The sequence below is a fragment of the Dermacentor andersoni genome, chromosome 9, assembly GCF_023375885.2.
Source record: "Dermacentor andersoni chromosome 9, qqDerAnde1_hic_scaffold, whole genome shotgun sequence".
Classification (NCBI taxonomy): domain Eukaryota; kingdom Metazoa; phylum Arthropoda; class Arachnida; order Ixodida; family Ixodidae; genus Dermacentor; species Dermacentor andersoni.
In genome coordinates, this window is record NC_092822.1 from 104,241,985 (window position 1) to 104,314,073 (window position 72,089).

Here is a 72,089-nt window from a genome sequence, read left to right on the forward strand (position 1 = left end):
CGAAGCAAGATCGGGATGCCTTAGAACACGCACCTATAAAGCGAGATATAAGAAGGAAGAAGAAACATGTGCTTGCTGTGGTAAAGCTAGGGAAACTACGGAGCATGTTTTATTAGAATGTGAAGACGTCTACCCAGCGGTCGATTTAGGCACCACTGGCCTCCTTGAAGCCCTTGGGTTTAGAGGGAGCAGTGGTAAAGCAAACATATTCTAGAGCACTGTAGTTACGGTGCTGCTACACGGCAGAATGTGTAAATGGCAGATGACCCAAGTGCCGCTTGTGCGCGGACTTGTTTAGAGAAAATAAAGAGTATTCATCATTTATTTCGCAATGTAAACGCACATTCCTGACGCATGGTTCAGGTCTGCCGTCCGCCGACTAAGGGCGGTAGTGAATGGAGTCGCTAAATGAGTGCTTTGCGGCGTCATTGCATGCACGGGAAACAGCGTTCGTTTTATAGCCATAGTAATATCGCTGCGCTGTCAACAGCCATTCTCTGGTAACTTTTCTCCGCAGCATAACGCTTGAGTGCTCTTTGCAGATGTGACGGAGGTTGTGTGTGCGGTCGGTATTTGTGATTTTCTAGAAAGAAACTTCATTACAAAGTGCATTACTAAAGGGGAAAAACCAGACATCCACCCGTTCGTAGCAATTGATATAAAGGAAACCCATGCGGGTTCCTCTAGAGAAAAGCCTCAGAGTTGAAGAAAAATTCGTCCTGGTCCGGGACTCGAACCCGGGACCACCGCCTTTCCGGGGCAGCCGCTCTACCATCTGAGCTAACCAGGCGGCTAGCAGATGGCAGGGCGAATTCGAATTTGTCTACAACACACGAAGCAAAGGCAAGTCGGAGCACGCAGTTTTGGCAGGTTTCCGCAGAACTACTACGTCAAACAAAGTGCATGATCAGGCTGCGTGGTCGTCCGTTCTACTAGAGCGGGACAATCGATAAACGATGCAAGCATGGGCATACACGTGCTGTTGCCAAATAAACCTTAAGGTGGGTCCATTTAATACTGGTGATTTAATCATGGATGAAAGACTAGGATGTTCTCTTTAGGTGCTTGCTTCCAAATAGGATAAATCGAAACTTGGCCAACCAATTTTACTAGTGTTATAAGGTTTTGTGAGAAAGGGTGTTGTGTATTGCTTTGTAACGAGCGACATTAAGAGTGTGGCATTGTCACCCATTGCAGGTGTATTTTCCCGGCTGGAAGTTATGTTCATGTGCTCAACAGCGCTTCAGGAACCCTCTGAACGCTTACACGTTAATATTACAGCCACTTGTGAATTCTGGTCCTAATGTAGGCATTAAGGAGCTTTAGCACTCATTTTAGTGATAACTTTAGACGTTAATTCTATAGTGTATGTTGTTGACTGACAAGAGAAGCTGGGTCTGGTAAGTTTTACATCTTGACACTAAGAACCTGTGGCATGATGACTTACGCAAAAGAACAGTGCAGGTGCCATCATATATACGTTCATTGTCCTTACCTTGTTGTGCTTTGAGTCCTGAACATCACTATCAGATATTTTCCGTCTTGTCAAAATGGTAACCGTCTATGGTAATTGATGTCTAAACATTGTAGTACATCTGCCTTTGTGCTACCATCAGTGATAAACAGGGGTCAAGGTGCCTGAACAAGAACAAACTTTAATTTAGTTTGTTTGCCATTGGCTGCACACTCAATATCTGCTGAAGAATCTTCCCTGAAGCCCACTGCGCAGACTGCTTTGATAGCCTTATCGTGGAGTGTCACTCAGTGATGCGCACAGCTGTGACTGAAATGGCTTTGGCACTTTGGCATTCTGCAGACATGGTGGTTGATGTACTAAATAAGGTGTGTACGATTTATGCAGTTTACTGCGCCATGCGCACCAGTCATGGTGTGCTGTCCCATAGCCCTCAATTCTTTGGTGCAAAAGCATGCCGCTGCACAACAGTTCTCAATTGTGGCATGGTGCAGGTGATGTGCCACTGCGTTGCAGGGAACCGCTGCACCTCCTCGTTAGCTGGTGCTGTTGAGGTTTGCAGCACCACGCAAACGATGCTCACAGGGGTGATGTTTGCAGACCCAGTGGGTGTGCATGCACTCCGTAACTTTTTTGACAAAGTTTCAACATGCAGCCAGAAAAGCGTCCAGCACATTGATATTTGTTGCGGGCACTGTTACATTAAAACCTCGTTAATATGTAGTTGGCGGGTAACGTGGATCAGGTATGCACTAATCGATGTACTATTAGCCAACAATCACAGATGAGCGGCCGTAGACTTATCGGATAAAAAAAAAATGTTAATTCTCACTCCAACACACACGCAGACAAGCTTTATTTGCGAGCAGGCAGCAAAAAACTTTTCACTTTCATTTGCCGCCGTAGCGACCTTGCAGTGGTGACGGCATCCTAAAACACGGCAAGTCCGCCAGCCAGTTTCTCCATCAGTCCCCACTTCTCTGCAAATGCCCTGATGATGGTCAACACACTAGCCACGTCAGACATGGAAGGGCCATCATCCATGTCGCCATCCGTGACGATGACGTGGAAGTGCTAGAAGCTATGGGAGCAGGAAACACGTCATGGCTACCGTGTTTTGACGTCACTATCGGTGGCAATGCAGTACGGGAAAGGTCCGTGTGCCACAATTTTGCTATCTATGATCTGCAAGCACAACATTTTGCCAATGTCACACTTGCACATGCCGAAAAATGAAGTAAATACTACCCATTAACCACTTGGCATGCATCAAGTGACTAGGGTTTAAACAGTCATTCGTCAGTGTCATGCTTGTACCCTCTGAAAAATGAAGTAAATACTACCCATTAACCACTTGGCATGCATCAAGTGACTAGGGTTTAAACAGTCATTCGTCAGTGTCATGCTTGTACCCTCTGAAAAATGAAGTAAATACTGCACATTAACCGTTTGGAATGCATTAAGCAACTTTGGCTAAGTGCTCAGCCAATATATCAGGTTGAATGGCGACGGCAGGGGATTCATTACGGCTACATTTAAATTGGAGTTGCTTATTACGTGGGTACATATTGATACATGCATATTGCGTGTTTCTTGTGGACGATGCACGCAAGCGCCCCGGCGAAGACGACGAACGCTCTCTGGCTCGCGAGCTGCCGACTGAACTGGCCAGCACCGCATTATCCTTTGTAAATAGTCTCCAGTTCTTAATCCTTCGTTTGCATAACATTTTGGTGGAGGGTGCCGTTCCCCGTCCTCGCCACGGAGCTCCGCAGCGGCCGCACCACCCTGCTTTCCGCCATGGCTCCTGGTGACACCTCATCTGCTTCTACTCCTGCGGCCCCGCCAACAACTTGCGTTGCGGTTATTAACCTCTGCAATCCTGGCATATTCTCCGGCCAAGATGATGTCGACGTTGAGAACTGGCTCAACCTGTATGAGCGTGTTAGCCAAAACAACCGCTGGGACCCTACGATTATGCTAGCAAATGTCCTATTCTACTTGGGTGGAACTCCTCGTGTCTGGTTCCAGACACACGAGGACGAGATCTCTAGCTGGGATGCTTCAAGGAGAAGCTCAGCGACCTCTTTGCAAATCCCACCGTTCAGCAGCTGGCTGCTAAAAAAGAGCTTGCTACCCAAGTTCACTCTTCTACTGAATCGTATGTCTCATACATACAAGAAGTGCTCGCTCTTTGCCGGAAAGTCAATGGCAAAATGTTTCAGATTGGAAAGTCAGCAACATACTCAAAGGGATCGCGGACGACGCGTTCAACTTGTTGGTCTTCAACAATTTGTCCACCATCGACGTCATTGTCAAGGTATGCCGCCGCGTCTTTCCACAGTTCTCCCAGCTCCCTAACACGGCTGCGAGGTCGTCTTGCGTCTACCTTACCGCTTCACCACCCTTAAGTGAGCACGTCACACTATTGTTCGCCGTGAAATCGAGGCTACAAGTCCTGGCCGTTCCATCCACACCCACTTGACCCCACCATTGACCAACCAGCCCTAGTGATCTCTCATTCAGGCAGTTGTGCGGCAAGAATTTGCCAACCTCGGTTTTCGTGCTGCCTGCTCCGTCTCCCAACCTGATGCCCGACAGGTGCCGACAGCTATGCCTCACAGCGATCTGTATTCTCCTCCCAGGTCCCGCAACCCTACCCAGTGGAGAACTCCGGACGACAAGCCCTTTTGCTTCCATTCCCTCCGCATTGGCCACGTCGCCTGCCACTGCCGCACTCCCTGCACGTCGCCATATTTGAGCTCATTTTCCCCGTCTCCTCGCCCATATGCCGACCCACGCCGTTACTCCCCTCAGCGTATGCCTCCTACCTTAAGCATCACCTCAGCGCCGTCGGTCCTCGTCGAACCAGCCACACCACTATTCGTCGCCGACCAATTATGGACCCTCCCAGACGAAAAACTAGACCATGCAGCTCCTGGGGGGAGTGCTGCATTATATTCGTCGTGTCGAAATCCTCCATTGACGCTCCCAACGAACCAGAACTTACTAGATGTTCACGTCGACGGTGTCCCTTTGACGGCGTTATTAGATACTGGAGCCTCCTACGCCTCCTACTATTTGAGCCGTACGCGTGGCCGATGGTAGCGCTGTTGACGTTGCAGGAATGTGTACTTCCCCTATCAGTATCGCCAACCACCACGTTGCTGTTCTTTTTACAGTGCTGATCAATTGTCCCCATGACCTAATCCTTGAACTCTACTTTCTTACGGCGCATTCAAGCTTTGATCGACTGTTCTGCCAGTACCCTTTGCCTCGAACTTCCTCTACTCATGCATATTCGTGCCGAACTGCCGAACAACTTTAGTACGACCGCCGTCGTCGTCCTGCCGCCTAAATCCTTGACTTTCGTCGATTTGCTTTCACCTTTTCCTGTGCCAGATGGTGATTACGTCACCACACCTGTTCCTGATTCCCTTTTGATGCGCAATATTGCTGTGCCCCACTCCGTCATCACCCTCGCCGACAACCGGACATGCCTTCCCGTTGTCAATTTTGGCCTGACAAAGGAAGTTCTACCCCAAGGCATATCGGTTGCAACGCTGCATGCTATAGCAGATGACAACGTATTTAGCTTCGTGGACAGGCAAAGAAAACAAGGGACGGCGCCCCGATCACGAAACATCAGGCTGTTCGCAGTTACAATGCAGCAAAAAAGGCGTTGACTATAGTGACCAAATGACGTCATACCACAACTTCCTTAGATAAGGACTCAAGTGGTACAGAAAGGTAACTGTTCAGTTGCTTGTTGGAAGTGCCATCATAAATGCATGGAACATTTGTGCTATGTTTGAAGGAAACTCTATGCCAATTATAAAATTTCAAGAACTGGCTCGTTCACTGTTCAGCCCTTGTCAGAACAACGTTGAAGAAACTCGTGGGAGGAGCGCCCACACGCTAAAAAAAAAACTGGCACATTAGCACACGACACTCGGCAGCACTGCACTGGATGCTGTGCGGCCAACAGTACCAGCAGCAGCCCAAACATTAGGGTGAGAGGTGAGAAAACTGACCACTTTCTGTGGACCATGCCCTGGCAAGCCATTCATCTGTTTGTTGTGCTTTAATTCTAGGCACAAGTAAGCTGAGAAGCAAGCTGCCTTCAACTGTAATATGAGTAGGATGAAAACTTGAAAACGTGGTTAATGTACCTACTAAATTTTACCTTTTCTCAAACTAATAACTATTTCTATCACAGGAACTGACTTCTTGTCTTTTCTTGTGGCAAGCACTTTGTAGTTGAACATAGGTTTGTAGCATCTTTTAAATAAACGTGCCAAATGCCAGCCACAAAGATAGCAGCACAATCTCTTCGGAGTAAAAGAAAGAAGCATAGCCGCGTGTCCCACCGGTAGGTCACTCCGCATGTAAAACAAGACCTTAAGAAAGCATGTCGCACTGAACATGTTAAGGTGCGTATGACAGTGTGTGCCACTAGGAACGCCTTCGCAGAGTACGTGACAGTGCCCACAGAAACAGTTCTGTATTGTGTATGTACACGTTTTTTTCCCTTCAATTTTTTTGTCATTCTTTTTCTCCCTCGCCTCTCACATCCCTTTGCCCCTCTCCCAGTACAGGGTAGCTGACCGGATATAATCTCTGATTAACCTCCCTGTCTTTCTTTTGCTTTTCTCTCTCCCTCTCTTAAGGCACTTGAACCTACAACCTTTAGTGAGAGAAAACAAGTAATAAGAAGTAACAACGTGTTTGAATGAGAATGTCGAGTAATTGAATGCATGTCTTTTGAGAGTGCAGGCTTTCGCCTTCACCCTCTTTAGCGTATGCTAAAGTGACTGTCTTTTATTATGCTTTTGTAATACGGAACTGTGCGTTCACATTTTCTCCTCACAAAAGACAAATGGGTAATTCTCGTATAGGAAGTGCATCATTATGGCCTGCAGACATATGAGGAACTTGTATGCATGTATGTACATTGGCATTCAGCGTAATAAGGAACATTCAACTACAGAATTCAGAGGAGTAGAAGGATACGCACTTGGGCTGCTTAGTTCATGATTACGAGCAGAAAATAGCGCCAAACAGAAGGACAGCTTTGTGGTCTGTGTCCCTCTCTTTGTATAGTATTCAAACCTGTAGAGCTCCAACATTCGTTTTATTAATAGCAAAAGTGAGCAATAGAAATGTTTGGCAGATGTTTTATTGAAACATTAGCCTGCAGGCCTCCATACAAGCTTTAATTACTTAAAGCAGTTCTATTGTCAGTTGCAACGGTTCTGTTGCTTTTGAAGATGTTATTCTATTAAAGGGAAGTAACAGCATTCGTGACCAGTTTTCTAGAGTGGCCATGCCGTCAGGCATTCACCATACACAGTAGGACAAGTTTATACAAGTGACACATTTTCTGTTCTCAACATCAGCAAAGAAAAGGTGCACAGCTTCAAAAGGTACTTTGGAGTATGCAAGAATACCTGGACATTTGTCTTGGTTCTTATTTAGTTATCAATACTTTTCTGCAATTGCATATGCCTTTCCACAGATGCACATGACCTTGTCACACTTTTGCACGTGAAGCTGCTCCTGAAGGCATGTGTCCAAATATCTGTTGTGTAAAAGTTCAGGGGGCGTTTATAACAAAGAGAGACTTTTCTGACAGCTTTGTTTCAGGTACCCAAAACTTCTTCAATGTGCAGTTGCCATTTCATTGCAGCTGCACCCGTGGCTATGGGCTTCCACTTGGTTGCACTTGCATCCAAGCTCTTTACACACAACAGAAAAGTCACGAAGACAAGAGAAACAAATAACATAAGCAGTGTAATCTGTTCCTCATATCATTTCTGTGCTGTCTGTAACCTCGGATTCGGACAAACTAGCCTGACTGCAATGTTGTGTTGAGTGCCTGTGTCGCTGCACATGGGGAAAATTGTCTACACCACAACAAACTTATACAAATACGATTGATATATAAATATAATTAATATGTTCAGCTTATCACATCGGAGCTCTTTTGTATCTCTCTCCAACTTGGGCAGCGTACAGCGTACATAGCACACGGTATTCTGGGTGACACTGTGGTGTTTACAAAAGTAGAGCTCGCTTGAAGCTGAAGGAACATGTTGGTTGGACACAAAAGCTTAGCAAACTATTTTAACTTGCTAAAGCACGTCACTGATGAGGCTTAGACACAGAAACATACAAGACAAACACGGTGCTTCTTCCGATTGGAATTCATTGAAGGGCTACAGAATGTAATAAAAAGAGATAAAAATACATAATAAAAATTATGGGCTTTTACATGCCAAAAACACTTCCTGATTATGAGGCACGCCGTAGTGGAGGACAACGGAAATTTTGACCGCCTGAGGTTCTTTAACGTGCCTCTAAATCTAAGTACACGGGTGTTTTTGCATTTCGCCCTCACCGAAATGCGGGATAAAAATACATAATGTTGTCCTGAATGTGATCAAGGCACATGTGCAAGAAACTACAGTTATTTGTTCGATGAGGCCAGTAATGTGCTTTAGCAAGTTAGAAATTTGTAACCAACTTGCCCACATTCACATCTTAACAGATTTAGCAATGTTTCCACTACGCGGAGAACTTTGATCTACAGTGATTTTTATCATGCTGAAGAAGGTTGGTGTTCCTATTATAACGTGTGTACTTAAAAAGCTTAATCTTTCAGGATATCATGTTGTTTTACTTGACATAAGCTTACGAGGCTTACAGATTACTTGCTCATATCTCAACGTAAACACCCACTTCCTTTTTAATGATTTTCATTTCAGTAAAAGCACAGTAAATTTTGTCAGGTGAGAAGTGTGAATGTACTTTTTATTCTTTCGCACTTGGTGCTTGCTCGCCTGCTGCGATTGTGAAGCGAAGCTTCAACAGGACAGCTGCCTAAATACTTTTGTTTCTGCATGCAGTATTACACTTGAATGCAAGCCTTCTTGAGCTTCGAAAAAATTTCCTTTGATGGTTTTGTTCAGTTGCGTTATTAACATAAAATGCTGAAACCTTGTTGTGCATAAGAAAATTTATTCTATAGTCTGTTTATTTTTATAATAGTGATTGTTCTACAAGTGATCAACATTAGCTAAACAAGGGAGGCCTCTGGCTGCAGCCAGTGTTTCAACAAGAGAACTGTTGACAATGATGAGTTTGTCACAATGTTGGCTCAAGCCCAAAACATTCCTTATTCGACATCACTATTTACATCTTCCTGTGAATCTGTTAAATTTGTTGCTCCAACTCCAATACAAAAAGATGAGTTGAATGCTTAAGCTTAGTTGTAGAGCTACTCAATGAACTGCTGCATAAGTTACCCGCCTAACAAAACACACAAGATGTTTTTTAGTAAACCAAAGAAAAATAACAAAATGTCATGATACTAATAAAACAACCAACTTGCACAAAGGAAAGCAGTTTATGCGCTAAATATCCACTCGGGCTAATAGATGAGTTTTGTATATTTCACAAGTCATGAATAAATACTGAAGGAAGTTAAAGAAGGCAACTACACAAGAACATTGTGCCTTTTTACAAACCATAACATTTACATCTGCGGATGCATTTCTCTCAGTGAGCATGTCAATTGGACAATCACATAGGTAGCCACAGCAAGTATTCAAGGTATCTATGCGTTAATCAAGTTGTCAAACACACAAGCTTCCTTCATGTTCGACATGCGAGATTTGCACTTTGGCAAACAATAATTCTATTGAACATGATGAACCATAAAGCCATATGAATAGCAATGAGAAAATACAGATAAAATGACAGGAGCACCGAAGCACTGAAGCTTAAAATTATTTTCTTAAAAAAGATTAAATTATGGCGTTTTACCTGCCAAAATCACAATCTGATTATGAGGCACGCCGTAGTGGGGGACGCCGGAAATTTAGACCGGCGGGGTTCTTTAACGTGCACCTAAATCTAAAGTACACGGGTGCTTTTGCATTTGACCACCATCGAAATGCGGTCGCTGTGGCCACGCAACTCAAATCCCCAAGACTACCCAGCAAGCCCGTGAAGCGGCATGGAGACAGGATCTCCGGACCTACTCGAGAGCGGCCTAGGCCCAGGCCACGAATTTGCCGGATTTTCAATAAAGTTGTTACCACCACCATGTTTTGCATTAAAGTAATGGTTCGTAGGAACATACAAGTGCATTACGGGAGCAAAGTTTACTTCGGGCTAAGATTTTGCAGCAAAATTATAAAGAAACCACAGGCAACCAGCAATTTAATGCATGGTATCTTTGTATAATTAGAATGGGCAAATTTACATCACAACAGTAAATATTCAGGTGAGTTTGTAAACAAAACAGGTGGACCAATCAGGTAACAGAAATAGTCCGGGAGATTCACAGCGCCTACACGACCACGCTACATGACACGGATGCATTGGCAAGCGGGAAATTCAGAAAGCCCGTTTCAAGAGGTGTAACCATACAGGCTATTGTGTATTGTACATAGTAAGATTGCAGTAATTTCTGGGGGCCTTAGTTTCATTCACGACCAGTGTCTAGGCATTTTTGAAGTGAACACACAAGTTCATCCACATCGCTGCTCCTGCCAGGTATGCATGCCTATGACAGGCACATAGTGATTACGGGAGCAGGGAACTGCTTTATTGAAGGCAAAATCGACAAGCATGCAAAACACTGTCTCAAGCAACTTCACATTTTTCTTTGTTGAAACAATCATAACTTTATTGTTCTCTGAAGAATGACTAGCCCTTGCTTTGTGCCAATCACTGGTTGTGCACACGAAGTGCACCACTGATGAGATACTCAGTAGATAAGAGATGTGCAGCCTGACCTTGCTGCATGCGAGAATATTTGAAGCGCAAACAGAGATGTGATGAAAAAAAATTCAGCTGTAGAACCCCTCTCCCCTGAATCTAATGTTTAGGACTGCCATGTCTAGGACCACACTCATTGTGCCAAATAGGGACAAGGAGTGCACCGCTTTTGCAGAGAAAAGTAGGAGAAAGAGGTTGCCCAGTGCCTGTAGCAGGCAGAACATTGTGGCCCCACCCATGGTGGCTCTCTACCTATTCCAGATTCTGTTAACCATAACTACTGAGGGGGGATGAGCGTTAAAATTCTACACAGACAAAAATGCGACAAGCACATGCTTAAAATTTAGATCAGGCCTTCGTGTCGTCCAAGAGCTTTTAATTTCTGGTACTTCCCCGAATCATTGACCACACTGTGTAGAAGAAAAACATACTGAACTGCTGAGGAGGGTATGCAATGCTTTCGTGCTTTATAACGCCCCCCCCCCCTCTACCCTTCCCACACACTCAATTTCCACTAGATTTCATATCTGTTGAGTTCATAGTTATTAAAGGGCAATTGGATAAATTCTTTGTTCGCAAAACACATTCATAAAGCTCCGCATAGCTTACATGCGTAATATACTAAAAATATCATAATGAGTTCTTAATCTTTGAAGTTTGCCTACATATTGGTGATAATGCGCCCTTTATTTTCACCAAATATAAACAAAATGTATTGTTTAGTTCATGGAGGACATTGCTGAAACAAAGACGGAAGGTGTTAAGACGCATTAAAATAAGGAAAAAAAAACGATGGCTCATTATTATTTACACTTTTAACCGGACCAGGAACGTGAAAATTTTGTCACACATTGCAGTTACAATGGCCTCCCTCCACTTTCAACAAAATATGAACCTGTTGTAAACTACAGCTATGTCGAGACACTGGGAAGCATAGTTGATAGCGGCCATATCACACGCTCTAATGCTTGAATAAGAAAATTTTACAAAGGCTGTATTTGATCCAACCAACTTCGCACAGGAAGTTTCCATTGGGCACCACCAATTTTCGCTAAATTTGGTCTTGGCAGATTTTATAGTGCTGCCAGAGCAGTAGGCTCAATTCTTCCGCTCTCGTTAGACACGCTCAAACACTCTGTAGTGCTTGCATACGTAATTTATTACGAAAGCCATTATGCCGGACTTCACCTCCACACCTCCCATTAATTTGTCATAACAGTCATCAAAGCTAACGAAGCTGCCTTCTTTAGTTCAGTTAGGACACCACCCGGTCATTACTGTGTAGTGGTTACAAGGAATAGACAGTGAACATTAGGCTTTGAGTAAATTGCACATTCTGCTTTCTTAAGGTACACCCATTCCACGTCTCAGTGAAATGTATCGCTTCAAACGACCGCTCCACGAAGGCATTGCCCTCTTTGACGTCCCTTCAAAGAGGGTAATGCCTTTGTGAAAGCGAAGTTGGAGGATTTGGTAGTATAATCACAAAAGAGTATTTCTCCCTTGTTGTAATGCTTGGGCCCAATAATCAACCTTTGCAAGTAATTTGAGTGGGTGATTCAATATATTTAATAAAGAAACGTAGCACGACTGACTGTACAATTAATGCATATTAGTTACATGTATTTACGATGGGTCACTACAAAATTCGGAGGCATCCTCCCACCTTGACTTGCCTTCTATATGTGGAGTCTCCAGCACCTTGGGATAAAATTGATAGAAATAGCTCATCTTCGAAAATATTTGCTTCTGTGTGCATCTCCTTTTTATTCGTATTCGAGAATGTCTCACTATGAGTTTTGCGCATTTTTTGCAATATATCTTTTTTTTTTCATTGTGCATTTTACTAACTCCTCCCTTCTGTTTTCTTTTCGAATAAAATAAACACTACCCCTTACTATTCGAGCTGGATTAAGTCATTTTTTTATTTTTTTAGCACGCTTACTAGAGAGTGACACCATCGGATGACATGGTGTCAGCCCGTCTCTTGACATAAAACAAAGTTCTGTGTCGCTCAGGGAATTTGGTAAAGGCACTCAGGGAAAACCTGGAAAACTCAGGGAATTTGGAAATGTCAACTTGGTAGACACCCTGAAATCTCTTAAGAGGCTCGAGGATAGGTAAAGATGACTAACTCCCGTATTCTCCACTCAACACTCCACCTGGACTCAAGTGCACAGCAACCCCGCTCCTCGTCAGAAGCGGTTGCTTAGCTTTAATCAAACTTCATGTCAATTACTGTGAAACACAGCGTCGTCTTCAGTCGAGTGGTGGCGCTGTGCTCAGCTCAGTGGAATGAAGCTTCCAGTCATAGATGGTTTCAGAATACAGGGTAAGTGACCTCACATTTTACTACCTTCGTCGTGAAGTCTAGACACCAATGCCTCGGTTTGAACAAGTAATGCTTTAAGCGCTCTCCCATGCACATGTTTGCTTTAAGGCAGAGTCAGCTTACTATTTCCTGCTTCTGCCACATGCAAATGATACAAAAATATCTAAATAAAATGATTGTGATCTAAGTGGTACACAGTCCCTGCAAGGGGATTAAATGTTTGTAATAAAAGCACTACTCATGTGCTGGTCAGCATCCGCAGCAATATGTTCACCAAGATATCTTTTTTTGTCTCAATATATTCGCTATTGCTGCAAATTTAAGAGGTTATGCAGCTAACATGTAGCTGTTTACTTGTGTCTTGAGAACATAAAGCTTTAGGTGAGAAGAGTGCTATATTGCATGATACAAAGGAACATTTTAGACTGCTTGTTTTATTTTTGTGTGAAAAACAATTGTGAAGGTTTTAATTGCAAAGTAATACCGTAAGTGTTGGCAAAGCAAACAAGCCATGCAAAGTGTATGCATTAGAAATGAACTATCCAGATGAGGACCCCCCCCCCCCAATATCTTGTAAGTGCTATAATATCAAATGCTGTGACATTTAACACATATGGTGACTAAAAAAAAAGAATAACTAAAGCAAGCGCAGCATTAATAAAACACCAATATCAACTGCAAAATTTATATAATTTTTCTCAAAACCTTTATCTTCACATAAACTGTGGCCTCACACACTGTGGGCGCCTTTGCCAACAACCTTCACATTTCACTAGTGCTGATTCTAGGTTCCCTTATGCTCAACTGCAATGTTTTGAACATCAGGGCATGTGCAAGTGAAAGTTAATTTGTGATGGCCATGTGGGTCTCACAGTTTCTCTGCCTGAATAATAGGGAGAGGAGGGCAATATAATTGCCTTGAGCACTTTTAAGCAGAAAAAGCATGGTGGGTGAGGAGCAGTGGCCAGGATAAAACATTTCAGGAGTTCAATGTAGTAATGATGATGATGATATGTGGTGTTTAATGGCGCAAGGGCCAGGTGTAGCCAAAGAGCGCCATGACAAGTGGTGATGTTGACGATGTATTATGGAGATGTGACTTGGCTGTAAAGTGGCCTAAAAATAGTTGCTGTAAAGTGCATAAAATCTACGTGATATAAAATTATGGCGATGACTAATGACGAATACTATGAACATTAAAATCCACCGTAAAAGAATGACATAGAATTGAAAATATATGAGATGGTAAAAATAGCTGGAGCACTGTTGCCTCGCCGGAGCCCTTGAAACACAAGGGCCTAGAGGCACGTGCTATACGAAAGAACTATCACAGCACCATCCTCTGAAGAGAGGAGACGCTACGAACATGTGGGGCTAACAACATGCAATACAACATCTTTCAGATAACTTAGGACTGCATTGGTGTCAAATAGCGGTTCTGGGCCGAGTAACATTAATGGGTGAAGGGGAATGTGCTGCCGGTATGCTAAGGGAAAATGTTTCTTTCTTTCAGATTCGGCTTTCCGGCACTCCAGGAGGACGTGGAGGACGGTAAGCCTCTCCTCGCATCTACCGCAGGTTGGAGGGTCATTTCCGGTGAGTAGAATATTATGGGTGCCGAATGTGTTTCCTATTCTGAGACGACAGATTCAATGTAGTAAGGATACAGGAGTAATATGATTAACTTTGCAAGGATATAAGTCCATTATAACACTAGGGGAGACAGACTGGCCAATCACATAATGAATTTTCAAATATTGTAACTGATCTAGAACACCTTGCGCGGCTGCTGTAATTAGGAAAAAAATGTAGCATTGTCTTAAGAAGACAGTTTTTTGTTTGTTTACTCTGCTATGCCACTGTACACATTATTACTATTACTTTTTTTTCTTTTGGAACAGAAAGTCACCATATGCCTGGGGGTTTTACATCACCTTCTTGGTGTGCTCCCGATATATCAACTGTTCGAAAACATTAACATTGTTGCTTGATTTATTGCCCGAGTAGACCGGCACGTAATGACTAAGGAAGCAGGAGTGTGAATATGAATGAATGAATGAATGAATGAATGAATGAATGAATGAGTTTATTTCTCCTGTTTACGTACAACAGAAAGGAAGCAGAAGCTAGAGGCCATGTGGCCTGACGGAGGCTTCTGCTCCCACAATTCGGCACACAGGCCATACGCAGCAAAATGTATCATACATACATACTGAAATAAACTGGAGAGTCGCGGGACAGAATATTATTTTCGTGAGACAAAACATGTATACAAGAAATATGAGAAACAAACAGGATACTCAAAGTACGATGCATTTTGTTTCAGACCAACCACAAGCAGAAAACAAAAGAAACAAAAGACTGACAATTTATACTGTGGTTCTAATCAGACAAATTCAATATTCAGAATGAGAAAATATTTGAATGAGTTATTCAAATATTCTATAATTTCGTCGTCAAAATCACGTAGGCGATTTAGTAGTGAAGGTGCCTGGTAACTGACTAGTTGTTTTCCGTAATTGGTTCTTATTTTTGCTGTTCTCATGTTATGTTGTCGAAGGCTGTAATGCGGATCGGTGGGTACATTGAAGATGTACTGTGATTTGTTTTGTTTAATGTATTGCAGCAACCTGTAATAATACACCTGGTTTGCCTTTAACATAGAATGTTTCATAAAAAATGGTGTGCATACTATATGCACACCCTGTATCCAATCAACTCCTATATCAATCAATTTTGTACAATTAGACCTCCATATATTGAACTTTAATGTAACAAACCGTTTTACTTTGTAGAACTTATTTGGTGTGCATATAGAATGAAATCTTCAATTTATTGAATTCTGTTTATCTGCACTTTCAATTTAATGAAATAATAAATTCTTCTAAAATTTAATGAGGATAGGTGTTGCATTTGAACTGTAAATTCTATGGACGTACAAGCGCGTTTCGGGAGTAAAGATTTACTATTTCCTTCCCAAGTTTATTACACTTAAGGGCAAAATTCTGCAACAAAGTTACAAAACGACCACAGGCGATAAGCAGCTGAATGCGAGGTATCTGGTATAGACAGCCGGGGAAAATTTACGAATCACAATAGCACACATTCAGGCGAGTATGTAAACAGGCGAACTAAGCAGGGAACAAAAACAATACAGCACTGCTTTCATAGGTCCCGAATGATCAGAGTATCATCAGAGTTGGTGCAAGCACGCATCCGCAGATAACACGGGCTCCCACCGTGCATTACCCAATACTTCGAGAGCTGACGCCTACACGACCACCGGGGGAGGTTATAGCACTGATAGCACTTGTTTCTGCTCTTATCGTATAGTGTTCGAATGATGTCGCGACAACGCAAGTACTTGCAATAGGGGCGACGACCTTCCACAACTCCAGAACATCACAATCATAGGCAGAGACCGTTTGCACATGTACTAACCAGCCAAACAAACTAACCACGGCAGCGAAGACCACTTAAATCGAAAATACAACGCAAGAACATCTCTAAAAGGTTTCACCATAGAGAAAGGTTACACCCTGTTTCACAGTCGCTTACAAGCATTGTCACAGAAATGTCCAAAGTACAATGTACTATTCTAGTACACTGTAGTCCAAAGCATATTACCGCCGCATTTTAAAGATCCAATGGGAGCCAAGCCAAATCAGCATTAGTTGGCTATTTCGCTGGCCAAAAGACAGACCGACACTGACTGCGGAGCTCTCGTCAAAGACGGAGCACGTTTACAGTGAACTAGAAGTATTGGAATATTGGAGTACTAGAATATTTTCTAGTGCACTGTAGCACGTTGTAACACAAACAGACGACACTTGCTGTGTGCCGGAAGTGCTTAAGTGTACTGAAAAATTGTTCTTGTGCATACTCTATATGTTACTTTCGTTTTATAATAACAAATTAACTAACATTCCAACTATTACAAACATCATTTGTTTACCATAAAGTTGGAAAAATTATCAATCACGCGCCCTGGTCAGTCAATCGGATAGCTCGCCCCACTGACGTCATATGCGCGATTTCCGTCATATGGGTAGGGGCGGCTTAAAATTCCGCCGAGCAGTGTGCTGCGACCGGCAGCGATGAGCATTTTTAAAACCTTATAATAAATTAAACGCTTTACGCGGAGCACTTAGATGTGTCAATTAATGATCAGAAGGACATACTCCAACGACTCAGTACATTAGTAGAATATCGTCAAAATCGCTTATTTTGCGGACGTGGGACTGTTGCTAATCATCTTGCCCGTGGCATTTTAAAGCTGGCAGCTCGACTGCGCTTTGAACGCAAGCTGAGGAAACTTGCGTTTTGTCGTCTGCGCCAAGCTGCGGCGGAATACTTGATGGATGGATGTATAGAAGGTAGGAGCGTCCCCTTTGAAACGAGGTGATGGCAGTTGCCACCATGCTCAGCTTTTTATTTTGCCTTTTATTTTTCTTTACCTATGTTGTGTGTTATTAAAATTCACGATTTTCTTTAAATACGTCTTCCTACCCTTTTAACCTTATGTCACCTCTCTGCTTTTGAGCCACCAATCCTCCAATCGCCTTTTGCTAATTTCCACCGCATAATTATTTACATGATAATGTTATCTCTGAACCCTACGGCCTCAGGAAGCGTGACTGTGGCCGCATCGGCATCGGGATTGATACCATCACATATTAGTATGAGGTGTTCCATTGTTTCTACGTATTTACCACACACAGTACATGTGTCTTCTTCTTCGTTAAATTTCTTTTTATAGATCCGCGTTCCAAGACATCCTGACCTAGCTTCAAAAAGTAGGGCACTGCCTCTTGAGTCATCATAAAACGCTTCCTTCCTGATCTGCTGTTTCCAGTATCGATATAGTTCCACACTATGCTTCTTTTCCATTGAACTTATCCACTTTTTACCTTCTGCGTTTTTAACCTATCGTCCTCGTGTCTGGCATACTTACTGGTTAGCTTCCTAGTTCTTTTCCGCCATTGTGAGTCAACGCTCTTTCTGTATAGGTAAATACCTTAGCTGCCCACCTGTTATCGTCCAATTTCCTCAGACGTTTTTCGTATAGGATTTTACTCCGAGCTTCCCGTGCTTCGAACGATGCCCAGCCCATATCCCCTGTACTGCTTCGCTTGTGGTTTTTTCGTGGGCACCTAGTGCTAATCTTCCCACAGCTCTCTGATTTACTTCTAGTCTCGACTGAACCTCTGCCATTAAACACAGGACCGCATTCCCGAAAGTAAGCCCCGGCACCATTACTCCTTTCCAAATACCTCTGAGTACCTCACACCTGTTGTACCCCCACAATGCCCTACGTTTCATTATCCCGGCATCTCTTCGCCCTTTTGCTATGCGCTGTTCGTGCTTCTCCGTGTACATCTGCGCTTTGTTTATCCATACCCTGAGTTATTTGTATTCGGTCACTCGGGGTATTTCATGGCCTTGTATTGTAAGCTCCTGATCAGTTATATCGTTGAAAAACATGCATAGGTGGCGAGCGCCGCGGTGCGGGGAGAGACGCTGCCACGCCCCCCCTTTTCCTAATTGGCACGGCCGGAGAGAAACGCGCGCGCCGCGGTGGATCTCGGAGGCCATGATGAGAATGATGGAAAGTACAGGCTACGGATTGGCATTCTGTTGACTGGCAAACTAGTCTACAAGTATTTTTCGGCAGTTTTGGTTTCTCTCCAAGCGCAATTGCTATAACCTGCAGGGGGACAGTGAAATGCAAAGCTCTCTGTCTTTGCTCTGTAGCTCGAAGTGGCGATAGCACACTGGGCCAGCGGCTGGGACGATGTTTGTGTAGCGGTGTGGTGTCGAAGCGCTGACGAGAAAGCGACGGCATCGCGTAAACTTTGATAGAACATGTTTTGACCGTTTGAACTTTGGTTTGTCAAGTGTGTTAGGTTGGCACTGTAGCGTTACATGCTTTGTGAAACTTCGGAATAAGAAAAAGAAGGCACTGCTGATACAAGACATAGACAGTAGGCTTGACAGTCAAATTTTATTGAGGGCTTCATTATGCATTGCTCGTTCATGTTCTCATTGAAATGCGTGTTTTAGGGCTTTGAGAACACAATCATGTGGTAGGAAAGGTTGCAACTTCTTGGCTGCAGTCTAGTGTCGCAAAATGGGTAAATGCAAAGCCACGCCATAACGCTTCGGAAGTGGCACGTCAATGTAAAATATAATGAAGCATACTCGTGCGAGGCCCCACAAAAGCGTCCTAGCTGGCACTGCAGCAGATGTGCTTAAAGTACTTCAAGACGTTCCGCAATCGTGACAGTCGACGCAGCCTTTCGAAAGAGCGAAAGAGTTCGCAAGTGCCTGCCGTCTGCGAGAAAAGTCTCGCGTTCGCAGCGAGCAGGCGTCATAGCAGACGACACTTGTAGCATTCCTCTCAAGGGCGCAACACTTTCTAACAATACAAAATTTTATTTCCATAAATACTTTATGAGTATTTTTATATGCGTACACGCACGGTTGTTATTGCTGTTTAAAAATAAATAAATTATTATTCACTGATGGTAAATCAGAAACAGAATCGCACAAGAATGCGTACACTGGTGTGCCCTAGTGATAAAACATAGTAAACCGTGCTGCAATCTCAAAGTCATACAAAGTTTATGTAACGTGTTGTACACTATATAACATACTTCAGAAATACAATTATATTTTACGCGATAATACTTCACTATAGCTTCGTTTACTCCACCGCAAGTAAACGCCGCTAATCTAAAGATCGAAGTCAATTCGAAGCCTGCACTTCCCATCCTTCCCATGTATGTTGAGGCCATAGAGTTACTACACTGACTAGCATAGAGTTTCTCACTATAACACCTAGAGGGAAATCTGGCGCCACCGTTTATGGGAGTTTCTTAAGGGGCGCCGTGCCGTCATGGGAATGACGGTATATGTGTCTGCGAGGCTTGTGTTGGCTGGTGTTGTAAGAGGCTTCGTCTAAAACGTGGATATGGCTGCACAAATAACGCGTTCTTAGAGTAAAATCTTTATACAATGTTTCTATTCATGTATATGACATCTTTAGTCAGCTACAATGCATGACCAAGCGAAGAAAAGCAAGAAAAGGCGACAAACTGTTTCAAAGCGAGCGCGAATCTTGTCGTCTGTCCTCCAACTTTAGTGGCCCGCTGATACTTTTTACGTATCATATAATTGTGCATGCATAACAAGTTTCCATAGTTAAACACAACATGTCTTTGTTTAATAATAAAGCTAAAACAGCTTTTTACGTGTAGTTTTAGTAGAAAATGAGTCATTCTGACAGACCGAACGGTGCTTGCCTGGCTCTCCGAGAACGATGCCAATCCGAAGTCACAATATACCGGCATTCCCATGCATACCACAGCGCAGCAGCGCCAGATCTCCCTCTAAGTAATATAGTGAGAAACTCTATGCTGTCTAGTTGGTTATACTAACTTAATGGTTGAGGCAACGCTCAGGGGAGCCCCCGTAGACACTAGTGCCACATTTCCCTCTAGGGTATTTATTTAGAAACTCTATGATTTACAGTGTACACGTCAATGGCCTAGTGGACCGAACGACACGCTCCCACTGAGGAGCCGTATGTGGAAAAATTGTGCGAGGGCGCTGCAAGCGAAATGAACTAGGACGGAGACGGGCTTTGCGGCAGATTCAACGTAATTTCGCTGCTGGCGCTGAGACCGGTTGCGCACGTACGCTCTTTAATGGTGCTTTATTTCTACTGCAAATTTATACTGACACACTTTCGCTACCTATACATATTTGAGACATGGGTTGTACAGTATGACGTCTTCAGTTTTGCTGTCGCTGTCAAGTGCATCGTCTGCTAGCGTTCGTTGCGTGGACTCTGGCGGACGCCCAGTTTTTCTCGCAGGAAGTCTGTGAAGCAAATTTTTTTATGGTTTTACTTGCTTTGGTGCGCCCGCGACTCTTGTCGGCAAGTACCAATTGTAGTTCTATCCAGGTGAGCTTCTATTTTTGACATGGTCTTCTAAATGTAACATTCAATTTTTGCCATAGAAGCCGCCCATCTGCAACATGAAGCTACGCAAGAAAATGTTACTGATATCGTGTCATATTACGCGCGCTTCTCGTTGGTGGAATATTGATCAGGTGCAATTACAGTTTGAGAATAGGGACCGCAATAGTTTGGGGCCCAAAGAACTTTGCAGGCGTTAGCTTGAGGGCACGCAGGAGTGAAGAGCCTTAGAATAGGGCTTTGCGTTTGCGGATAGCGTCTTGCGCATACAGCGCCACTACGGCGTCAAAGAAAAGCTATTAGAAATTATTAAACTAAATATACCATTTTATGACAGGATTAGTAATTTTGACTTTCGTGTATTCGCGTTTAATTACGATATAGAGGTTATTCTGTAAGCAGCAATCAATTAGTTGCGCTTAGTTTTGAGCAAACCAACTTTACGTGCCTTCACCAGCCACACTTAGCCGTGTTAGGCCTACGAGCCATAAAATCCACAATCGAATTCGGAATCAGCGGCGTCTAATGAATCAATCTTCATAACACACAAGAGAAAGCGATAACCCCAGTCACTTCTCCTGGTTTGCGAACTTCACGCGTTACCACGAATCGAACCCAGTTTAGTGCTAGGTTAGAGCCGTCGTGTCGATGGGTGCCGCCATGTTTGCTGACGCAAAGCTTTTGGGGCCGCCATTTGGGCTCCCGCTAATTCGGTGAAATAGCGTTCCCAACGCAAAACCCAAACGCAGTTTGCGTCTCGCGCATGCGCAGTGGCTTCGACGCTATTTCTATGGGGCCCCAAAACGTTTCCAAAACGTTTGGGGCCCCTATTCTAAAACTCTCTATTATCAAAGATAACAATATTATAGTGAAATAAACCAGGTTTATTAACTGCCTGGCGCAGAGATGCAGATGAGCAATGCATTTCTAGGCAAATCTAAGGGTACACATTGGCACGCGCTAGTAACGCTTGAACACATTACAACAAATGAAGAAGGTGCCGTTGCTATGCTGTACCGGCTCAGCCACCGTCGCTCTGGACTATGGAGGGATACCTTACTGATTATATGTAATATGTATATTCGGTTCATATTAGAATTTGGCTGCGTATTATGTTCCGGTGGTCCCGCCTATAAAATTAAGCCTCTCACACTTTTAGAAAGAGAACCTCTACGCTTATTCCTCGGGTCACCTAGATACGTTGCCAACACTGTTTTATATCAGGAAGCTCATATACCCACACGAGATGGCAGAATTCGCATGCATTTTGAAAAATTTATTATTTTTGTAAGAAACGTGCACAACGTACATTTATCACTGAACCGTCTGATATTTTTTACCTATGGTGGTCGCGATCGCACGGCCCTCAGATAGTATTTGTACAAACACAGTTACAACAATTGAATGTGTCCATACTTCTAGATTACCACTCGAGTGACGGCTTACCAGTCCTCAAAAGTGAGTGCTAGGGCGTATTTCCAAATCGTGCTGGATATTGTCTAGCAGATATTTAATATATTACAACGCCACCTAAGTTAGCTACTGACGACATAGTAACTACTGACGCCCTTCCGCACAATGAGAAGGCAGGAGTGGGGATCTCTAAATATTTTCAATAATCTTACTCACTTCGCCTTCCCGACTTCACACCCATATTTCAGGCAGAATGATTAGCGGGTGTGTTAGCATTACGAATGCTTTCCCAAAATGACCATTAGCTGTTATTATGTTATTATGGTATTATATTACTATTTTGTTCGATGGTACCTCCGTACTTACGGAAAGCATGTTTGCTTTGGGTACCGGCACATCGTGGTTTGCACTTGAACGAAATGGCTGGTTCACTCGCACGATGCATCCCCCAATGGCCCTATCATATCTGTTTTGCCGACATCAGCTTATGTCGCCGCAGCTGGGTACAGAAACTTCTCTATAACGAAAAATTCTGCAATATCCATGCGAACAGCGTCTTCTGAATTCCGCCATCTTGGCTTCCCATGGAATGGTGTCCTTCAAGGCAATTGGAAGTTTCCTTTACAATATGAATGTATCGTGTACCGCCTCTAAGTTTTTACATACGCAGGTCTGGTCTCGCTGTATCCCGTCTATGCTCTTTTTGCAATGCACCTGAATCTATTGAACCTGACTTTATCTCGTGCCGCCGATTTTCTAGACAGAGAAACCTCTTGGAAATTTCATTTCGACAACTTAGGCTATCGCTAACCTTGGCAACCATCCTTTCTTTTGGGTCGACTTAACTCTGATCCAGCCATAGGGATGCTTTTCCCGCAGCTTACCGTTTTATTAGAGGCACAAGAGACCTTGCTGAATTTCTAAATTATCCGTTATTCCTATTATTTCACTTCTTTATGTGAAATTATTTTATCTATAAATTCCTAACAGTACTATTTTTTCTAATTTATAAGTGACATTTCTTTAACCGAGGCTATGCTTTGCAAACTTAGTTTTTGTTTTAGTTCTAATTAACATACGAGAAACCGCCTGCTTCTTGGCCAATCCCCCGTAGTGGGTATGAGCCAGTGTTTGCAGAGAAGCCAAGACAAGGCTAGCATAAACTTGTGTCGCCGCCTGTAGGCAGCTACGAACGTCGCCGTCCCAGGAGGGTTGTCGCGTGTTGCCCGCCCTATACAGGAACACGCGACCACCCTTCAGGAACGGCTGCTTTCTGCTGCCGCCAATTATAGCAAGAAGAGGGCAGCGGCAGGTACAAAGTATACTTTCTATGACTTTGAGCAATATATGCGCGTCTTTGTAAAAAAAAATAAATTTCGCTGCCTGCTTCCTCTACGGTCTGCAAGACTTCTTGCACATCTTCTTTCCAGTGAAGAAGAATGATAACAAAGGATTGGGCGATTATACTATATCTCCCATATTGATCGTCTTCTTTTTTTATTCGCCTGCGTTGCCACGGAGCGCATTGTTGGAAACAGTCCGCTTCTTGCGTCGTGTACGCCCTTGTAGCGTCATCCAGCGGCGATGACGATTTTCGCGATGAATAATAGCCGACGAGCCCAAATCACCACTTTGACTAGAAAGAGTCGGCATTTACTCCGACTGCTTCAAAAGCTACTACAGAGGATGTGCTTTTAATCCGAATTCAAATCGTGTTACTATTTTTTCGTGGGCGCGCGATATGAGAAAGACAATAATCAAGAAAAGAAGCGTTCGCGACGGTTGTGCATTTCTTTTCTTCTGTTCTTGTATCTCGGCGCGCCGACGCATGACGTATATCCGGCGACGTTGCTTTTAGTTCGCTCGCGTGCTCAGTTTCGTAACGACAACAATAATGCGTTTTCCAGCTGATAGTCATAAAGTAAGGAGGGAGGCTATAATGGCAGCGTCTTCGAACGCTTGCAAGCGTCAAGTGTAGACTTTCACGCGAAGTCAAACGAGTAACAGAGCACAACCTTTAATTTCAAACTTTAATGCTTACGTGAAAATTATGGGGAAGGCAGCAACGCGTCCAGCGGACTATGGGTCCTTTTGGATTTCGTCGTTATGCGACAGGTGTTGTGAGAACATCGAAGCTCACTCTGACTGATTCCGAAGGCGCTGTGACTTGCCTACGTACCGCAAGTTGGGGATCGTGGAGGTAAAGGAGGAATAACTTGTCCGAGGTGATTGCGCCATTTCATTCTAAATTGTTCATTAGCATTAATTTCTCCTTAACTGTAGCCTGTTTTAACATTCACCTTTAAGTTAGTCTGACTGCTCGCTCGCATACTAGTCTAGTTATTGCATAATTTCCTATTTTGTGTTTGCATTTCTTTTACTTTGTACTTATCGTCTTCAAATAAGAATTTCCTTCAGCTACCTCCTGCCGCCCGATTCTTGGCCTATCTCCCGTAGTGGGTGCGAGTAATGACAGAGGATCACCACCATCATCATCATCACCATCACTGAGGAACAAGAACAAGCAGCCGTTCTGCTTTGCTCCGCAACGGCGCGGTGTCCCTGCTCAGCATGGGTGAGTTTAAAAGGTCGCGTAGCTTTCAGTTTCGCCGCAAATAATATCAGAAAGCACGTGCGATGAATCGTGCTTATGCTGATCGCCGAGAAAGCGCAATATTGAGTGGCAAGCTTAAAGTCTCAGCTCGTGCACTAACACAGCGGCTGCTATCTATATGGTCATAATGTGATCCGCAAGGCGCACTGTAATGTGTGAGATACTTATTCCATCACGGTTACCTCACCTTTACAGATATTACTAGTATAGTTGCTCGTGGAGTCGTGCCACGAGGCCGAATAAGTCGGGAGGTTTAGGTCAACACTGACGAAGTGGAAGTTCATCGTGCCATCTCAGTAGCTGTTATGCCTGTCTTACTTGTTCGAGCGTATAAGTAAACGTTTCTGTACAACTATGCCTGCTAGCTTTTTTCGTGCTAGAGTATGGGCGGCTTCCGTATTTTGCTGACAGCGCTATTCGGATGACCCTTCGTGAGACTCAAGTGGCGACAGGCATTAAACAAGAAAAATTAGCGTAAGTGAAAAAAGAAAAGAAACATGCCGCGTAATGTAAACATTGACGCGTGGAAAACTCTCATTGCAGGAATGGTTGACTGGACTCGGTGGGACTTGCCTCTCACCTTTGTGTTAATGCAGATTCAAGAAAAAAGAACCCGCGGCAAAAATATAAATGACCTGCTAAAGAATGTTTGAGTTCCATACATTAATTTGCGGTGCTTTCAGACCTAACCTCTGGGCGGTACTACAACAAAAATTGGATTAAAGCAACGTCGAATGGTTTAAACTGAAGCTACCATAAAAATTCTGAGCGCAGATAACGTGTATCATTTTTTATGTTGGCAAAATTTCAGCCACTGCTGCCGTAGGGGAAGAAAACATTCGCGACGCCGGGTAAAACGAAGACTCTGAAACGAAATCCGCGTGAATAGCATATTTACTGATTTGAGAATTGACTAAGAAGGCCGTGAGTGAAAAAATTTTAGCGCGCTTGAGTTTCGCAAAAAATTCAACGACCATTACGATACTGCCTAATGCTAAATTTGAGCGCAACTCTACACGTGTTTTCATTTCGCGATATGTATAACTGGCTGGTGCAAGCAAGCAGTCTCGCGCGGCACGTTGCAAACGTAGCGAAGCGTGTCGTGTCTGTCTCGCTAATCTGGAGGTCGCGAGAACCAGTGCTTGGGTCGAGCGCATATGAGACGCGTGGGCGCGATTCCCAGAAGCCGCTGCCATCAGACACACCCAGATGTCACGCGGTACTCCGGCGCCGTAAAACCTCTTAAACTTCGTAAAGTAGCGACACTTTCCTCCTCCACCTTCACTCCTCCTCGCTTCTCCTCTCTTTCACGCTCCCTCCTCGGCCGTGGCGCCACCTACACTGCTCGAGCGTAGCAACGGCGCCAACATGCGCTCCTCTCCACTCCGTAGACGCTTCTCGAGCAAAAATGGCGCTGAAGCAAGGCGCGAGGGCTCACATGCACATGATGCTATTAGGCCAATAGCGACGCGGCGGCCTCCGCCAGAGCTCGCGAGGAAGAGGCGGCATTCTTCAAAGCGTGGCACTACGTTACGAAGTTTAAGGGGGTTTATGGCGCCGACATGTCGTAGCCATCGTCGCCGCACTTCACTTTTCTTCTCACGCTTTCGCCGCACCAACCTCCCTTTCCGCCTCATGGTGCCGCTGCACCCTCCTCCTCCGCTTTCCTTCTCGCACCTCCTCTCTCTCGCCTTTTTCATCCTCCGCTGCGCGCCGCGTTCGCTCTCATCCTTCTCTGCGCTCGTTTGCTCGGTTACGCCGAGAACACCGACGCTCACAAGCTGCGTTCTCAAAACGAAGCAAGGCCAGAGCCACGCGCTATATTTTGCGAAATTTTGACGAAAGTCTTCAAATACATGCTATGAGGCTTTAAAAAAAATGCCATGTAGGATTTCCTGTACACTTGGATACTTTTTTCTTTTCTTTGTGCCAAGAAATTGTGCTTTCCAGTGAAGATATTCGAAGAAATAGCTTTACGGGGATTATTTAGTCGTGAATAGATGGCGCGTGCTGCTGTTTGGTAATGCGCCTCACTAAAAAAAGGTATGTCTACCGTTTTCTGTGTTTTGTGAGCCTTCAAAACAGGCCAGTGTGGTGTGTAAACTGAATAGTGGGGATCATGTCTTCACAGTAGACAGTTTTAGTTTAGCATGCGCTACACCACTGCGTGCGCTATAAAATAGCGGGTCGTCACTAGGCTTGCGCAGAACGCTAAACGACCCATAGCGTATAGCATACGCACGCTATTTGTCAGATTTAGCGTTAGCGTCTTTGCGTGGTTTGCGGAGTTTGTGTAAAACATGGCGGCGGTCCCGGCTTCCCGCTACGAACTGAATTTGGCCTTGATTTTGTAAAATGCACTTCATTCATAGCAAATGACTGTGTAAACGGCTTTCGCTTAGTCTCAGGCCGCTTCGACGACAGAGTATTATGGGTAACCTTGTGGTGTTTTCGAGATCGCTTATCGTTTCGAACGAGTCGAAGTCTAACTGAAGAAATGGATGGAAGGATGGATGTTATGAGCGTCCCCTTTGGAACGGGGCGGTGGGTGGCGCCACCAAGCTCTCGCTATTATACTGACTAACGTGCTACCTAGGTTAAACAATAAAAAAAAAAAACGATATGAACTCCCACAACCAAATTTTCTGATCCCCTACTGCGAACTGTGCTTTTGTACGTCTACTTCTTTTGTCGTTTCCGTACTTTTCTTCCACCAATCTTCCTATCGCCTCTTACTGATTCCTATTGGGGACATGTTTACTTTTACACTGCTGTCGTTGAACCCAAGGGTTTCAAGGAGGCCAGTTATACCTAAATCGACCGCTGAGTAGACGTTTTCACATCCTAATAGAACATGCTCCATAGTTTCGCTAGCTTTACCGCATCAAGCACATGCTTCCTCTTCCTTCTTATATCCCACTTTATAGGTGCGTGTTCTAAGGCATCCAGATCTCGCTTCGAAAAGTAATGAGCTTCCCTTTGAGTTATCATAAATTCTTTCTTTGCTGATTTCGTTTTTTCCTCTTAAGTAGTTACTCATGACAGGTTTCTTTTACATTGCCGCCACCCATAAGATTATTTCAGTCTCTTTGACTTTCCGCTTGACGTTCTTTGTTGCTCTGTTGCCCACCCTACTGGCCACATACTTGCTGGTAAGCTTCCCAGTTCTTTTACTCCACTGTGAACCAATGTTTTCGCTGTACAGAGACCTCAACACTCTCCCAGCCCATTTACTTCCTTCCATATTCCTCAGTCGTTGTTCATACTCAATTTTACTGCGAGCTTCCCTCCCTTCAAAACTAGTCCATCCTATATCACCCTGCACAGCTTCATTTGAAGTCTTCCAGTGAGCGCCCAATGCAGGCGCCCCACTGACCTTTGGTTCCCTTCGAGTCCTCATTGCACCCCGGGTTTAAAGCAAAGAACCGCATTTCCAAAAGTAAGTCCTGGAACCATTACACTTTTCCACATACCTCGGAGCACCTCGTACCTATTGTATCCCCATAGCGCTCTGTGCTTCATTATGACTGCCATTTCGCTGCCCCTTGACTGTTATTGTTTTTTTCCTGTGTTTCCATATATCTATTACCCTCGTTTATCCATTTACCAAAGTATTTATATTCTGTTACCCGAGGTATTTCCGGGCCTTGTATCGCCACTGTTCACTGTTTTCATTGAGTACCATAACACTTGACTTTCTAACACTAAATTTCAAACCTAAGTTGTTGCCTACCTGTCCGCAGATATTAGCCAGACGTTGCAAATCACTTTGCTGGTTAGGTAGCAACACAATGTCGTCCGCATAAAATAAACCTGGAAGCTGCTTCTTCCAGGTTTATTCCAGGAAACATTTGAGATGTCAGCGCCTCCTATCGCTACAGTCGGGAAATCGCCGCAACGACGGCATATGGGCTCTGAGATTCGAAGATCTCGTGGGCCAACTAAAACTGTAAGCGCTGCTTAGCGTACGCTACACTATAGCGTATAGCGTACGCTACAAGTTGCGTACTCTAAACTAAAGCTGTCTAGTATTACATAGGTGCATGCCGCAAAAATAGCAGGAACATTGAACGAAAGCCCGCGCTCCTTTCGCACACGAGAGAGGTGACGTAACTAACGTCACCAGTGCAAAACACACACGCGCCGGCATCGCACTTGCTAATAATCAATATAAACGAAAAACCACTTGTAGGTTCCCAGTGGAAAGCAGAGTGCTCAACGTTTCCAAAAAACTTCGCCGCAAAGAGATAAGGAAATGAGAAACAAGAAATTAAAGATAAAACGCTAGAATCTACGTGAAGTAACGCTTTAATGAGGCCCGTAATAAATGATATTCGACTATATGCGATGCGTGCACATCTTTATATCTTCATCCTATGCAACCTGTAAACTTACGCAATATTTATGTTGATACATGCAGCAGGTAACAATTTAACGTCATGCATTTGTGAAACATGTTTCAATCAATCACCCTTGGCAATTTCAGTCACCCTTGGCATGCACCTGGGGTGTAAGTGTAAGCTTTTTCTGAAATCCATGCTTAATTGTGACTAACTGTTCGGTTGTTTCTTTCTTCATTCAGATTCTGGAAAGGCCACGTAAGTAGCAGGTCGAATCGCTTTACAGTAGACAGATGGCAGGTGTCGTGCCTGCTTACGACGCAAGCAGTGAAATTCATGTCGAATAATAGATTATCCAGCGACGCTTCAGCTATACACAGGGTGAGAACTTTTATGTTTCACGGAATTTCGAAAAATTGCCGATGGCAGATGGCATAATATTCGTCCTTGAGCTGTATTATTCGAAGAGGCGGACATTACTAGCGCGAGAAATCAAAACATATACTCAACTAATTAAGAGATATTCATTTATGAACTTATTATTGTTTTTCCTTAGGGCACATTGCAATTTACGAATTGCAGCCGGTGAGTCCGGATGAGGTATCCACTTCAAATGCATTTCCAGGAGTACGCCAATTTCGAGATAATATTTCCCCAAGTGTGGGACGAAATAGATGGGCGCTCCAGTTACTTGTGTGCTTCAATGCACAAAAGGGGGTTTTTGTTGAAAAAACGTTACTGAAATAACAGTGAATTTTTATGGTGAGTTTGATGGCGCGTATCGTCACACTGATGTCGTTCTCGAAATTCATTCCAAGTAAATACACCTTGCAAACTCACCGGCTACAATTCGTAAATTGCAATAAGGGCCGTAGAGTAATTAACAATATAGTTAGTGATCTTATGTTCATTAGTTGAAGATGAGTGCCGATTTCCCTGGCAAGTAATGTCTGCCTTTCTGAATAACCCACTTCAAGGACTAAAATTATGTTCTCTGCGACAGTGAAATTGTAAAAATTCTGTAAAACTTAAAGATGATAAGCCCGTCAACAGGCCTGTATTAAACACCTGAGGTAAAAGAAAAAAACGGTGAGCCTACATTTTTCTAATCATAAAGCCATTGGGCTTGAGAGCCAACACTGGTCCTAGCGACGATAACTGGCGCTGCAATTCTTCTTGCGTCGAAAGTTGGATCACATGACATCACTGCGAGGGCGCGCGTACTAGTTTGATATCACTGTTGAGAAGCTTTGTGGCATCTTGAAAGTTCATAGATGTTTCCCCTTGCCATTGAATTGTACTGACGACCGTACTGAAACGTGAAAAGTGTCGCTTGCTCATTCTATGTTTTTAGGAAACGCCGGATATTCTGATACAACGTGTAAAATATTACAATTTAAACAATGAACAAAATGAAGCGCGCAATGGAACCGACGCATACACCATGGCGCGTGATCGAGCACTACACGTCATTCAGGCTCTGGCAGCACGCGGTGCCAGGTTATGTCTCCGTGCCCATTGCGCGCCCATGCAATTTTTGATGCCCGTTAATGGCAAATAATGTCACTCAAAAGGTTTAACCTCGTTTAACTTATCCCGTTTCGCTGAAACATTAAGCGTACATTGTCTCAACGGGCACGGCTTACTTGTGTAAAGTATACCGGAACGCTAATTCGCCAATTCGCAGGGTATCTCGATCTTCCAACTCGTGGAAATGGTTGATCCTGAGCGGACTACTGTCCGTGTTGGTTGTCGGTGCCCTATGCGGAATTTACGTCCGATCGGGCCACAAAGGTGAGTTCCAAACTTGTCTCACCTCTAATGTAGAAATGTAAGCACTTTTACACATTACGACAATGGTTACGACCACCAAAAAAAAGTAGAGTAACTCGTTTGGCAAAACGGAACGTGTCGATCCATTCCCGCTTGGTTAGTTCAATAAACTTCGCCACATTTCGATGGGGGCGAAATGCGAAAACACCCGTGTACTTAGATTTAAGTGCACGGTAAAGAACCCCAGGTAGTCGAAATTTCCGAAGTCCCCCGCTACGACGTGCCTCATAATGAGCAAGTGGTTTTGGCGCGTAAAACCCCACCCTTTAATTTCAATAACCTTCCTAATCAATGCATCCTCAATCTCCGCTAAAATCCAGCAAGGTTCAAAAGACGTCTGAAGCTTTGCACTATCGGGACCGCAAGGGTGTTAGATTGTTACATCTATTTTTCATGTCTTGTTTCTTTTTGTGCCAAGATCGAATTTTGATAATTGTGGGGGCAGCTTCCCGCCCGCGTAATTTATTTGGTGTTGACCGCAACAGCAGTAAACTTGAATATAGCCTAGATCGACGAGTGTCACGTGTACTGCCACGTGAAGGAGTGTTGCGAATTTTCTCTAGAACTACCAATGTGATACACGAGAGAAACATGGTGCGGGAGTTATTGCGCGCAAGGTGACACAAAAGACAGATCTGCCATGAGTGCTCTTCTGGAGTTTTGCGTAGTCAATATGCACCATTGTTAGCTGTTGGTCTTGGCCAGACGTACTTTTGAACAAGGATGAGGGTCATGTCATCATTGAAAGGTATCTGTATGGCGCAACAAAACAAGGAGACAAGAAGAGACGAAGACAAGCGCTAACTATCAACAACGAAAATTTTACTTCCGGGATCGGTCATACTCATACCCCCAAACAACCACGTGCACGCTATGATAGCAACCATGAGGATGCACTTGCGTACATGATGGCATAAAAACAATCTAAAACCGATACAACAGGAAAACACAGGAAAATCTAAATCCCATTTGGAAAATTCGGTTCAGCCTTTATTCCATGCGCAAATAATTCAACTCTCTCGCAGGCAATGACAGTGACGGTTTGCTGATGCATTGGTCAGCGGCTGAGAGGATCTGCTCCGTTTCTATTGTTAGTCTTACACATTCGCGCTTAGGCCCATCTATAACAGTGGTATCTTCTAGAAGTGGGCGACATGGCCGACACGGACACGTTTTACAATGAAAAGCAAGAAAACCGTCGCCTGATACACTGTGACACTTATTCCTGTGCTCTCTTAAGCGCTCATTAATGCATCTTCCGGTTTAGCCTATGCAGCATTTACCCCATGACAGCCGAATGCGACAGATCACCCCCGCCGCGCATCCTACGAACGGATCTTTGTGATTCTTATCACATGCCAGCCGTTTCGTCCTCAATGGTTTCGCGGTTTTGCACAAGGTACCCAGCTTATTTGGACTTGGAGAAACAACTCGTACGTTGGCGCCACTTCCAATTTTTTTCACGCTATGTGATACCTGGTGTATATAAGGAATCATAGCGGTTTTCACCTGCCCATGTCGTCGTAATGCTGAGAATTCGGAAAAATTCGAAAAGAAAGACAGTGCCTAAACCAGCTATACCAGCTGAAAAAAAAAAAAAAAACTCCCAGATCACACTTACGAAAATTGACCTTCACAAAAACGGCTCCACGTATGGGCATCGACCAGCAGTGGAACTGGCAATGGCTATCGAGCCACACGATTCGGTTCTTGCTGTGATGCATGAGACATTAAGGAACCCTTGAAGAGTTAATAGACATTTATTTACGTGGTACGATGGGCAAAGATCAATAGGCAAGATACAAAGGGCATGGAAGCAGAAACTGGGATCTGGAAATGGCGGCTGTTGGGCTGCCACCGCGAATGTATTGCGCAGCTATAGCGACGCGCAAAATATTGTGCAGCTCATTGCGCTAGCTGTAAAAAATTATGGGGTTTTACGTGCCAAAACCACTTTCTGATTATGAGGCACGCCGTAGTGGAGGGCTCCGGAAATTTAGACCACCGGGGGTTCTTTAACGTGCACCTAAATCTAAGTACACGGGTGTTTTCGCATTTCGCCCCCATCGAAATGCGGCCGCCGTGGCCGGGATTCGATCCCGCGACCTCGTGCTCGGCAGCCTAACACCATAGCCACTGAGCAACCACGGCGGGTAATGCGCTAGCTGTCACCGTCGCTCCTTCGAACTCCTCGTGAAACTGTCACATAGTCTCTCTGTCTACTTATGCCAGGTCTGACAGCGCACAAGTCGAAGGACCGCAACCTCGTCATCGCCGCTCAGCAAGCGTCTCCGGCTGAGAGCACACGCGCTGGTGAGTAGAAGACACGTATCGCCCCCCACTGTTAATGACTGATGAATTCCTAAAGATATAGCTTTGACACGTTAACGATCATTTATTTTTGCAGGCCTGCAACAGTAGATAAAGAAGTCCTACCTAAATGAAGAAAATAGAGGAAAAGGGAAGAGTGAGAACAAAAAGGAAACAAACAAACAAACAAAAAGCAACTTGTATAATATAGACAAACTGGCCAGTTTAAAACAACCGGAATAAATTTTATGCCTGCACAAGCATCTCACGAAACGCGCCCAGCATTCTGTTCAGTTCAGAAAAATTGAGTTCTCAGTTCCGGATCGTGAACGGGAGGCTTGCTTCGTTCACAGTTGAAGCGGAAGTTGACATAGGCGAAAGAAAGTAAGGACGAGAACTCTGTCACCGTTCGATCAGCCGGATGCTAATTTTAGTGTAAGGAAAAAAGTGTATCACATGCTGCCATCAAAAGGTAACGTAAATGTACACGAAACTTACGGAGGGAAGTACGGAAGATAGGCTATAGCTTGTAGACATTTGCTTAACCAGGCGGAAAATGTCACTAGCCTCGTTCACTGACCAGTCAGCGGGCGGCACTGTTTACCGCAGCAATATTTCCAATTGTCTTGTTAATTTATTCGATGATGCGCGAGAAAACAAATTCGCAGTACAAGTGTACTTGTCACGTTGAGGATATGTGTGTTGTACTTCCTAATATTATTAGAGCACACACGTGTGTTGAGGTGCCACACTGTCGGTGCACGGAGAAGCGGGTTTGCACCGTGCGTATGCAAATTTTGCATTGCTGTGAATGAATGCGATAAATTCTGCCTATATTGAGGCGCGTTGACATCCAAGAAAAGTGCGTGCAAAGAAACAAACGTGGTTTATATCGAAGTGACAGTTTAACAAACAAACTTCCGAACTGCTTATAACAATGCTGCTAACAAAACTTAGAACAATCTATCAAACACATTCACGCCATCCGATTCCGTAGGCTTCCTTCCACTTCGTTCCCTAGCTTACTCGACAGACTCCTCAAGTGAGCAGAAGGGGGCTGTTTTATGCTTTGTCTCCGTGTACACTACCTGAGTGCTATTGCAGTAACTAGTGTGCATAAAGATGGCGCCACGAACAGGATTACGTCAAATTGATGAGATTGATTGATTGCTTTATTTGCTTCGTCACAGTACAGCGTAACGGGAGGTAGAGGGAAAAGCCGTTCAAATGAGGCTCGCAAGATACTTCACCCCTACAAGGAGGTAGAGGGAAAAACCGTTCAAATGACGGCTTGCGAGATACTTCGCTCCGTTGTCAACAATGATAACAGGTCAATGACAGCACAATATCACAACACTGTTTCTTTTAAAGTGACACATTGTCATCAAAGAAAGTGAAAACATAGCTTATACATAGCCTATATAACAAATAAAGCCGCTGTAATCTTCTACACTTACATAATAGACTGGTATATGTGAAATTACAGCGGAAACAGTGCGAGAGGTTCTGTTGGAACAATGCACTGGTGCGGAATCTCAAAACTATATGCTGTCCACTTCAGCATGATCTATTTTTCCGCATATCAGGGTCAAGCTGGCTTGTAGCAATGACTCAGTAAGTTCGTAGGTGAGGCATGCTTCCTAAAGATGGGCTGCTGCAGACTCACGTTAAAATATTATTATTATTTTTATGCGACCTATAATTTGTGGTAGGCAAATGAGGTGCAGAGGCATCAGGATTCTTCCGTTGCAGAGAAGTAAAACTAGCCGTTTCGCCCGAAAGGCGAAGCATCGATTACGATAGCAAATCAGCAGACAGCCATAATAAACAGTCGCTTACTAACGAAGTTAACAAGCATGGCGTCAGAGCGCACAGGCAAACATGCACACATCACGATCGGGGACCGCCGACACTCTCTGTCAAAACGCTGGCGGGAGGAAGCGCGGCAGCAGTAGTGAGCGAAGTGTCGTTCGTGCTGTCTATCACTTCAACGCAAACTACGCGGCGACAACACAGCACACGCAAAGCTACGAGTCGTCGGCCCACCTAGATTCTGCCTGCAAAGGAGATCGCTTTCATGTTAAAGCCCGCGTGACCGCGCTAGGCCGTTTCATACTGCAGTTGCTGCCTAAGTACAACTCCCCCCCCCCCCCCCTTACCTCCCCTTCCCGCGGTTTCATTGCGCGCGACGGAAGACGGCGCGCCTTCTTCTCCGCTTTCCTCCCTTGCGCACACGAAATTGTGCCGTGATCGTCGGCTATCCCTCGCGCACTTTCACTCGTACACACAGCGTACGGCGTACGTCGCGCGGCGACGGTGCTATCGCCCTTGGACTGGATGCAGAACATCACAGTGGCGACGAAGGCAAGAATGCGCCTGCATTGTCCACATATTTGCTATCACAATAAAAGGCTGACATCTTTCCTGGTGTCTCTTTAATGTAGGCGGACTCCATGCGGGTGACGCTGCGGCTGGTCAAATACCTGTCGCCAAGGAGGTGACGGCAGCGGCGAAGCGTGCAGTTCACCGCGGGCGCCACAAACCTCCGGGAAATCGACAAGCACGTGAATCATGCGGGGAGACATTCTTGAAAGAACACCGCACACCCGCTACCAAAGACTCGGTGGAGCAGAGTAAAAGCAATAAGACAAGGCGGAAGCACGAAATACCTATTGTTTTGTATTAGACACGTTAGCTTCACATTTATATGAGCGTTTACATAATGTCCGTTACATAAAAATAATACATACAACACAGTAGCACGCAGCCTGATCAATGCGTAATGAGGCGGCTTCTAATAAATCAAGAAGACCTTAACGCCCTTATTCACATGCCCTTAACAAAACTTAACTGCCCTTAGTGCCCTTAGCTCTTGACAGCTCTTAACCCTTAAAGATCCTTACCAAGGTGCACACTTGCGTAAAGGTGGGCTAAAGTTGGCCACTCACATCTGTGAGTGCAAATGGTTTCTAAACTTTGAGAAATACATCATCTTGAAAAGATACCAAGAACAGAGAACACGCAAGATTTTTGAAGAGTTTGCTATCCGTGAGCATGGTCACACATACGGGAGTGAACCGTCTGCTTCTCTGTCATGCACTTGGTGATGACCGCACATAATGTAGTCTTTCCCTGAAATAGTAAGCAGCATGGTTGCTAGTCAGCGCTCACGTCTGTCGACTGCCTTTTCCCTTTCTTAAGCGCTCTTCCTTGGATAAAGTGTGCACCAAAAAACCCTGGTTAGCGCACTGTTGTCGGAGTTATAACTACGTATGACAAGTTTGAAAATTCACCAGGGTTCTCGGTACTAGTTTTTTTAGTAGTATCACGTATCTTGCCAAGTGCAACTTTGTTTGTAGACGCGGTTACTGTTGGAGACAAAAAAAAAAAAAAAAAAAACAGGCAAGCTATGATTTGCTTCCATTAGCGTCCGAAGTCAAATGCCAGTGCCTTTCTTAGTTCTTCTAGCGCCTCTATCTATAGAGGCGTAAAGTGAGAAAGTGCCGTAACACAAGCGCCGTAAATGGCGTGTCCTATAGTGAGCTTTATATTTAACTGCGTGAAACGGGTGGTTTTATTGACTTGCTTCTGTGTTGTGCATAGAATTAGATAGTCATCGTGAAACCTGCTTAAAAAGAATTTAGAATACACCATTGCACAACTTACGCAACTTCAGATTTTCGCTAATTTTCTCTGGGCAAACTCGAACACTGCGCAAAGACTGCGCGATGACAGAGTAACGTCCGCCACAACACGTCTTCACACTACGAAAAACATTCGTCGAGACAAGTATATATATATATATATATAAAATTATATATAAAAGGAGCAAAGAACATCGATCTAATTTCCGGCACGCCCTCCGTGGTAGCTTAGTGGTTATGGCGTTGCGCTGTGGGAGATCGAAGTAGCGGGTTCGACTTGGGCCGGAAAGCAGGAAAACTCGTGTGTTTAGATTTTGGCGCACGTTCAATAGCCCTTAGTGGTCAGAATTTAGTTCCTAACTACGGCGTGCCTCACAAAGATATCGTGGTTCTGTCTGGTACAAACCGGTAATTTCAATATTTCTTTTTTTTGCATTTGGGAGCTTCGGTGTTAGGGTACGTGGATGGCTCAGCCATCCAGTATGGGGACCATAACATGGAACTTACTTTGGCCTAGGTTTCGCGTCAATTTTTGTTGACTGCTAGTCATGGATGGCGCCCGAGTCGCATCGTCGATAAATTCTGTTACTTTGGACGGCCTCGCGTTTGACCTTGGCTCTTACTAGGCAAGGAAACGCTGCGCCTTTAAATGGACATGCACTGCAGAAGTGAAGTCGAGGGTTCGACGGAAGCCCGTCTGGTCGGGAAGAAGCATGAAGCAATAAAACGACGCACACCCACCAAAAGAAGTACTAAAAAGGATTAAATCGAAAAGACGTTTCGGCTTTTCTACGGAAGCCTTTTTCACAATGGAATGAAGGAAAGTTCACGGAAGCTCAACCGTGCGAACTGCATTTGCACCACAGCAGAAAGTCGTTCCACAGACTTGAACTACGTGCGAGCTTAAGGCAGAAGCCTTTCATGGCTCATTGTCAAGGTCATCTGCCGTTAGCAGAAACTTTCACAGCTTTCCAGCCTCCTGATTGGTCTCCTCTGTGTTGTGACGCCACTATGGCTAGGCGCAGGTGTGCGCCTCCTGATTGGCTCGCGTGCGTGACGTCACTGTCGTCAAGTGCGGGTGTCGGGGTGGTTCGGCGCCGCGCGCGATGACTCATCATATCGGCACGCGTGACGGCCGTGTGTTCGACGGTGCGCCTTGACGTCACTGTCGTCAGGAGCTTGAGGTAAATAATCTAGTAACGTTGCTTGAGGTGGCCTCCCGATTGGGCGCTCTTTGGCCTGACGTCACGGTCGCGAGGCGCGCGTGGCGATCGTCTGTTTGGGTGTGGTGTGGCGGCGGCGGCGGTGGCAGCTTACTTTGTGGTATCGTATGGGAAGGATGCCTCGTCTCGCCAAACCAATATCTCCCAACACGCGACGTGTGGCAGCCGCTGAACGCAAGCGGCGCTCAAGAGAGGCTAGCATGTATCAGGGCAGCGAGGCGCGTTCGACACCACAGAGTCCAGGGACGCGACGGGCCAACGCAAGAGAGGCGATGCGTTTGAAGCGACTCACTGCCTCGCCGGGTACCAAGGCAAATGAAGCTCGGAAGCGCCGTGACCGCCATCTTGCCGCGGCAAGCCGAGCAAGTACAAGTCAATCGAGTGAAGTGGATGATGAGGATGGCCAATTACACCCCGACACCGCCATGGAAGACGCGTCTCCTCTTGATCCACGAATGGCACTGCAACAATTCCAGGCGGCCACAAACTACTTTAGCAGACACTTCGTTCAGAACGATGTTGCAGGCATTTAATAAACGAACAAACATTCACACAACAGTGTACGAGTTGTGTGCCTCCGTGGTGTTTTCGACGCAACAAATCGCCATTGCAATGGTGTCAGGCTTCCGCCGTTTCACACTTTAGTCTGGACAAAGTGTCTTCCGTTTTTTTAGTACTTCTTCTGGTTGGTATCCGTCGTTTTATTGCTTCGTACTGCAGAAGTCAGTAGTGGAAAATTACAAGTTTACCGCCGAGGCGTGTCACTGTAAAACCCGACTGAGCGCAGCGTACGTTGCGCTAAAGCCTGTGGCGCGTACCGTGCAGGTCACCTTCCATTCCACGCCGTAGTCACCTTCGCGGCCCCCCCGATTGAAGCCTTAGATACTTTCCATCCTTGAGTGCACATGACTGTAGCCTGTCTGCTCGCTGACCCACGTAAATGGCGATATGCTTTGGAAGATGTACCATAAAAACGGGCCTGACTAAGTAAAGAATCATCAAAAAATATATACAACGACGATTACTATAGTTCCTAATGTGAAATTTAAACGCAGATCTTACGCGTTCTCATTTGGCAATATGTTGGCTGGCGTGGACAATCTGTCTGGTACGTTGAAAACGCAGTGAAGCATGGCGTGACTGCCACGCTAATCTGGAGACCGCTAGAGGCAGCGCGAGAGGCACTGGGCTAAAAAAAATTCACTCCCTTACTGGTAGTCATCGAGACTGCCCAGCGCCTTTCGAACCTGCCGCGTGCACTCGTAGATGATTTGTCCTTTTGCGCTTGCATGAATCTCCTTGCGCGCCTTGTCAAGATGAACACCTTCCGCCGTGGTAAAGGGGTTGGATGTCGCTTCGTCTTCTTACCGGAATCTCCTTACGCCCTTTCTGGACCATACTTGTCAAAGGCAGGGGGGCCGTAGCTTAGCAAGCGTGCAACGTTTGCAAAAAATTGTACACTTGTAGGCCCTATAACACCTAATGAGCCCCAGTATAAGTTTGATAAGCAAGACTATACTATATGTATATATCTATATAAACATATACACTACTATATGTCATGCCATAGTGAGCTCTCTAAAACGCGACCATCCCTGCTCGGATGAACAAACGCACTGGCGAGCTAAGCCTGTCCGAACGCCGGGCTCGAAGCTAAATTTAGCACGGAATCCATGAATGGCCCAATAACGGCGCAGTCTGCGCACGCGACAAAGCGAAAGCTTTACTGGCCGCGAACTTGCGATTTTGCCGTGGCCGTGCTCCGAGGAGGCACATGACGTCACACTGCGTTCCTCGTCGTTGCGCTCGCCTCCGCTCGCTTCGCAAGCTGCGTCGCATGCCTGATAACATGTCGGAGGATTGAAATGCAGAGCTCGCGTGCGCCGCAACCACAGTTGAGGCGGCAGTATGGACGGCGACAATTCTGATAAGCAGGAGGAGGCTTGGAATCGACATCGGAATGAGATGAAGAGGAAACGAATCGCCCAGAAACAGACGAACAGCGCGCCGAACGACTGACTAAACGCCACAACATAGCTAGACAACCAGACTAACCTGTACTTGCAGTCAAGATTAACCAAGGCTAACCATGCTATGCCTCAGCTTTCGCTACGCATATCCTGGCATAGCCGAGCTAAGTCACTGCCAATTTTTATTCAGTGGTGGCCTCTCTCCTCTAGACAACGATACCAAAGGGAAACGCATGAAATGTATTAACGCATTGGAAGGTTTAGATGCTTATCTTGTGATACAGCTAGTGGGAGTCCTACGATGTAATTTGGCATACGCGGCCGCTCCCTATTCGTGGTTGGCCTGGCGTGGTCAATTGTGGTCGATGTGAGATAAGATCCCTCTCTCTTGCCGACCGAGTCTCTTCGAGCTGGATTTTGCGTGTTTAGCGTGGGGCCGCCATAACCCAGCAAGCGTGAAATTTCAGCAAAAAGAAGAGGGCTCACTTTTAGGTTTTGTAACGCCTGATGAGAACTGGTTGTAGTTAGACGAATTGTAACCTGTATGACAGAGTGAGCTCCTTGAAACGTGTCACTGTCGCTCGGACTGACAAACACACCGCCTAAGTGCGCCTCCCTCAACAGCGAGCCCCCGCAGGGGCGTCTGCGTAAGCAGGCGTTTGGTGTGTTGCGACACCACGTACCCGAGCACACGAGGTTTGGACCCTCCCGCGTGTAGCCGTGCGCGGCTTAGCCGTGTCTGGGGAAAGGGGGATCCTGGAGGTTGAGCCAATGCTGGGTGTTTGGACCTTTTAAGGCCCCCCGGTGGAGGCAACACACCTCTTCGGCCTCGGCTTCACATAGACGGCACCTCCAGACTGACCCACCTGGAGGAAATCGGCAGTCGCCTTTTCCTGTCTCTCCCTCCTCGAATCTTCGTCTTTATCTCTCACTTTTTGACCTTTCCTGTCTCCTTCTCTCTTCTTTTTACTTCCTTTCTCCTGGCGGCAAGGGTTAACCCTGTGTGGCTATCCAACCTTGGGTACACCATATTCGGTTATAGTGACGGCGTACGACTGGCGTCGTGCAGACTTGTACGCAAGCTCTGCCGCGTCCCCTCGTTGGGCTCCGTGGTGGGCGGTCGGCGCTGTTGCCGAATGCATACATTTCTTCATGGAAACTTCTTTCCCCTCCCTTGCTGATCGCCCTCAGAAACGAGGGCGCACCGAAGATGTCTTCAAGTTTTTTGGACGCCAAACCCAGAACTTTCCCCGCTTCCATGTTATTCATTCCGAAAAGCCAAACAAAGCAGTGCGAAACATCTCACCATTCCTTGTTTCAAAGTCCCTAACTGATATTTTTGGTCCAGGTTACAAAGTGTCGAGGATGGCAAGCGGCGACCTCCTCTTGGAGCTCCGCGATGCAAAACAGTATGAGAAACTACCGCAACTAGTGTCATTTGGAGAGACCCCCATAACAGTAACCCCACACCGTACAATGAACACCACCCGTGGTGTTGTGTCAGATGATGATTTGCTTGAGCTGACTGAAGCGGAACTACTGGAGGGCTTCAGCGAACAAAATGTGATCAATGTCAGAAGAATTAAGATGAGGCGGGATGGAAAAGAGATTCAGACGAAGCACCTAATAATTACTTTTGGATCAAGTATCTTGCCCGAATCAATCGAGGCCGAGTACATCAAGCTCCGTGTCAGGCCGTACGTGCCAAACCCACTCCGATGTTTCAAATGCCAGCGCTTCGGCCACAGCTCGCAGAGCTGCCGAGGCCGCCAAACATGTGCAAAATGCAGTGCCCACGAACACACATCTGAAGCTTGTGAGAATGCTCTCCACTGTGTAAACTGTGATGGGGAGCACGCCGCGTACTCGCGGGCGTGCCCATCCTGGAAAAAAGAAAAGGAAATTGTAACAGTTAAAGTAAAGGAAAATATAAGTTTCAAGGAGGCACGCAGGCGGGTATCGTACCTGCCCAAGAAAATCTTTGCCGATGTGGCGCGTCAGGGGGCAGCGTCACAACGGCCTCCGGCGGCTGTCCGACCCACAGGCAGTGAGTCGGCAGTTACGCCATCTGCCCCCGCGGCGGTTGCAGCTAGCGCTGCTCCGTCGACCCAGAATGAGGGACCATCGACCCCGAAGGTGGCCGCCGCTGAGGCTGTCCCAACCTCCCCGGCCCCTTCCAGCGCTGGCAACAGCCAGCGCAGCCAGATCCCTCAGGGAGCCCCATCGACCTCCGGGCTGGTGGGCGCAGGGGTCTTGCCCTCCAAGGCGGGACTCTCTCGGGAAACATCTCGCTCGCAAGAGCACGTGTCCGGCGCCTCACAAGAGGCAATGGACACTACACCCATCCTCAAGGCGCACCAAGCGCCTAAGGAGCGGCGAGGCTCCCTCGAACGCTCCAGAAAGAACAAAACCCCTATTACAGGGCCTCGAAAGGGCTCTGTAATCTAAGGCATCCCATCCGTTTCCGTAAACACAGCACCAATTTTATTTTAAATATGGATACCCAAATCATTCAATGGAACATCAGAGGTCTCCTTAAAAACCTTGATGATTTACAAGAACTCATCCACCAACACAATCCAAAAGTGCTGTGTTTACAGGAAACACACTTAAAACCAAAACACACAAACTTTCTACGACCGTATGTCACGTTTCGGAAAGATCGCGATGATGCTATCGCATCATCGGGCGGTGTTGCCATTTCTATCCATAAGAGCATTGCATGTCAACTTTTACAGCTGCAAACGCCTCTCGAAGTAGTGGCGGTTCGAGCTGTACTAAACAAACTCATCACCATTAGCTCTCTTTACATACCCCCACATTACAAATTAACGAAGCATGAATTCCAATCCTTTATTGATCAATTGCCAGAACCTTACGTTGTACTTGGCGATTTCAATGCGCACAGCTCCCTGTGGGGCGACTCTCGTATAGATGCGCGAGGTCGACTTGTTGAACAGTTCCTTTTTTCCTCTGGTGCGTGCCTTCTGAATAAGAAGAAACCCACATATTACTGTCTTGCAAACAATACCTTTTCTTCAATTGATCTGAGCATAGTTTCTCCGTCCATACTGCCTGAACTAGAATGGGAAGTTACGAATGATCCTTACGGAAGCGACCACTTCCCCGTACTACTAAGAACACTTAAAGAAAACGAATATCCACCACAGGCTCCTAGGTGGAAGATTGACACAGCAGAGTGGGATAAATTCCGAAACTTAACTAGTATATCATGGGATGACATGTCCTCGTTAGGAATTGATGCTGCCGTGGAATATTTTACAGCCTTCATAATAGATGCCGCAACTAAATGTATATCACAAGTAAATGGCTTGGCATGCAAATGGCGTGTCCCGTGGTGGAACGAGGACTGTAGGATCGCTCGTAAGAAACAGAACAAAGCGTGGGGGTTGCTACGCGCCTCTCCCACTGCGGAAAATCCGTTTAACTATAAGAAAGTGAAATCGCAAGGCAGGCGAACACGCCGACAGGCTAGAAGAGAGAGTTGGCAGAAGTTTTTATCCGGTATCAATTCATATACAGATGAGGCCAAAGTTTGGAACAGGGTTAATAGGATAAAAGGGCGACAAACATATTCCCTTCCTTTGGTAAACACACAAGGCCAAACACTGAAAGATCAGGCAGACTCGCTTGGGGAACACTTTGAGAGCGTGTCGAGTTCAAACCATTATTCGCAATCCTTTTTGAAACACAAACAAATAGAAGAATGTAAGCCAATAATACGAAAATCCAGACAGAATGAACCCTATAACCGGCCTTTCAATATTGCTGAGTTGACAGCTGCTTTGAACACATGCAAAACCACTGCACCGGGACCTGATAGAGTCATGTATGACATGATCATAAATTTACATACTGACACCAAACTTACACTACTCACACTTTTCAACGCTATTTGGGCTACGGGATACCTCCCATCCACATGGAAAGAAGCGATTGTGGTTCCTGTTCTTAAACAGGGCAAGGACCCTTCCTTGGCGGCAAGTTACCGTCCGATAGCCCTTACAAACTGTATTTGTAAGCTTTTTGAAAAAGTGGTTAACCGCAGACTTGTACATTTCCTTGAACTCAGCAATATGCTCGATCCCTTTCAGTGTGGCTTTAGACAGGGGCGGTCCACAACCGATCACCTTGTGCGCATTGAGGGAAACATTCGCGACGCCTTTCTACATAAACAATATTTCCTATCCGTATTCCTCGATATGGAGAAGGCGTACGACACTGCGTGGCGTTATGGAATCTTGAGAGACTTGTCGGGAATTGGCATCCGTGGCAATATGCTCGTCCTAATAGAAAGCTATTTGTCCAACCGTACATTCCGCGTGAAAGTCGGCAATGTATTGTCGCGACCTTTTATACAGGAAACTGGTGTACCCCAAGGAGGTGTACTTAGCTGCACGCTCTTCATCTTAAAAATGAACACGCTTCGTGCTTCATTACCGCCAGCCATTTTTAATTCTGTTTACGTAGACGACATACAGATAGGTTTCAAATCCTGCAACCTTACAGTATGCGAGAGGCAAGTACAACAGGGCTTGAACAAAGTGTCCAAATGGGCAGATGAAAACGGATTTAAAGTGAACCCCAACAAAAGTTCTTGTGTGCTTTTCACTAGAAAGAGAGGGCTCATTGCCGAACCCAGTATCGAAATGTATGGTCAGCAAATCCCTGTGAACAAAGAAAACAAGTTCTTGGGCATCATACTTGATTCTAAATTAACTTCATAAAGAATCTCAAGGTCAAATGCTTAAAAACAATGAACTTACTGAAAGTGTTATCCCACACAACATGGGGCAGCGACAGGAAATGTTTAATGAATTTATACAAGAGTCTCATTCGATCTCGGCTGGACTACGGTGCCGTGATCTACCATTCTGCAGCCCCGAGCGCGCTAAAGATGCTAGATCCGGTCCACCATCTAGGAATCCGACTGGCCACTGGAGCTTTCAGAACAAGTCCCATTGAAAGTTTATACGTAGAATCAAATGAGTGGTCACTTCAGCTGCAGAGAGCATACATCAGCCAAACATATTTCCTGAAAGCCCACTCTAATCCCCAACATCCATGTTTTAATACCATCAACGATATGACATATGCTACGCTCTTTCATAATCGTCCTTCCGTAAGACAGCCTTTCCCGATGCGTGTGAGGGAGCTTAGTGATGAAATGCATGTCCCACTACTCGAGCTCCGCCTAATGCATCCAGCCAAGCTGCTACCTCCTTGGGATTGGCAGCTCATAGAATGCGATATATCTTTCGTGCAAGTCACAAAGCATGCTCCAGAGACTGAAATACAAATGCATTTCCGGGAACTCCAGTACAAGTACTCCTGCACGGAGTTCTACACAGATGCATCGAAGTCACACGACGGGGTGTCCTACGCAGCCGTCGGTCCATCCTTCTCGGAAACCGATGTACTGCATCCGGAAATTAGTATCTTTACGGCTGAGGCCTACGCACTATTGTCAGCTGTGAAGCATATCAGGAAATCAAAACTCCAGAAATCAGTTATATATACGGACTCCCTTAGTGTTGTGAAGGCCTTGATGTCATTCTGTAACCACAAAAATCCGGTAATTAATGAACTCTATTCCGTTCTGTGTAAAGCGTATACAGGTAACCAGCATGTCATCATATGCTGGGTGCCAGGTCACAGGGGCATCGAAGGTAATAATCTGGCGGACCAGATGGCCACGTCAGTTGCATCGCATTCTGCTAATCCCACCGCTGCAGCTCCTATCACAGACCTGAAGCCCTTCTTACGGAGGAAACTACGGAACCACTGGCAGCGCCTATGGGACGCGGAAACAAATAATAAGCTCCACGTGATAAAGCCACAGTTAGGATTCTGGCCCTCTGTAACAAAATCACGCCGAACAGATGTCCTATTCTGTCGTCTCAGAATAGGACACACATTCGGCACCCACAATTTTCTACTCACCGGAAATGACCCTCCAACCTGCGGTAGATGCGAGGAGAGGCTTACCGTCCTCCACGTCCTCCTGGAGTGCCGGAAAGCCGAATCTGAAAGAAAGAAACATTTTCCCTTAGCATACCGGCAGCACATTCCCCTTCACCCATTAATGTTACTCGGCCCAGAACCGCTATTTGACACCAATGCAGTCCTAAGTTATCTGAAAGATGTTGTATTGCATGTTGTTAGCCCCACATGTTCGTAGCGTCTCCTCTCTTCAGAGGATGGCGCTGCGATAGTTCTTTCGTATAGCACGTGCCTCTAGGCCCTTGTGTTTCAAGGGCTCCGGCGAGGCAAGAGTGCTCCAGCTATTTTTACCATCTCATATATTTTCAATTCTATGTCATTCTTTTACGATGGATTTTAATGTTCATAGTATTCGTCATTAGTCATCGCCATAATTTTATATCACGTAGATTTTATGCACTTTACAGCAACTATTTTTAGGCCACTTTACAGCCAAGTCACATCTCCATAATACATCGTCAACATCACCACTTGTCATGGCGCTCTTTGGCCACACCTGGCCCTTGCGCCATTAAACATCACATATCATCATCATCATCAACAGCGAGCGAAAGGATGTAAGTAGCTCAAATTGCATCATGCGTTGCGCGACAATGACGTCATCTTTGCACGCGACACATATGTTCGAGTAATGGCTTCCTTTCTACACATAACTATGAAAACGTAAGATGAGTGGGTAGTGTTTGCGAAGATATACACGATAGGGCTATAACATGTTTTCATTACGTGCGGTTTTAGCAAGCCACCCCTCTTACTAACTTTAAGAACGTTTGACGTCAAAAATTGCTTCGAAAGACGACGAGGAGATTTTGAGAAGTACACAACAGACGAGTACTTCGGCTGCCAAATCATTTTGCCCAGCAGAACTCGGATGCAGGTATCGTCAAACCAGAAGTGCCGTCAGACTATCCAGGAAGATATTGCGTTCTAGGCGTGTGCTGTAAGGTCGCGTCCGAAATTGCGACCACACATTAGACATAGATACGCTGCTTTCTGTATCTTGCAATTAACTGATGCATTACGTTTCGGTATCCTTTTTTTGACACAGATAAAGGCGCAAGTGTCGAAGGCCAGGAAAGTGTAGGGTACGCCACCAATGACGGCCTGAATACAACCGAAAAAAGAGGACCTCTAGGGCGTCCCACCAAACCTGGCGGCCACGGAGCCTCGGGATCCGGAGTTGACGAAAGAGAGGAAGTTGGAAATGCTACCACGGATGCTGAAGAGACGCCGACAAGAATTGAGGTCAAAAGGCACAAGACGGATGCGAATGGCAAAGAGACTGGCGACTATAATGGCGCAAGTTTTGCAGCCGAAAATACAGAACCTCTTGGACATACCAGCTCGAGTGGCGAGCATAATTTTTCTGGTGCTGGCAATGCAGAAGCCCAGTTTGATGATTATGCCACCGATTCGGGCAACCGCGTACGGACGGATACTGGAGATGAAGACATGCAAGCAACGAACAACACCGAAAGCGCTAGCGAGGTTACTGTGGTGGTTTCTGCGGCTTTTGAAACTGAGGAAACAGAGTTACTTTCTGCGGCTACGAACTACACCGAAAGCGCTAGTGACGTTACTGTGGTGGTTTCTGCGGCCATTGAAACTGACGAAACAGAGTTACTTTCTGCGGCTTTTGAAACTGAGGAAACAGAGTTACTTGTACACAACAGCACAAGTGGAGGCTCAATTGCCACTGGTTCTGGAGCTGCAGTGACGGAACAAATAGCGAATACTAGCAAGGCGGGCGACCATGCTCCAACAAGCTCGGAAGCTGGAGAGACGGAACCACTTGAGAGTAACGCAACACATAGCAACCATGTTGTCACCGATACTGGACCTAACGGGACAGTAGCACACGGAAATGCTACCAGGGCTAGTGACCATTATTCCACGAGCACTGGAACTGACGAGATGGAAGCACTTGCGAATACCACCAAGGACGTTGACCATCCTAGAATGCCTACTGTCAGCGGAGACGGTAAGCCAGATAGTAACGTAATCAGGTTTAGCGGCAAAAGGGAGCACTAGTCATATTACTTGCGCTTCGCCGTGTAGCGCTGCCACAATCACGTGGATGCGGAAAATGAGCTGACCGAAGAAATCAAAGTTAGAATCTAAATGTAAGGGTAACATCTACGGGCCATTTTCTTCTGCTCCCGTTTTCACTTCTTATTTAATGTTTCGCTATTTCATACAAGCCGATTTCAGCTGGATTCGGGAATTGAGTGTGCCACTGTCGCAAAACAAAGCTTTGTTGTCGCTTTGAGCATGAAATCTAACGTCGCTAGGCAAAACAGAACAGAATGGAACACTTAGCAACAAGCATTTACTCACGCGTTAAAGGCCATCTTCTATGAAACTTCACTTTGGCAATTTTGATATGAGTACTTTATAGCACTGAAGCAAACTTGGCAAAGCTGCCGGGGCTGGCAAGTAACTTTTTTATTAGGAGCCTTTTTAGCTCTTTCATGCAGCGAAGTTTATTTCTAAAACTGAAATTTATAAAATAATTGGTGAACATCTTGTATAAGAAACCGCTTTATCGGAAGGAAAATTTCGCTTTTCACTCAGAGTCGCTTTTCGTGGAACCCAGCAAAACGGTCCCTCCTCCAGCGCAAGCACATTTGCACAATGCATGCGTAGCACATCCAGTTGTGATTGCCCTCTGGACATATCGCACCTTAGAACTACACGCCTCTCGGCGGGTGCTTGCACTGGAGTAGCCGTGTTGTTGTAGTGCTTGCGTAAGCCTTCAGTTTGCTTTAGTCGGACCGCTTTGGCGACGGTGCCTTAGAAAAGCGCGCCTTTCATCTAAAGCATATTGGCGTGTGGGGCTTGCACTGCTGCATGGCGTAGGTATTCGTCTGCAGTACCAGTAGCTGTGTCAGGGACAGCTTCTGAAATAGGCCGAAGACAGCGCTTGAATTTTTCTATATGGTCTTAACGAAAAGTGGCAATGCACTGTATGATACGTAGTTCAGCGGTGGTGCTTCATTAGGAGGGACGCCGCGCCAGCATCTTCAGTGTCATGAGAGGAAGATCATCTATATAACTTTCTGTACCAGGCGGCTCCCGCAAGTGTGATTCACATTTTCTGTGCCAGGCCTTTATTTGTGCGTTCGAGTAGCTACACGAGGTGTTTCGAAGTCAGGATCGCTGTCCATTATTTTCTTATTCCCGGCAATACTATAGGATTCAGACTCATTTCTACAAACTTTTAATTTAGAAACAGAAACCGACAAATGTAAATAATTGCCCTCTGAGACCTCTCAAGCTAGGCGCTCCGTCGCGGTGACCGCTATCTTCGGCGACATTAAGTTCTGTAATAAAATAGGGTAGCATTTCGTTTATAAAACGCTGCCGATTCGATGCACATAAATGCGTAGTAAAATGCAGAGCTTACGTTTCTGTCAATAAAATAAGTTCCGGACGAAGCGTCTATCGCGTTATGGAGGCCATCACGGTCGATCATCACTGAGAGAGCGAATGAACCTTTAATTGAAGCATTAACTTGTCAGTCGAGGTGGGAGGGTCCCTTATTTCAGGAACCTTCTGGTTTGTATAGCCCTCCGGGCGCGGGAGACGAGTTCGCGCTGGTCGACCAGGTCCGGCTTGGAGATCGCAACCTCCCACGTTTGAGTGAGGAGGTTTGGGTCTGCGTCTGCTGCTACTAGTTGTGTCGCTGTGATGTTTGCTCGGGTGTTCTTGCATTGCAGTAGGAGGTGCGCCAGGGTGTTTGGCACGTTGCAGTGTGGACCGGTGTATCTGTACAGTGTCGGGTGGAAATGATGCAGTAAGCTTCCGTGGGTAAAGGTATTGCTTTGGAGTTGCCTATAGTCGGTGCCTTCATTTCTGATTAGTTTTGGATGTGGTGGAGGGTATACCCTGCGTCCAAGTCGATAGTGTTGCAGTAGTGCTTGGTAAGTTAGAGGTATTGTTTCCGTTTCTTTCGCTGATTTGGGCGGGTGGGACATGTCTAGACCCTCGTGCGGGGAGGCCCGGTTGACGCTTGCGCGGGCCGCGGTGTGTGCCGCTTTATTCCCCTCAAGTCCCTCGTGTCCCAGAAACCACATGATGTAGGTGTAGGGGGGAGGAGTGTCGCCACGTTTCAGTATGTTGATCGCTTTGATGGAGATCCTGCTCTTCACGTAGTTGCGTACTGCTGTTTGAGAGTCGGTGAAGACCACTATGGCATCCTCGCTTGTATCGGTGGCGAGTGCTATAGCGGCCTCCTCAGCTGTGTCCGCGCGTTTGGCGAGAATTGTCGCCAACGCCAGTGTCGTCCCCTTGTAGTCTGTGACGCTGATGGCGAAGGCGTTTCGGTCCGGATACGTGGCTGCGTCCAGGTAGCGCGCCTGCGGGTCCTTACGGTGCTTGTGTCTGATGGCGTTTACCTTGCAAGCCGTCTGCCTCGATGGTGTTCTGGATGCATGTTCCGAGGGATCCGATAAACTTGTAGACATTCTCGGAGCTTCGACTTGATCTTTTCCTTACGTTCGCCATCGAGTTCTAGGTTGGCTACGTATCCTGTGCGTCGGAGGACTGCTCGGCCTGTGGTTGTGAGCTTGCGTCTCTCGATCTGGTTGATTAGGTGCGCTTTCGCGAGTTCTTCACAGGAGTTGTGAACTCTCATGCGGAGTAATCGGTCAGTGGAGGCGGTTGTCGGCAGTTCTAGGGCGAGCTTCGTGGCTTTTCGTATTAGGAGGTTTAGCTTTTGTTTCTCGGCTGTCTTCAAGTTGAGGTAGGGAGTTGCGTATGTAATCATCATCACTGAAATCATCCCTGAAAAAAGTTTTTTTGCCATATGTGACAGTGAAAACCTATGGCACTGCACTACAGCTCTTGAAGTAGCACATGCTTGAAAAGGCACTCAGTTTGAAAGTCGATACGTGGGGCTCGCACACTTCTTAAATTCAGCCACTTAGAAAACGTGCTTAGCTCAGGTGACCACCGTGCCGAAAAGTGTTAGTAGCGTTTAAGCAGACGACGCGTGCACAAGTAGTCGGTGACTGGGAAGTAAGTCCCAGCATGACTTTTGCAGTAGGCCCTGGCGGACACAGGTTTTGCTAATCTAGGACATAACGTCGAGGAGTGTTGGAAACTGAGTCATGCGTTTCTTTCGGCGAGTAGTAATGACAGTTTTTTTTGCACTTACCAAAAACGCATCCTCTTGCGAGCATTTTCGTGGCACCATATATCGTTCTTTTTTCAACCATGAAGTTTTGAATTGAGGCTGCTCTATATTTACAATAAATGTATGCAATCTTCTCTTTCATGAGCCAAAATTTTGTTGCAGTTGGCCTTTACGGGACAATATACGCTCGATCAGCAAGCCATTCTAGCCGCTTCTGTACAACAGAACCTTCTTGAAGCTTCATCATTGCCTTAGGCTAGTTGTAGCTCGTAGGAAAATTGAAGCACGTTTTGAGTTTAATAAGCGCGGTTGTTTACACAATAGCGTTGCATGTGGCAGCGCAGCAGTGCCATTTCCTAACTTTCTTTCGACAAATGGGGCCATAAGAAAAAAATAAATAACTGGGTGCGGCGCGATGAGCCGATTCGCTCGATGTCACTCGAAACGCATTCGTGTACAAATGACTAATTTCTGTGCATGCCACAAAAATTAGTTCCGCATCAGCCACAAGTACCTTTGCAATCCATGTTTCACACAGTTTACCTGCGTGAAAGTTAGTTGCAAATTTTGTAGTCATTGGCTCCAACCTTATCTTAATCATATAAATCGTCATTCGTAAAGTAAGTACTCTACACAGTGTGCATTGTACAATGTGTAAGCTCATTCCTACAAAATTTAAAAGTTGGGTTCCAAATGGTACCACGCATTTTTTTTGTAATTAGACAAATGAATATAGTAATGTTGTTATAGTACTGAGCACAACAAAATAATTGAATACAAATCTAATAAACATGCGAAGCTGTGGCCGACACTGTTGACGTTGCACTAGCAGGGTAATGAATGAATTGGTATTAGAATATATAGGCTGTTTCAATGGACTTGTTTCAATGGATTATTTCATGACATTCTTGTAGGACAAACTTATTTATGATGCAATAGTGTGTTGAAAGCCTCTACAGAAAGCGCCAATTCTTTAAGCAGAGTACCCAGTTGGGCTTGTTGGTTGAACATAGTGAAAGCCTTCAGCGGGGGAACCAACGAAGGAAAAAGAACGAACACAGAGCACGCAGAAGCAGCGCTGACTTTCAACGAAAATGTTTATTTTGCCCGTGCGCAGCAGGTTTTATAGTGAACACTTGACAAAACCACAAGAAGATCACACATGCGCACAGAACTTTTTCATAACGTCATCGCACCCTGGCATTTAAATCTAGGAAGGTGAGCTCTTTCTCACACAAAGATATCGATAGAAAGCTCACACAGTTTTTTTGCCCACGCGTGAAATTGAGGCAGTCTTGATAATTTCCCCAGTAAGGCTTGATTCGCTGGTAGCTCGTACACCCTTGCATTTATCGAAGGGAGGTTTGCACCCACACTCGCGATAGTGCACGCCTAGTTTATCTTGAATTGTGTTGTACAATTCAAGGTAAACAATTCAATGCTGCTATGGTGTTTCCTAAGCATCGGCCGCTTTGACCGATGTAGACTTTATCACATGAGATAGGTATCTCATGTAAGACACACTGGATAGATTGCACAAGCTAGTCACATTCTGTGATTAGTTTTACACTGGGCCTTCTCTTGGATCACAGCGCAAGTTTCCTTACTCAGTGACGTACGTCAGTTTCCTAGGCGCAGAGAAAGCATCAACGTCTGCACCGCGGCCAACCTTCGTAAGGTAGTGTTAAATTCCATGAAAATATGGAATAACCGCCTTCTTAGCGTTATCGCAACTTTGGACTTCTGTAAACTATGTCTGTGCACGACTAGCTCTTTGTACTTCTTTAAGTACGCCTTCCTCGACAATATGCAAACATAAGGCATATCGAGCTGCACTGAGGTGCTATACCTACAGGCGGCTGAAAGCTTTCTTGCCCGATACAGGACTTATTCGATGCATTTGTAAGGCAAGAGATTGCAATACTTCACGAGTTTAGAGTGTGCAGATCCAAATGGAAGTAATCGCTCGTTCGCCCTAGGTTCAAACATCCAGCACACGTGCTGTCTCAAAAAAAAAAAAAAAACGAAGGCGTAGGTCTAAAACATCGAATGTTATTTTCTTCGGAAAGCTTATGCGTGACGGTTAGTGGACTTAAAACATCTTTAAAAACAATAAGCATGCTTTCCACTGCTGCAGTAAAATCACGGTTGTGTTTTCGAACGTCAAGAAGAACTGAAAACTCACAACCTGACTGTATTCCACTCTACTTTTTTATTTTACTGTGCTTGTTGCTGCATATGCACCAACTGGCCATTCAGTAATATATGACGTCATTTGTCCTGTTTAGGCATATCTATTCTGAAACGATGCTACGTATCATCTGAGAGAAAGAGATCTTAGAGAAGTTTTCGACAGAAGGCAGAGAAAGTCGGCTCTGGGATTCTTAGCGAGAAACCAAAGGCGTCAGTTTCAAAATTTTCGAAGTTGCAAAGTTTACCGAAGAGGCGTGTCGCTGTAAAACCCGATTGAGCGCCGCGTACGTTGACCTGGCGTATGTGGCGACTACCACAAAGGTCACTTTCCATTCCTCGCCATAGTCCCCTTCACGGCCTCTGAGTGAAGCCTTAGATACTTTCCATCCATGAGTGCACATGGCGGTAGTCGTCTGCTCGTCGACCCACGTAAACGGCGATATGCTTTGGAAGATATACCATAAGAATAGGCTTGCCAAGTAAAGAATCATAAAAACTATATCCACTGATGATTACGATAGTTCCTAATGCGAAATTTAAACGCAGCTCTTACGCGTTCTCATTTGGCGACATGTTGGCTGGCGCGGACAATATGTCTGGCACGTTGAAAACGCAGCGAAGCATGGCGTGACTGCCACGCTAATCTGGAGACCGCGAGAGGCAGCGCGTTCGGCACTGCGCTAAAAATATCACTCTCCTATGGTAGTGCTCGAGACTGCCCAGCCCCTTTAGAGCCCGCCGCACTCGTAGATGATTGGGCCTCTTGCGCTGGCCTGAATCTCCTTGCGCGTCCAATCAAGACGAACACCTTCCGCCGTGGTCAAAGAGGATGGATGTCGCTTCGTCTTCCCACCGGAATCTCTTCACATCCTTTCTGGACCGTACGTGTCAAACGCAGGGGCGCCGTAGCTTAGGAAGCGTGCAATTTTTGCAAAACATTCCACACTTGTAGGTCCTATAACACCTCATGAGCCCCAGTATAAGTTTGATAAGCAAGATTACTATATGTATATATCTATACAGACATATACACTACTATATGTCATGCCATAGCGAGCTCTCTAAAACGCGACCATCCCTCCTCGGATGAACAAACGCACTGGCGAGCTAAGCCTGTCTGAACGCCGGGTTCGAAGCTAAATTTAGCACGGAATGAGTCATATGTGACGCAACAACGGCGCCGTCTGCGCACGCGACATTGGCATTTTATTCAATGGAGGCCACTCTCCTCTAGACAACAATACCGAAGGGAAACGCATGAAATGTATTAACGCATTAGAAGGTTTAGATGCTTATGTTGTGATACAGCTCGTGGGAGACCTACGATGTAATCTTGCAAGCGCGGTCGCTCCCTACTCGTAGTTGGCCTGGCGTAGTCAAATGTGGTCGATGTGAAATAAGATCTCTCTGTCTTGCCGATCGAGTCTCTTCGAGCTGGATTTTGCGTGTCTAGCGCGGGGTCGCCGTAACTGAGCAAGCGTGAAATTTCAGCAAAAAGAAGAGTGCTCACCTTTAGGTTTTATTGGTCCTGATGAGAACTGGTTGGAGTTAGACGAATTGTAACCTCTATGATGGAGTGAGCTCCTTGAAACGTGTTATTGTCGCTCGGACTGACAAACGCACCGCCTAGCTGCGCCTCCCTCAACAGCGAGCGAAAGTATCTAAGTAGCTCGAATTTCATCGTGCGTTGCGCGACAACGACGTCATGTTTGCACTCGACACATATGTTCGAGTAATGGCTTCCCTTCTACCCATAACTATGAAAACGTAAGGTGAGTGGGTAGTATTTGCAAAGATATATACACGATAGGGCTATAATATGTTTTCGTTACATGCAGTTTTAGCAAGCCACCCCTCTTACTAATTTTAAAAACGTTTGACGTCAAAAATTGCTTCGAAAGACGACGAGGAGATTTTGAGAAGTACACAACAGACGAGTACTTCGGCTGCCAAATCATTTTGCCCAGCAGAACTCGGATGCAGGTATCGTCAAACCAGAAGTGCCGTCAGACTATCCAGGAAGATATTGCGTTCTAGGCGTGTGCTGTAAGGTCGCGTCCGAAATTGCGACCACACATTAGACATAGATACGCTGCTTTCTGTATCTTGCAATTAACTGATGCATTACGTTTCGGTATCTTTTTTTTGACACAGATAAAGGCGCAAGTGTCGAAGACCAGGAAAGTGTAGGGTACGCCACCAATGACGGCGTGAATACAACCGAAAAAAGAGGACCTCTAGGGCGTCCCACCAAACCTGGCGGCCACGGAGCCTCGGGATCCGGAGTTGACGAAAGAGAGGAAGTTGGAAATGCTACCACGGATGCTGAAGAGACGCCGACAAGAATTGAGGTCAAAAGGCACAAGACGGATGCGAATGACACAGAGACTGGCGACTATACTGGCGCAAGTTTTGCAGCCGAAAATACAGAACCTCTTGGACATACCAGCTCGAGTGGCGAGCATAATTTATCTGGTGCTGGCAATGCAGAAACCCAGTTTGGTGATTATGCCACCGATTCGGGCAAACGCATACGGACGGATACTGGAGATGAAGACATGCAAACAACAAACAACACCGAAAGCGCTAGCGGCGTTACTGTGGTGGTTTCTGCGGCATTTGAAACTGAGGAAACAGAGTTACTTTCTGCGGCTTCTGAAACTGAGGAAACAGAGTTACTTGTACACAACAGCACAAGTGGAAGCTCCATTGCCACTGGTTCTGGAACTGAAGTGACGGAACAAATAGCGAATACTAGCAAGGCCGGCGACCATACTCCAACAAGCTCGGAAGCTGGGGAGACGAAATCGACCAATATTGCTGACACACCTGGCGACTACACAGCAATGAATACAGGAGCTGGAGAGACGGAACCACTTGAGAGTAAAGCAACACATAGCAACCATGTTGTCACCGATACTGGACCTAACGGGACAGTAGCACTCAGAAATGCTACCACGGCCAGTGACCATTATTCCACGAGTACTGGAACTGACGAGATGGAAGCACTTGCGAATACCACCAAGGCCGTTGACCATCCTAGAATGCCTACTGTCAGCGGAGACGGTAAGCCAGATAGTAACGCCATCAGGTTTAGCGGCAAAAGGGAGACTAGTCATATTATTTGCGCTTCGCCGTCTAGCGCTGGCACAATCAGGTGGATGCGGAAAATGAGCTGACCAGAGAAATCAAAGTTAGAATCTAAATGTAAAGGTAACATCTACGGGGCATTTTCTTCTGCTCCCGTTTTCACTTCTTATTTAATGTTTCGCTATTTCATACATGCCCACTTCATCTGGGTTCGGGAATTAAGTGTGCCACTGTCGCAAAACAAAGCTTTGTTGTCGCTTCGAGCATTCAATATAACGTCGCTAGGCAAAACAGGACAGAATGGAACACTTAGCAACGAGCATTTACTCACGCGTTAAAGGCCATCTTCTATGAAAATTCACTTTGGGAATATTGATATGAGTAATTTATAGTACTGAAGCAAACTTGGCAAAGCTGCCGGGGCTGGCAAGTAACTTTTTTATTAGGAGCCTTTTTAGCTCTTTCATGTAGGGAAGTTTATTTCTAAAACTGAAATTTATAAAATAAGTGGTGAAGATCTTGTATAAGAAACCGCTTTATCGGAAGGAAAATTTCGCTTTTCACTCAGAGTCGCTTTTCGTGGAACCCAGCAAAACGGTCCCTCCTCCAGCGCAAGCACATTAGCACAATGCATGCGTAGCACATCCAGTTGTGATTGCCCTCTGCACATATCGCACCTTGGAACTACGCGCCTTTCGGCGGGTGCTTGCACTGGAGTAGCCGTGTTGTAGTGCTTGCGTAAGCATTCGGTTTTCTTTAGTTGGACCGTTTTGGCGACGGTGCCTTAGAAAAGCACGCCTTTCATCTAAAGCATCTTGGCGTGTGCGGCTTGCAATGCTGCGTAGCGTAGGTATTCGTCTGAAGTACCAGCAGCTGTGTCAGGGACGGTTTCTGAAATAGGCCGAAGACAGCGCTTGAATTTTTCTATATGGTATTAATGGAAAGTGGCAATGGACTATATGATACGTAGTTCAGCGGTGGTGCTTCATGTAGGAGGGACGACGCGCCAGCATCTTCAGTGTCATGAGAGGAAGATCATCTATATAACTTTCTGCAACAGGCGGCTCCCGCAAGTGTGATTAACATTTTCTGTGCCAGGCCTTTATTTGTGCGTTCGAGTAGCTACACGAGGTGTTTCGAAGTCAGAATCACTGTCCATTATTTTCTTATTCCCGGCAATACTATAGGATTCAGACTCATTTCTACAAACATTCGATTTTGAAACAGACAGCGACAAATGTAAGTAATTGCCCTCTGAGACATTTGAAGCTTGGCGCTCCGTCGCGGTGACCGCTTTCTTCGGCGACATGAAGTTCTGTAATAAAATAGGGTAGCACTTCGTCTATAAAACGCTGCCCATTTGATGCACATAAATGCGTACTAAAATGCCGAGCTTACGTTTCTGTCAATAAAATAAGTTCCGGACGAAGCGTCTATCGCGTTACGGAGGCCATCACGGTCGATCATCACTGAGAGAGAGAATGAACCTTTATTTGAAGCATTAACTTGTCAGTCGTGGTGGGAGGGTCCCTTATTCCAGGAACCCTCTAGCTTTGCTTGGATCGCCCTTCGGGCGCGGGCGACGAGTTCGCGCTGGTCGACCAGGTCCGGCTTGGAGATCGCAACCTCCCACGTTTCAGTGAGGAGGTTTGGGTCTGCGTCTGCTGCTACTAGTTGTGTCGCTGTGATGTTTGCTCGGGTGTTCTTGCATTGCAGTAGGAGGTGCGCCAGGGTGTTTGGCACGTTGCAGTGTGGACCGGTGTATCTGTACAGTGTCGGGTGGAAATGATGCAGTAAGCTTCCGTGGGTAAAGGTATTGCTTTGGAGTTGCCTATAGTCGGTGCCTTCATTTCTGATTAGTTTTGGATGTGGTGGAGGGTATACCCTGCGTCCAAGTCGATAGTGTTGCAGTAGTGCTTGGTAAGTTAGCGGTATTGTTTTCGTTTCCTTCGCTGATTTGGATGGGTGGGACATGTCTAGAACCTCGTGGGGGGAGGCCTGGTTGACGCTTGCGCGGGCCGCGGTGTGTGCCGCTTCATTCCCCTCAGTTCCCTCCTCGTGTCCCGGAACCCAGATGATGCAGGTGTAGGGGGGAGGAGTGTCGCCACGTTTCAGTATGTTGATCGCTTTGATGGAGAGAGAGAGAGAGAGAGAGAGAGAGAATAAACTTTATTCAAGAACCCCGGTCCGGGTTCGCCCGCTTTGTTCTAGTCGTCTGCTAAGCCGAGCGTCGTGATGAGCTCGACCATGGCACGTACGTAGTCGGAGGAGGAGTCCGCCAGCCACTCCTCAAGTGTCGTAGGTCTACGGGTGGGTGAGAGTTTGACAAGGCTAGCCTGAATATCGAGACGGCTCCCCGGACAATCCCACAGAATGTGAGCATTATCCGGGAAGCCGCCACATGCCATGCAAGCAGGTTTACCAGGCAAACCTTGTATGTAGTGTTGGAAGTGTGGGGACAAGAGAGAGTGCGTCTGTGCACGCCTCCATAGTACCGCCTCTCTTCGATTCATGTGTGTATCCGCTTGTGGATACTTCATGGAGTAAATAGTCAAGTTTTTCGCGCCTTTCCGCCCGCGCGAAGGCATATTGCTCATTCAGACTCAGTGGGTCCGGCCACCACAGAGGAGGGCCCGGGAGATTTGCGCGGGATGTGGCATGTGCCACTTCGTTCCCTCTGATCCCTGTGTGACTCGGAATCCACTGAATCCGCACTCTAATGTTAGGGTGTGCGTTGAGGTGCGTTGTTAATGCTGAGTGTAGTGCCGCGGGAACGTTTCTGGCTGCGAGTGCCCTGCATGCAGCCTGGCTATCTGTTCGAATGAGCAGATTTCGTTCGTGTGGATTTGGCATGGTCGCGGCTTCCGCGACAGCTGTAAGTTCCGCTTGATGTTGTGATGTAATATTGCAGTGTAGGCCCCATGATAAAGGTGTAGAGTCGGTTGCCACCCCTGTGCAGAAGCCTCGATTATTTGGAGAGGCGTCCGTGTATAGGATCCAGTCTTCGGTGTCGTCCTTGAGGTGTAGTGCTCGACTTTGTCGTCTTTCTGGTTGTGTGTCTGCCCCCATATTTCGAGGTATTGGGTCGACGGTAATATGGTCTAGCGTGTCCCACGGGGGATATCGTTGTTCCCTGTCTGGGCATTGTGGGACATCGTAGCCTAGATCACGCATAAATGCCCGTCCCTGTCTAGATAGCTTCAGGCAACCAAATTGTGCCTCTTGGTGGAGTTGTTTCAGCTCATCCAGTTTAGGCAGCACTGCCGTCTCATCAACTCGGTTGGATCGCGAATATGCAGGGGTGCCTAGAATAACTCTCGTTACCTGCCGAAGCATGGTTTCAAGTTTACCTTTTTGTGTTTTGGTGACTTGTAAGTATGTATATTGGTACATTATTCGAGGTATAGCCAGGGCCATGGTGAATCTTCTGAGTTGGTGCTCTTTGATACCTTTCACCCTTTGTGTTGTTCTTGTAAGTAGCCTCTTGACTTCATGAAGCTGCCGAATTGTTTGCTGCACCCAAACGTCCGCCTTACCATTGTCCTGCAGCCAAAAGCCCAGGACCTTGATATGCGTTTTTCTCGGGACAATATCTTGGTTCACTTGTAGTGTTATTAGTTTTCGTTCCTCTTCTGCCTGCGGTTCTCTTTGGTTGGTTACCACTATGTGCTCGCACTTGGCACTGGACAGGGCGAGGCCCCTTTCTTGAAGGTATAGCGCCGTGACATTAATACCTGTTTGCAGTGTCTCTTGAATTTCAGCTGGGGATCCTCTGCTGGCCCAGAGCGTAATGTCGTCCGCATAAATTGTAAAGTGAAGGTCTTCTACAGGCCTCAAGAGAGTTGGAAGCTTGCTTAATGCAAGCAAGAATAGTGTGGGTGAAAGAATCGACCCTTGGGGTACACCTCTTGTCAGGTACCTTTTTTCGGACTCTTCTTCGTTTACCTTCACGGTAACTGTGCGGTTTGTAAGAAACCCTTTTACGTAGTTGTAAAGCTTTTGACCGGGTTGCATGGTTTGCAGTCCTTCGAGTACCGCTTGATGGGTAACGTTATCAAATGCTCCTTTGGTATCCAACCCCACTATGGCTCTGAGTTGGTTGCTGCTCTGTGCTCTGTATATTTCTTGTATGGCAAGCATCGCATCCTGTGTGTACATGTGCTTTCGAAAACCAATGACCCGAGGATCGGCAGAAGTGCAACATTCCTGCTGCCATAGGAGTCGTGTTAGGGCCATTCGTTCCATAATCTTTCCCGGACATGATGTTAAAGAAATGGGGCGCAGGTGGCCAATGGCGCTTGGGGTCTTATTGGGATTTGGTATTGGGATCACAGTAGCCATTTTCCAGGTCTCCGGTATGTCACCGCTTTCCCAAGCTTGGTTTATGATAGCCAGGAGCTGTTCCAGTTGAGCATCTTGTTTGTGATGCCGTCCGCTCTAGGTGTCGTGTGTCTTTTGCTTGCATTGATGGCTGCTTTAAGCTCCCCAATTGTAAATGGCTGGTCTGCAGTACCTCGCCGCAATCTTGCATGGATGGTAGTTGTCGCTGATCTTTCTGTAAGGTGGCCGAAGGGAAGAAATGGTTGGCTATTTGTTCTGCGAGATCGTGCGCTCCGATTTCCTCCCTCAGTTGGATTGCCTCCAGGTGGTTCTTTCTCCTGGGTTGCCCAAGAAGCACCCAAAAAAGCGACCAGGATCGGCTTGTGTGCATGTTGTTTCCGGCTTGCTCGCATATCTGCATTCAGTTGTCAGTTGCGAGTTTGTCGGCGTATTCTTGCGCCTCTTTGGTGATGCTATCTATACGGCATTTTAAGCGCTTGTTCAGCTTGTTCTTTCGCCATTTTCTAAGTAGCTTGTGCCTATTGTCCCATAGATTAAGTAGGTGTCTGTCTATTTTCGGGTGGTCTTCAGTTCTTTGTACTGTCTTGGTTGTGCCCTTGTGCACGGTGCGTAGTGTTTTCGCCCATTCTTCCGGGTTATCAGAACGCGCTCCTTGGAGAAGACTCCTGAAAGCATTCCAGTCTGTGATATTTGTGGCTGTAGTGCGATTTCCTTTAGTCGTGCATTGCTTCTGTGGTACGGGAATGATTATTTCTATGATGCTGTGATCACTACCCAACGTTTCCCCGGTGTTTTTTCACTCCACTTCCTTAGCTGTCCGGCCCCAGGTCAGGTCTGGGTTTGTATCTCTTTCCACTGAATTTCCAATACGAGTGGGAGTTTCTATGTCATTCAGAAGCGATAGGTGGGCATCACTTGATTTTCGTAGGAGCTGCCTTCCATTTGGCGTACTATGATTGTAGCCCCACGCTTCATGGTGGCTGTTGAAGTCGCCTACCCATAGCAAGTCCTTCTTGCCATGCTCTTTGAGCAAGCTCGTCCATGCTTTGCGATAAGCCCCTCCTTTAGGAGTACGGTAGGTGTTAATAATGGTTAAGTCGTATCGTTTGAAGAAGCGGCATTTAACCAATACGCTTTCTTCTTCCCCGTTGTTCATATGACTGAGGTCCTCGTGTAAGGCCGTATGTTGGTTCGCCACCAGTGCCACCGTCATTGTAGGATAACTAATCGGATCATCATCGGTTCGCCTTCGGGACCGGTGTGTAATAATTGGATTGTGGTAGGCCGTGTAACCCGGTAGGGAGATCGGTGCATTGGTCTCCTGAAGAATTATTACGTCCGGCTTATGCGCAGTGTGTGTGAGGTATTGTATTAGAGAGTTTTTACGGCGTATTCCTCTACAATTCCATTGCCATATGGTAACAGCCGTTTCGTGTAGTGAGTTACGTTTGCTGTCATTAATCTCCATAACTGCTAGAATGGCCTTGTTTATAGGGGTGCGCTTCCTCACTGGCGGGAAGTCGTTTTCTAAAGGTTCGTTGTAAAGTTTCCACGCTTCGCGTTAGCGCGGCAAGTTGTTGTGTAATAGCAACGAGTTGTTTTTGCATTTCCGCTACTACTCTGTCGCGTTCTGCATCTTTTTTCAAATCTACTTGTTCTTTTCGAATTTCTGCTATTTCTTTGAGAATGTAGGCAAGCGTGCTGTCATTGGTTGTTTCGTGGGTTGGGTTTCGCTGTGTTCCTGTATGCAGCTTTCCTGACCATGATTCTTGTCTTGCATGTGACTGAGTGGAGTTATGAGGAGGATTAGTTTTGTTTTTGTCGTCAGTACGGCCCTGAGGAGTGGGAGCTGGCGGACTTACCTCTGCCCGTGACCTCCATGCTCCTTTGACTTCTGCACTGCCTTGTTGAGGTTTCTTGTTTGCCTTGTTCTTGGCGTTGTTCGTTGGTGGTGTAGTGCTCTTGTGTGGTTGTCGCCTACTGAGGTCAGGTAGGCTGCCGTAGCTTTCGGAGCGCCTCAGCACGTTCTCAGGTGTTGGTTCTCTTAGGCAGTCGAAGCGATTCTGTCTTCAGCGTTGGGTAGTTGGTGTCGTTTTTAGGTGGTGGCTTATTGCGGTGTGCTTTCGGGTGTCGATTGCTCGTGTTTTCTTTCCTTGACGTGTGTTGCTTGCGTTTTTCGGCCGCCAATCTGGCCATGTGGTCTGCTTGTTGTTCCTTTGGACAATCAGGATCTCTTGCCCCATGAGGCCCGCCGCAGTTCGCACACTTCATTTCGCACTCGTGCAGTGTTCGTCCGGTCTTTGGTCCGGTGGGAATTGAAGCCCGCATTGTTCACACCGCACAAAATTCCGCGCGTTGGGGCAGACGTCGGCTCGATGCCCAATGGTGAAGCATGTTGTACACTGGACCGCCTTGGGACGGAATGGTTGTATTTTGGTGACTGATCTCCCAAGTAGGGCTCTGTTGGGTAGCTCTGGTCCCTTGACAGTGATGAGTATAGCTGTTGATCGGCCCTGTCTTCTCGCTGCTAGAAGTTCCCGACCTTCAAGCGTTATGACTGTTGTCAGTTCGTCGTCCGGGACGTCAAGTGGGAGCCCTTTAACTACACCCCTTGCGTTATCCGGCTCATGCGCCACGTATGCTGTTATTTCGTGTTGTTCCTCTCCGAACTGCAACGTCTTGAGTGCGGCGAGCTTCTGCGTCGCAGATTCCCGCCGGCTTTCCGCAATTACAAGGTTCTGCAGCTGTCTAACTTGGGTAGTGACGTCCCGAGATTCGGTTGTGGTAAGTCGAACTGCTGCCGTGATGGCAGCGCTCACATGGTAGGGCATGGCTTCTCTTAAGTTGATTTTAGTCCCCAGCCGCAGAATGACGATCTTGGGCTTGGCGTGGCGTATCACGGTTCGAATAGTAATGAATTCTTCCTCACCGTTTTGATCGTGCGGTTCCATGGCTGCCTCTTCGTCCATGACGCGTCAGGCGTCGACGTGCCCAGCCGCCGGCGAGGCTCCGGCGGTTAGGGTTAGCGACTCCTTTTACACGTAGTCTTCGGAGGAGCAGCCGTAGAGCTTCGAAAAACCATTCAACTCACCCCAAATCGCTTCCTGAGGTGCCGGTCCACTACGCGTTGCTTTGTGCCGAAAATGGCACCAATGCTGTTGATATTTCTGGTGTTTCAGGTGATTTCAACGAAGCCGTTCCGTCGCGCGTCTTGTCGCCTCGAGCCGGCGTCGGCCGCTTTGATGGAGATCCTGCCTTTCATGTAGTTGCGTACCGCTGTTTTGGAGTCGGTGAAGAGCGCTATGGCATCCTCGCTTATATGGGTGGCGAGTGCTATAGCGGCCTCCTCAGCTGTGTCCGCACGTTTGGCGGGAATTGTCGCCAACGCCAGTGTCGTCCCCCTGTAGTCTGTGACGCTGATGGCGAAGGCGTTTCGGCCCGGATACGTGGCTGCGTCCACGTAGCGCACCTGCGGGTCGTTACGGTGCTTGTGTCTGAGGCGTTTACCTGGCAAGTGGTCTGCCTCGATGGTGTTCTGGATGCACGTTCCGAGGGATCCGATAAACTTGTAGACATTCTCGAAGCTTCGACTTGATGTTTTCCTTAAGTTCGCCATCGAGTTCTAGGTTGGTTACGTATCCTGTGCGTCGGAGGACTGCTCGGCCTGTGGTTGTGAGCTTGAGTCTCTCGATCTGGTTGATCAGGTGCGCTTCCGCGAGTTCTTCCCAGGAGTTGTGAACTCCCATGTGAAGCAATCGGTCAGTGGAGGCGGTTGTCGGCAGTCTTAGGGCGAGCTTCGGGGCATTTTGTATTCGAAGGTTTAGCTTTTGTTTCTCAGCTGTCTTCAGGTTGAGGTAGGCAGTTCCGTATCTAATAATCATCACTGAAAAAAAAATTTTTGCCATATGTGACAGTGGAAATCTATGGCACTGCACTACAGCTCTTGAAGTAGCACATGCTTGTAAGGGCACTCAGTTTGAAAGTCGATACGTGGGGCTCGCACACTTCTTAAATTCAGGCACTTAGAAAACGTGCTTAGCTCAGGTGACTACCGTGCCGAAAAGTGTTAATAGCGTCTAAGCAGACGACGCGTGCACAAGTAGTCGATGACTGAGAAGTAAGTCCCAGCATGATTTTTGCAGTAGGCCGTGGGCAGACGCAGGCTTTGCTAATCTAGGACATAACGTCGAGAAGTGTTGGAAACTGAGTCATGAGTTTCTTTCGGCGAGTAGTAATGGCAGTTTTTTTTTGCACTTACCAAAAACGCATCCTCTTGCGAGCATTTTCGTGGCACCACCTATCGTTCTTTTTTCAACCATAAAGTTTTGAATAGAGGCTGCTCTATATTTACAATAAATGTATGCAATCTTCTCTTTCATGAGCCAAAATTTTGTTGCAGTTGGCCTTTACGGGACAATATACGCTCTATGAGCAAGCCATTTTAGCCGCTTCGGTACAACAGAACCTTCTTGCAGTTTCATCATTGCCTTGGGCTAGTAGTAGCTTGTAGGAAAATTGAAGCATGCTTTGAGTTTAATAAGCGAAGTTGTTTACTCAATAGCGTTGCATGTGGCAGCGCAGCAGTGCCATTTCCTAACTTTCTTTGGACAAATGGGGCCATTAGAAAAAAAATAAATACCTGGGTGCGGCGCGATGAGCCAATTCGCTCGATGTCACTCGAAATGCATTCGTGTACAAATGACTAATTTCTGTGAATGCCACAAAAATTAGTTCCGCATCAGCCACAAGTACCTTTGCAATCCATGTTTTACACACTTTACCTGCGTAAAAGTTAGTTGCAAATTTTGTAGTCATTGGCTCCAACCTTTTCTTAATCATATAAATCGTTATTCATAAAGTAAGTACTCTACACAGTGTGCATTGTACAATGTGCAAGCTCTTTCCCACAAAATTTGAAAGTTGGGTCCAAATGGTACTACACTTTTTTTTGTATTTAGACAACTCAATATAGTAGTGTTGTTACAGTACTGAGCACCACAAAATAAGCGAATACAAATCTAATAAACGTGCGAAGCTGTGGCCGACACTGTTGACGTTGCACTAGAAGGGTAATGAATGAATTGGTATTAGAATATATAGGCTGTTTCAACGGACTTGTTTCAAAGGATTATTTTATGGCATTCTTGTAGGACAAACTTATTTTGGATGCAATAGTGTATTGAAAGCCTCCACAGAAAACGCCAATTCTTTAAGCAGAGTAATCAGTTGGGCTTGTTGGTTGAACATAGTAAAAGCCTTCAGCGGGGGAACCAACGGACGAAAAAGAACGAACACAGAGCACACAGAAGCAGCGCTGAGTTTCAACAAAAATGTTTATTTTGCCCGTGCGCAGCTGGTTTTATAGTGAACACTTGGCAAAACAAGAAGATCACACATGCGCACAGAACTTTTTCATAACGCTATCGCACCCTGGCATTTGAATCTAGGAAGGTCAGCTCTTTCTCACACAAAGATATCGATGGAAAACTCACACAGTTTTTTTGCCCACGCATGAAATTGAGGCAGTCTTGATAATTTCCCCAATAAGGCTTGATTTGCTCCTAGCTCGTACAACCTTGCATTTATCGAAGGCAGGTTTGCACCCACACTCGCGATAGTGCACGCCTAGTTGACCTTGAATTGTATTGTTAACTTTGCTATGGTGTTTCTTAAACATCGGCTGGTTTGACCGATGTTGACTTTATCACATGAGATAGGTATCTCATGGAAGACACACTGGACACATTGCGCAAATTAGTCGCATTCTGTGACCAGTTCTACACTGGGCCTTCTCTTGGATCACAGCGCAAGTTTCTTTACTCAGTGACGTACTTCAGTTTCCTTGGTGCAGAGGAAGCATCAACGTTTTCACTGCGGCCAACCTTCGTAAGGTAGTGTGAAATTCCATGAAAATATATAATAACTGCCTTCTTAGCGTTATCGCCACTTTGGACTTCTGTAAACTGTGTCTGTGCACGACTAGCTCTTTTTACATTTTTAAGTACGCCTTCCTCGACAATATGCAAACATAAGGCATATCGAGCTGCACTGAGGTGCTATACCTACAGGCGACTGAAAGCTTTCTTGCACGATGCAGAACTTATTCGATGCATTTGTAAGGCAAGAGATTGCAGTACTTCACGAGCTTAGAGTGTGCAGATCCAAATGGAAGTAATCGCTCGTTCGCCCTAGGCTCAAACATCCAGCACACGTGCTGTTTCAAAAAAACCGAAGGCGTAGGTCTAAAAAATCGAATGTTATTTTCTTCGTAAACCGCATGCGTGACGGTTAGTGGACTTAAAACCTCTTTAAAAAACATTAAGCACGCTTTCCACTGCTGCAGTAAAATCACGGTTGTAATTGGGGAACGTCAAGAAGAACTGAAAAATCACAACCTGACTGTATTCCACTCTACTTTGTATTTTACTGGGCTTGTTGCTGCATACGCACCAAATGGCCATTCAGTAAAGTAAGACGTTATTTTTCCTGTTTAGACATGTGTATTCTGAGACATGTGTATTCCGAGAGAAAGAGGTCTTAGAGAAATTTTCGACAAAAGGCAGAGAAAGTCGGCTCTGGGATTCTTAGTGAGAAACCAAAGACGTCAGTATCGAAATTTTCGAAGTTTCAAAGTTTACCGTAGAGGTGTTTCGCTGTAAAACCCGATTGAGTGCCGCGTACGTTGACCTGGCGCATGTGGCGACTACCGAAAAGATCACTTTGCATTCCTCGACTTAGTCTCCCTCACCGCCTCCGAGTGAAGCATTAGGTATTTTCCATCCTTGAGTGCACATGGCGGTAGTTGTCTACTCGTTGACCCACGTAAATGGCGATATGCTTTGGAAGATATACCATAAGAATTGGCTTGCCAAGTAAAGAATCATAAAAACTATATCCACTGATGATTACGATAGTTCCTAATGCGAAATTTAAACGCAGCTTTTACGCGTTCTGATTTGGCGACATGTTGGCTGGCGCGGACAATCTGTCTGGCACGTTGCAAACGCAGCGAAGCATGGCGTGACTGCCACGCTAATCTGGAGACCGGGAGAGGCAGCGTGTTCGGCACTGGGCTAAAAAAATCACTCCCCTATGGTAGTGCTCGAGACTTCCCAGCCCCTTTCCAGTCCGCCGCACTCGTAGATGATTGGGCCTCTTGCGCTTGTCTGAATCTCCTTGCGCGTCTTATCAAGACGAACACCTTCCGTTGTCAAAGGGGTTGGATGTCGCTTCGTCTTCCCACCGGAATCTCTTCACGTCCTTTCTGGACCATACGTGTCAAACGCAGGGGGGCCGTAGCTAAGCAAGCGCGCAATTTTCGCAAAACATTCCACACTTGTAGGACCTTTAACGCCTAATGAGTCCCAGTATAAGTTTGATAAGCAAGACTATGTATATATATATATATATATATATATATATATATATATATATATATATATAGACATACACACTACTATATGTCATGCCATAGCGAGCTCTCAAACGCGACCATCCCTGCTCGGAGAACAAACGCACAGGCGAACTAAGCGTGTCTGAAGCACGCCGGGCTCTAAGCTAAATTTAGCACGGATTGCGTCATGCGTGGCGCAACAACGGCGCCGTCTGCGCACGCGACATTGGCATTTTATTCAGTGGTGGCCACTCTCCTCTAGACAACAATACCGAAGGGAAACGCATGAAATGTATTAACGCATTAGAAGGTTTAGATGCTTATGTTGTGATACAGCTCGTGGGAGACCTACGATGTAATCTTGCAAGCGCGGTCGCTCCCTACTCGTAGTTGGTCTGGCGTAGTCAAATGTGGTGGGTGTGAATTAAGATCCCTCTGTCTTGCCGACCGTGTCTCTTCGAGCTGGATTTTGCGTGTTTAGCGCGGGGTCGCCATAACCGTTCAAGCGTGTAATTTCAGCAAAAAGAAGAGTGCTCACTTTTAGGTTTTATTGTTCCTGATGAGAACTGGTTGGAGTTAGACGAATTGTAACTTCTATGACAGAGTGAGCTCCTTGAAACGTGTTACTGTCGCTCGGACTGACAAACGCACCGCCTAGCTGCGCCTCCCTCAACAGCGAGCGAAAGGATGTAAGTAGCTCGAATTGCATCATGCGTTGCGCGACAACCACGTCATTTTTGCACGCGACACATATGTTCGAGTAATGGCTTCCCTTCTACACATAACTATGAAAACGTAAGGTGAGTGGGTAGTGTTTGCAAAGATGTATACAAGATAGGGCTATAACATGTTTTAGTTACGTGCGGTTTTAGCAAGCAACCCCTTTTACTAACTTTAGGAACGTTTCACGTCAAAAACTCCTTCGAAAGGCCGACGAGAAGATTTTGAGAAGTATACATAACAGACGAGTACTTCGGCCGCGGAATCATTTTGCCCTGCAGAACTCGGATGCATGTACCGTTAAAACGCGAAGTGCCTGCCGTCAGGCTATCCAGAAAGATATGGCGTTCTAGGCGTGTGTTGTAAGGGCGCGGCCGAAACGGTGACCGCGCATTAGACATAGATACGCTGCTTTCTGTCTCTTGCAATTATGTGATGCATTGCGTTGCGGGTTCTTTTTTTTTTGACACAGATACAGGCGAGAGTGTCGAAGACGAAGAAAGTGTAGGAAACGCCACCAAACATGGCGTGAATACAAGCGAAAAAACAGGACCCGTAGGGCGTCCCACCAAACCTGGCGTCCACAGACCCTCGGAATCCGGAGTTGATGAAAGAGAGGAAGTTGGAAATGCCACTACGACTGGCGAAGAGACGCCGACAAGAATTGAGGTGAAAACGCACAAGACGGATGCGAATGGCACAGAGACTGGCGACTATACTGGCGCTAGTTTTTCAGCCGAAAATACAGAACCTCTTGGACATACCAGCTCGAGCGGCGAGCATAATGTTTCTGGTGCTGGCAATGCACAAACCCAGTTTGGTGATTATACCACCGATTCGGTCAACCGCACACGGACGGATAGTGGAGATGAAGACATGCAAACAACGAACAACACCGAAAGCGCTAGCGGCGTTACTGTGGTGGTTTCTGCGGCATTTGAAACTGAGGAAACAGAGTTACTTTCTGTGGCTTCTGAAACTGAGGAAACAGAGTTACTTGTACACACCAGCACAAGTGGAGGCTCCATTGCCACTGGTTCTGGAGCTGCCGTGACGAAACAAATAGCGAATACAAGCACGGCCGGCGACCATGCTCCAACAAGCTCGGAAGCTGGGGAGACGAAATCGACCAATATTGCTGACACACCTGGCGACTACACAGCAATGAATACAGGAGCTGGAGAGATGGAACCACTTGAGAGTAACGCAACACATAGCAACAATGCTACCAGGGCCAGTGACCATTATTCCACAAGTACTGGAACTGACGAGATGGAAGCACTTGCGAATACTACCAAGCTCCTTGAACATCCTAGAATGGCTACTGCCAGCGGAGACGGTAAGCCAGTAACGCCATCAGGTTTATAGGCAAGAGTGAGCACTAGCCATATTTTTTGCGCTTCGCCGTGTAGCCCTGGCACAATCAGGTGCATACGGTAAATGAGCTGACGGCAGAAATCAAAGTTAGAATCTAAATGTAAGGGTAACATCTACGGGGCATTTTCTTCTGCTCCCGTTTTCACTTCTTATCTAATGTTTCGCTCTTTCATACATGCCGACTTCAGCTGGCTTCGGGAATTGAGTGTGCCACTGTCGCAAAACAAAGCTCTGTTGTCGCTTCTAGCATGAAATCTAACGTCGCTAGGAAATACGGAATAGAATGGAACACTTAGCAACAAACATTTTCTGACGCGTTAAAACCCATCTTCTATGAAACTTCACTTTGAGAGTTTTAGAATAGGGGCCCCAAGAAGCTTTGCGGGTGTAAGCGTTGGGGCACGCAGGAGTGAAGAGTTTTAGAATAGGGAGTTACGTTTGCGGATAGCGTCTTGCGCTGACAGCGTCACTATGGCGTCAAAGAAAGGCTATTAGAAATAATGAGATAAAATATACCATATTATGATAGGAATAGTAATTTTGACTTGCGTGTATTCGCGTTTAATTACAATTTAAAGGTTATTCTGTAAGCAGCAAACAATTAGTTGCGCTTAGTTTTGAGCAAACCATCTTTACGCGTCTTCACCAGCCAAGCTTAGCCGTGTTAGGCCTACGAGCCATAATATCCACAATCGAATTTAGAATAAGCGGCGTCTAATGAATCACTCTTCATAACACACGCTAGATGAGAGAAAGCGATAACCGCAGTCACTTCTCCTAGATTGCGAACTTCGCGCGTTACCACGAATCGAACCCAGTTTAGTGCTAGGTTAGAGCCGTCGCTTCGATGGGTGCCGCCATGTTTGCTGACGCAAAGCTTTTGGGAACGCTATTTGGGCTCCCGCTAAATCGGTGAAATAGCGTTCCCAAAGCAAAACGCAAACGCAGTTTGCGTCTCGGGTATGCGCAGTGGCTTCGACGCTATTTGTATGGAGCCCCAAAACGTTTCGGGCTCCTATTCTAAAACTCTCTAATATTGATATGAGGAACTTATACTACTGAAGCAAACTTGGCAAAGCTGCCGGGGCTGGCAACTCACTTTTTATTAGGAGCCTTCTAGCTCTTTCATGCAGCGAAGTTATGTCTAAAACTGAAATTTATAAAATAAGTGGTGAACATCTTTGAAGAAACCGCTCTTCTCAGAAGGAAAATTTCGCTTTTCACTCAGAGTCGCTTTTTGCGGAACCCAGCAAAACGGTCCCTCCTCCAGCGCAAGCACATTTGCACAATGTATGCGTCGCACATCCATCGAAGGTTGCGATTGCCTTCTGCACATATCGCACCTTGGAACTACGCGCCTTTCGGTGGGTGCTTGCACTGGAGTAGCCGTGTTGTTGTAGTGCTTGCGTAAGCCTTCAGTTTGCTTTAGTTGGACCGCTTTGGCCACGGTGCCTCAGAAAAGCACACCTTTCATCTAAAGCATCTTGGCGTGTACGGCTTGCACTGCTGCGTAGCGTAGGTATTCGTCTGAAGTACCAGCAGCTGTGTCAGGGACGGCTTCTGAAATAGGCCGAAGACAGCGCTTGAATTTTTCCATATGGTATTAATGTAAAGTGGCAATGCACTGTATGGTACGTAGTTCAGCGTTGGTACTTCTTGTAGGAGGGACGCCGCGCCTGCATCTTCAGTGTCATTAGGGGAAGATCATCTATATGACTTTCTCTATCAGGCGGCTCCCGCAAGTGTAATTTGCTGTGCCAGGGCTTTATTTGTGCGTTGGAGAAGCTACATGAGGTGTTTCCAAGTCAGAATCGCTGTGCATTAATTTCTTATTCCCTGCAATACTATAGGATTTAGACTCATTTCTATAAACTTCTAATTTTGAAACAG

At 46.0% G+C, this 72,089-nt stretch overlaps 1 non-coding gene across 1 annotated transcript; it reads right to left on the reverse strand.

Annotated features, from left to right (window-relative positions):
• Positions 1-715: 715 nt before the first annotated feature.
• On the reverse strand, positions 716-790 carry TRNAS-GGA (transfer RNA serine (anticodon GGA)). Its single transcript has one exon. It is a non-coding gene; the product is annotated as a tRNA-Ser (tRNA).
• Positions 791-72,089: the final 71,299 nt, after the last annotated feature.